The sequence below is a fragment of the Erpetoichthys calabaricus genome, chromosome 10 (assembly GCF_900747795.2).
Source record: "Erpetoichthys calabaricus chromosome 10, fErpCal1.3, whole genome shotgun sequence".
Classification (NCBI taxonomy): Eukaryota; Metazoa; Chordata; class Cladistia; order Polypteriformes; family Polypteridae; genus Erpetoichthys; species Erpetoichthys calabaricus.
In genome coordinates this window covers 116900531-116972619 of record NC_041403.2, presented here as the reverse complement: position 1 = coordinate 116972619, position 72089 = coordinate 116900531, and the positions used below count along the sequence as shown (strand labels likewise).

Sequence of the window (72089 nt, the reverse complement as noted above, 5' to 3'; positions counted from 1 at the left end):
CACTGCACGTGACATCCGTCTTCAAAAAATGTTGTTTATTGATGAATGTTCAATGGCATGAAGTCACTTACTCAACACCATTCATAAACTTCTACAAACGTTTATGAATAATAATATTCGATTTGGAGGAAAGGTACTTTTATTAGGAGGAGATTTTAAACAGTGATTAGCTATTCTTCCAGATGCCATGCACTCAGCTATTTTTCAGTGCACCTTAAAATACGCAGACAATTGGCATTGCTTTCAAAAGATACAGTTAGTAAAAAAGATACGATGTCCAGAACCAGATCATAACAATTGCTTATTACAACTGAGAGATGGTACACTCACCAATACAGATGGACTTCAGCCACATATTATTACAATTCCTCAAGCCTTTATCTGCGACGACTTAGTTACAGAGAGATTTGGAACAGCAATCTCATTAGACCAAATGCCCCCTTTTAACACAACGCACTATATTATGTCCAAAAAATATTAATGTGGAAAACATAAATACCCAAGTCATTCCATTACTTCCTGGAGAGACACAACTCTTTCTAAGCTTCACGCTCTTTGTCATTCCCAACACCAGGGGTTGGCGAGCGAAGCGAGCAGGGGGCGGAGCCCCCTAGTAAAGAGAGATGCTGCAGCATGCCTAGTCTTGATTCACCTTGGCACGGGCCAGGCTGTCTAGAGAGACTCGATAAAATGACCGACTCTCCTCCTGACGTGAAAGGGTGCCATTTAGGAATGTGGTCGTTTTTTGTAAAATCGCGGAGGCGGCTCGGCAACAACCACGTTAAGCAGCAGTTGAAGGAATGTTACGAGAAAGTGCAGAACCTGGAGGAACAGACAGAGAGCCTGGAGAGGCAGCAGTACGTGCAGAGGGTGTTTCGAGCGGCGCTGTTGGATGCGCTTCAGGTGATCGAGACGGCGCTCCTGCGAGCCGCGGAGGAGGTGAGAAACCGGCCTGTTGCAAGCAGACACAGCCCGCTACCCAGATTGGTGCAATTAGGCTACAATCTGCCCCGCCATGTGTCCCCTGTAGTCCGCAAGTTATATCGACCAGCTTTAAAAGCTGAACTTTACTTCTAATGACCACAGCAGTTACGCATTTTCAGGGGTTTCCTTCATTAAATAAAATCTTCTGATTTTCCTACCCAGTCTTATTTAATGAACATCAGCGGTCGTTTTCTATTCTGTGTTGTTTGTACCAAACGCTCTTTTTTTCACTGGGATGCCATTGTGAAAACATTTTTGGGTACTAAAGAGACATTCCACATGAACATTACAGAAAAGTCCTTACTTATTGTAAATCTGTAACAGATTCCACAAATAATCGTAGATGATAACTTTTGCTGTCTGTCTGTCACTTTGTACTTGCAGCTGCACTGATGTATTTGTTTGGACTTTGGAAAAAATATTAATGGGTAAAGGTTGGACACATGGCCAGCATTAAGTTGTAGTCCTAACTTCTGTACAATGATGTTAATTAACTCTACAGTGATTGAGTGCTTTTATCACTGTAAACCAACAAATATGCCATGTATACATTTTCTAAACACTCAGATGTGTTGATGGACTGCAGGGTTAACTGATTTGAAAGTTGGAACATTTTAAATTTACTTATTTACTCTGAAGAGTCAGATAGCAAATATTTGTTTGTTAAAAAATTTTTGCAGCAGTGTCAAAGTGGAAAATATTCAAAAGTAACCAATGTACATAGGATTGCCTGGGCATAAGTTAATGGGGGTAAAAACTGTCTTTTGGAAATTCAGCATGGCTAAACACAACCCACAATGAGACAAAAAAGAGCTACTCTTAGACAAAAGCTTAATTCTGCGAAACAATGCCAAATTAATTAAAATGAAAACACTACATAACCTTTTGCTTTGGCTGCTACAAAAGTTTGTGCATCCTTATGATGATATACTCATCCCTGTGCACTCAAGCTGCATGATGGGAATTGAAGTCCCCTTGACGGTGCTGTTTTTTAAGTTGCCCTCCTCCCATTATAAGCTCTGTTCCTGATACGACACATACCTCGAATTTTAAGGTGGAGTGGCAGCAAGGTACATGCAATATTTCTTGAAAATCAGATCAGCTATTTTTAATAGCAAAAGGCAAACAAACACACATCCAAACTGGAAAGGCTTAAAATTTTAAAAAGAGAAATATACAAGTTGAAGTGACCTCCTAAGGTTATATTTGACACGTTAAACTAATCCATAATTAAAGTTGCACAGAATGTTTCTCTGTTTTAATATTGATGAGTTTGCAATGCTTCTCAAATGGAGATTTTGATATTGCAAAACTTGTATAGTGTGCTACACTATAACATATAGTATTTCAAAGAAAACTGAATTGTCCTGACAAATCCTCTTAATAAAGAGTAAGTATGCCAGATTTCACAAAGATTGGTCCACTAGGGAGGCGAGTAGTTTTATGCAGACAGACAGATGGACACACAAACATGGTCAATCACAGTAGGTGCCTTTTGGATTATATGTGAATGCAACCTAAAATCAGTAGTAGGATCATGGGATTAGAAGGTCAGATGACCGCTACTCACATCACACTTATTTCTCTCCTCTTTCTCCATTCCTTCGTTTGCGCTCTCTTGATTCTTTCTTTGAGTTTGTGGCCTACTATCATAGTCCACAAAAGAGAGCAACCCAACAGGAATTGTCTTGTTAGTCCCAATAGTCTCACCATCCTGGCTTGCCAGCACTGGTCAGAATTACTCATTTAGAGGGTTATTTCATAATATTATTGCAAAAATATGGGCTCTTTTTCTAGACTATCCCTCCATCTGTTCATTTTCTAAACCAGCTTCTCCAGAGCAGGGTTCATACAAAACATATAAATTTAGGATGAAGTCAAATGTCAAAAACAGTCCAACTGAAGGCTGTAGGAAAAGGAAGACTGGCTGTGCCATTTGATTTGAGCAATGGTAAGTGCTTCCAACAGTCAGTATGAATACATTTTAAATATTTAATTACATCCACTTAATTTCCTTGCTATGTTCATTGAAATATTAACTATAGAAAATGTAAATTTCTGCTCACATTCATGAGCTGTCTTAAAGGATATATGATTCGAGATCTTGTACTGCAGTTTCTTGTTTACGTACGGATGGGGTGCATTACATATTGAAAAAGTGGGAATGATGATAGTCAGAGACCATTAGGAGTTTTGGGATTGCACATTATTTTTGAAAAAATATGCTTGCATTGGAATTTTGGCAAAGAATCTATTCTGTGCTCCAAGCCAGCTTGTCATAAAGAGTACTTTATAAAACACATTGAAAATGCCAAATTTTTGGACACGGGAACAAATGTCATTTAACACAGATACACTACTGTTATAGCAGAAGAAATACAAATGTCTGACTTTTGTCTGACTATTAAACTGAATCTGCTCACTCCTGCCTCTGCAGCAGAACACCTGCCAACATATTGCTCATAACGTTCATGTGCCTGATTCCAGTTTGTGTTCAGTTTAATCTCATACTAGAGTTCTCATTATAAAGAACAAGAGGAATAGTGATACAGAGATCTGGCAGTGGTGCAGTCCACATATCAGTTTGCTTTTGTAAATTAAAATCAATCTGTCTCAATGAACTGAGAAATCAGTAGAAACTAGGACTAGTCTTAGAATTAAGTAAAAGTATGGCTAATCACCTTTTTTCTTTGCTTTATTTCTTTTATCCTTTAAGTTTTATCTTAATTTTTATTTTTTCTTAACATAGCTTGCAGTTAACATTTTATGACTATATTGTAGAGCATGCCGTTTTTAACGTTTTAGGGAAAATGTAAGATTTATATTGCAGTCAGTTGTATAAAAATGTAAGCCAATGCTAGAGTGGTGAGCAATTTCCCTCACATTGAATTGGTAACACTTTTCTACTGTTTATTCTGCAATATTTTTAATCAGATAATTAATGATGAACATTATCAAAGGCATTTCAGCTTGGGTGAAGTGTTTTCTTAAAATAATAATGCTATAGGTAAGAACATGAGCAGGATCTAGTCTGTTTGAGTTAAATCAAGACCCCATGTTCTCTAAGAACCCTTCTTGATAAAATAATTCAGGTTATGGTCTAGTGAGACACCCAGCTCTTTACTGATGTGTTTGTGTTCTTTACCAACACCCTTACTTGTGCCTTATAAGCCATAAATGAACTAGAGTACATCCAGAGAAGGGTTACTAGGCTTGCTCTAAGATTGCAGAGTAGAAATTCTAAGAAAACGTTAAAATTAAGACACGTTAGGCATAATCAGCGTACAACACTATTACAAATGCCATGTCAGTAATGATATATGTAATATTAATCTGTATACTGTTTATACTTGTACAAGTTAAAAGGAAAGACTGAAAGAATTTTTCAGCATCAGGGCTGCTCTTAATTTCTGTGTATAAAGATCTGCACTTATGCACACAGAATGAAGTTATTTTGGCTGAGTTGACAATCCCACGCAACTTCAAATTTTTCTTTCCACATACAGTGGTGTGAAAAACTATTTGCCCCCTTCCTGATTTCTTATTCTTTTGCATGTTTGTCACACAAAATGTTTCTGATCATCAAACACATTTAACCATTAGTCAAATATAACACAAGTAAACACAAAATGCAGTTTGTAAATGGTGGTTTTTGTTATTTAGGGAGAAAAAAAAATCCAAACCTACATGGCCCTGTGTGAAAAAGTAATTGCCCCCCTGAACCTAATAACTGGTTGGGCCACCCTTAGCAGCAATAACTGCAATCAAGCGTTTGCGATAACTTGCAGTGAGTCTTTTACAGCGCTCTGGAGGAATTTTGGCCCACTCATCTTTGCAAAATTGTTGTAATTCAGCTTTATTTGAGGGTTTTCTAGCATGAACCGCCTTTTTAAGGTCATGCCATAGCATCTCAATTGGATTCAGGTCAGGACTTTGACTAGGCCACTCCAAAGTCTTCATTTTGTTTTTCTTCAGCCATTCAGAGGTGGATTTGCTGGTGTGTTTTGGGTCATTGTCCTGTTGCAGCACCCCAAGATCGCTTCAGCTTGAGTTGACGAACAGATGGCCGGACATTCTCCTTCAGGATTTTTTGGTAGACAGTAGAATTCATGGTTCCATCTATCACAGCAAGCCTTCCAGGTCCTGAAGCAGCAAAACAACCCCAGACCATCACACTACCACCACCATATTTTACTGTTGGTATGATGTTCTTTTTCTGAAATGCTGTGTTCCTTTTACGCCAGATGTAACGGGACATTTGCCTTCCAAAAAGTTCAACTTTTGTCTCATCAGTCCACAAGGTATTTTCCCAAAAGTCTTGGCAATCATTGAGATGTTTCTTAGCAAAATTGAGACGAGCCCTAATGTTCTTTTTGCTTAACAGTGGTTTGCGTCTTGGAAATCTGCCATGCAGGCCGTTTTTGCCCAGTCTCTTTCTTATGGTGGAGTCGTGAACACTGACCTTAATTGAGGCAAGTGAGGCCTGCAGTTCTTTAGATGTTGTCCTGGGGTCTTTTGTGACCTCTCAGATGAGTCGTCTCTGCGCTCTTGGGGTAATTTTGGTCGGCCAGCCACTCCTGGGAAGGTTCACCACTGTTCCATGTTTTTGCCATTTGTGGATAATGGCTCTCACTGTGGTTCGCTGGAGTCCCAAAGCTTTAGAAATGGCTTTATAACCTTTACCAGACTGATAGATCTCAATTACTTCTGTTCTCATTTGTTCCTGAATTTCTTTGGATCTTGGCATGATATCTAGCTTTTGAGGTGCTTTTGGTCTACTTCTCTGTGTCAGGCAGCTCCTATTTAAGTGATTTCTTGATTGAAACAGGTGTGGCAGTAATCGGGCCTGGGGGTGGCTACGGAAATTGAACTCAGGTGTGATACACCACAGTTAGGTTATTTTTTAACAAGGGGGCAATTACTTTTTCACACAGGGCCATGTAGGTTTGGATTTTTTTTCTCCCTAAATAATAAAAACCATCATTTAAAAACTGCATTTTGTGTTTACTTGTGTTATATTTGACTAATGGTTAAATGTGTTTGATGATCAGAAACATTTTGTGTGACAAACATGCAAAAGAATAAGAAATCAGGAAGGGGGCAAATAGTTTTTCACACCACTGTAGACCTGTCTGCCTGAGGGTCTGCCAACCAGGATCCCAAGCTGTTTTGTCATGTGGTGGGTGCAGCAACGCGCCATACCAGTGCATGCTGCCCAACCTGACCTGACAGACCTGTACATGCACTGTGAAGGGCACAACCGTGTTACATTCTTTCCAAACGTAAACGTATCTGTGCAAACTACGCAGCAAATGTCGACTCAAAAACATGTCATGAAAGGCCAACCGTTTGGCATCTGTTGGTATGTGGACTTCATATCCGCTGAAGTACTGCTAATGCTACAACATATTCAATGAAGACTAGGGTAATGGAAACTGAAAACACAAGGTGGAAAAAAAAAATTATAATGATCTGGCAACTATACCATTCTAATCTATACATGCAGGATGTTATAAAATAGCATGAAATAACATTTCTTAAGCATGAAATTGCTACTTGTTCTTAAATGGTCCTAAAATCAGACATTATTGGCCACATATGAAATTTGCTCTTCATATCTGTGGTTCGCTGGGTGAAGAAATATTTTATTATAATCCTGCAAAAACATAATCTGAACCAGCATCCATCAATGCTTTTGTGTCTTTACCGTAAACATATTTTGAAATGCCAGCTATCACATCATTAATTATTTAAACCAGTATGGTAATGTATACTCTTGGTCCCCATTTAGAATGCTTTAATGAAGCTTCTTGCTGATTTTGTTTTCTTATGTGTCGTACATTACTGGATGCTTATGGAAACTGCATTATTTTAAATTATGTGCAAAAAAAAAAAAAGTTCTCTTTTCCCAGGGTCGATACATTGTTGCTCCAAGATACAGTATGAATGAGGAAGATCACGTAGTTCCTGAACAGATTTCCAGAGCTTGGCAGACTGAAGTTCTTAATGAAGCTTTTCATGGCTGGTCATTGCGTCGACTGAAGAAATTCTTAAAATTTGGCAAAACAAAATGGAAACTAAGGAAATATAAGACAAAGTTACAGACTCTTGAGGTGAAAAAAGAAAACTTGCAAACCTGCATACAGCAGGACATCTGGGAGTTGGGCAGATTGATGCTGGAGCTGGAACAGAAGTCGGAGGCACTTCGCCAAGCCGCTTATGAGGTATAAACTGGCTGCAGTCTTACACGTTCCTCTTGTGTGGATAGTAGTGGTTCAGTAGTCTGGCACTTAAGTACTGGGGGAAAAGGCAAAGGCTTTATTAATGTATTCAATAACATAAATAAGTGAAAAAGAGGAATGAGTTCCATTTGCATCACAATATTTTGAATTTACATAACAAAAAGATGATCTATATTTTGTATTTCTATCGGATTTATTATTTGCTGCTTCCAGACATTGCTGTAAACTAAAGATTACTTTCCATATTGCCATGCACCTGATTGATTAATTAAGTGCTAGCGGTAGTTAAAGTAGACATTGGAGCAGTTGTCAACACTGTTGCTTTTAGTTCTAGAAGACTAGGATCAAATCTTGTCCTTGGTGTCAATGTTTGTAGATCTTGCACATTCAAACTGTGTCTAATAGAATTAAGTTTAGATTTGTGTTGAATATCCTTGCATGTTTTTAGATCTTACACATTCAAACTGTGTCTAATAGAATTAAGTTTAGATTTGTGTTGAATATCCTTGCAAATGGCCAGCATCCTATTCAGTATTGGTTCTTGCCAATCATGCTGCTGGGATAGATAGACTGTGGTCTTCCATGGCACTGTTAATGACCAGACTGCTGATGGATGTTGGAAAAGAAGTGATCAACAAATGAATAACAGTGAATTCACTTCATAAAATGTAAAGAAATCTGACTTTTTATAAAAGCTAAGACTTCTAAATTGATTTACTTACACTTATCTTGCAGGAATATCTCATCCAACGTACTAAGACAGTAACTCTGGATATGATTGAGGTAGCAGATCTGGAGCTAGCAGCCTTCACAATAGAACTTGTAAACCAAAATGATTTGAAGAATGGAGAGAGATTGATTAAAGAGCATTATTTTGTAGAGATGGAGAAATTAATGCTACAGGAACAGAGTTTACAGGAGGAGGGAGACAGAGATCAGACTGATATACAGGAAGATATGGCAGGTGTAGATAAGAAGACGGCTTTAAATCTTACTAAGACATATCTGAGGGACATTGAAAATGCTGAGGAAGATGATGTTGAGCAGAAGTGCTTTGAGAACAGAGCAGCAACCAATGAGTGTATCTTCGATGATGCAGATGAGAGTGGTGCACTTATGAGATACAGTGGAATACAGGAAAAAAATAGAGAAGTAAGGTGTCATCGTGACCCTGAGAATATTATTAAGGTGAAAGTATTAGAGGCTATAGAGCAGAAGGACACAGAACTGCAAACGTTTGAAGAATACAGAAACCTGGAGATTTTAGAGAAGGACATTAAAGATGAAAGATTGGATGACATTTTAAAGAAGGGAGAGTTGAGTGCTTTGGTAGAAAATTACATGGAGAAGGCAATGTTGCATGCTTTAGGGCAGATATTAAAGGGGCAGAGAATCCAAGAGACTTTCAGTGGTGAAATGCTGATTACATTGGTAGAAAATGATAATATGAAGATGGAAAACATGGCAGTTATGCAATATATTTTTATTGCTGGGGAAATGTTAGACACCATGACTTTGAACTGGACACAAAGGGCTTGGAAATTAGATGGATGGATGAAAATGTTAAAAGTTTTTGAACAGACTGTAACAAAAAATAATCATCTTGTGAATGCAAAGGAAAATATGATAGGGATGGTAGATCAAAATATTTCTAAAGCAGGGATAGTTCATTTTGTGAATCACAACCTCATGGATAAAAGAATAATAGGGTTGTTGAATTTGACTTCAAAGAAAACTGAAGAACTTGCAGTGTTAGAGGAGACCATGACAAAAAGCACAGAGATAGAAATTTTAGGGCAGAATATTGTGAAGCAGGGAAATTTGAAAGTTGTGATACCGAATCTCACTGAGGAAATAACGAACAAGTACTGGGAACCTTTGGAAAATGACTTCTTGGAGAAGCAAATGTTAGAGATTTTAAACCAGAACATAATGAAAAAGCGAGAATTGGTGACTTTAGAGCAAGTTATCATAGAGAAAAGAAATGGACAGAGCATAGAGAAGAATATTTTAGAGAACAGAGAGCCAGGTGTTGTTAAAATGACCTTCCAAGATCAGGAAATATGTGAGAGTTTGGAACAAGTATTAAGGAAAATGGAGCAGGAGACAGTGCAGCGAGAGGTCAAAGACGAACGATTTGTAGAGATTGTAAGGTCGAATGAGTTGATGAGTAGGGAGCTGCTGGTTGTGGAAGAGGGAAATTTTCAGACTTTGGAAAATATGTTAAGGAATAAGGGCGAGCTAGAGACTGTAAAACAGGAGATTGAAGAAAAATGTAAAATTTTAAAGGAGAATAGTGACATGAAAGATAAAGAACTGGACCTTTTTAGACAGACAGAAGAGGAACTGTTAGATGAAAACTTAGAGAATTTAGATAAAATACTTACAGGGGATGTATTTTGTGAAGCTGAACAGCAAAATATAATGAATGTTGAAGAGCTGAATATTATAGAGCATCCTGTCATGGAGAAAAAAACATTAGAGGATTTGGAGCAGACATTCAAGGAGGAGGAAGAGCTAGAAATTGTACAGGATGACATCACAGAGGAAATACCAGATAAGAAGAATAATTTTAGGGAGGGATATTTGGAGATGTTTCAACCTAACTTACAGGAGATAGAAAATGTAGTGGTTTTGAAGCAACATTTAATTTCAATGGAAGAGGTTAAAACTTTGGAGCTGATTTCAATGGAAGAGATTAAAAATTTGGAGCTGATCATCAAAAAGGAGGAGGAAGAAGAGGGAGAAAATACAGAGCAAAATTTAACGATAAACAGAGTGCTGGATACTGGGGAAATTGATTTATTTTTGACCATGGGACATTTGGAGGAAACTTTTGACAAGCAGAGAGACCTTGAGGATCTAGAGCAAAACATCACACCTCAAAAAGTGGGAGAGACTCTGGATGAGAATGTTTTGAATTTAAGAGATGCAGAGATTGTGGAATATAATTTTAAAGATGAGGACATTTTGGAGGATTTCAGTCAGACTTTAGAGAAAAGAGCAGAGGTAGAGGCAATAGAGCATATTATCACACAGACAGTACACAGTGAAATTACAGAGCAGATTGTTTTCAGTGACATGAAGTTGCACATTTCAGAACGGAACATAATAAAAGGCAACTTGTTAGAGGTTTTTCAGCAGAGTTTACAAGAAAAAGGAGAAAAAATTATTGTAGAGGAGAGCATGAACGAGGAGAAAATACCTGACATTGAGTTTTATACTGTGAAAGAGATCGAGACGGAGGCTATGGAACATAACCTCATGAACAGGCAAGTGTTAGAGGCTTTGGATCAGGCTTTAGAAGACAACTTGATAGGGAGCGATATTTTAAAAGGGTCAGAGCAGATGTTTAAGGAGAAAGCTGAGGTGGAAATTGTTGGAGAGGTTACAAAAGAGCAGAGTCTAGGAAAGGATGAAGGGCATAATATTACAAGAGATTTTAATGTTGGGAAGCAGAGCTCTATGGTGGATGAAATGTTAGATGGTTTTGATGAAGCTTTGGAGATCTTAGAGCAAACTATTGCACAGGATATAGTTGAAGACATTCCAGAAAAGAATATTACAAATGAGGGAGATTTAGAAAATATGGAAGAGAGTATTTTGGAGGAGAAAATGGATGCAGCTTCAGAACAAATCTTAAAGACTGAAGGAGTTCTACAGACATTAGAGCAGAGTCTCACATTAGAAAAAGTGGAAGAAATTACAGAACAGGATATTGTAAAAGACAGGGAATTGGAGGTTTCAGAAATGAATATAATGAAAGACACCTTGTTGGGGGCTTCTGAGCAGAGTTTTCAAGGAAAGGGAGCAATAGATGTTGTTAAAATAGATGTAGAAAAGGATAGTTTGGGAGATTTTGTTATTGTGAGGGACAGAGAAATTGAGGTTGCGGAAGAGAACATAATGGAGGAGGAAGTGCCAGAGGTTTCAGATCAGACATTGAAAAAAACAGAATTTGAATTTCTAGACCTTAACATCAAAGACGTTGATGTGAGAGAAACTGTAAAGCAAAGCATTATGGAAGAATATTTAGAGACTTTAGAAAATGAGTTAATGGAAGAGAACGACTTAGAGGTTTCACAACCATTATTACTGATCAAGGGAGAGGTAGAATATATAGAACAATACTTTGTGGAAGAGAAATTGGCAGTGAATATAGGGAAAGATAAGGTGAAGAAGGGAACATTCTTTGTTCAGAAGGAAATGTTAGAAGTGTTGAAGCAAATTTCATGGAGTAAGGGAGAGGCTGTATTTGGAAATGACATAATTGAAAATGAGAGACTGGAAGAGTTTGTAGATCAAAATTTTGTGAAAAATAATAAGTCCAAATTTGATGAACAAAACAGTGAGCAGGAAATTTTAGAAAAAGACATTGAAGAGGAAAATTTGGAAGAGTCTACTGACCACAATTTTTCATTCAATAGAGAGAGCAAAACTGGAAAACAGAATGTTATGAAGGAGGTAATGATAGATATCCTAGATGAGACTTTACTTGGTGTGGTAGGTATTGTACAGCAGTGTATAAATGTAGAAGAAATGGAAGAAACCGTGCAGCATAATATAGAGGACAGAGAATTGAAGGTCCTTGAACATAATGTAGTTGGAGAAGAAATATTAAAGATTTTGGACAAAATATCAAAGAATGAAGAACAGCCTGAGATTTCAGGTCAGTTTTTGAAAGGGGAATTAACAGAAGAGTTTGTAGACCAAAATGTAGTTGAGAATACTGAGTTCAAAGCCAAAGCTTTGGAACAAAACGTCACAAAAGTGAGCATGTTAGAGACATGGGAACAAACATTGCAGAAAAATGAAGCATTGGAAATTATAAGACAGGATAATGTAATTGAAATAGTAGAGAATAATAGTTTGAAGGATAAAAATTCAAATGACATGGAAAATATGTTCATGGGGGCAAAAATGTTAGTTTTGGGTCAGACCTTAAAGGAAAAAGGAGAGTTGTCTGTCTTAGGTCAGACCATCACAGAGGAGAGTGTGGACACTAATTTAGGAAAGAATTTTTTGAAACACAGTCAGACTGAGGTTGTCGAACACAATTGTAATGACCAACAGATGGAAACTCTAGAGCATGACATTGCAGAAGAAAACTTGGGAGAAGGGATTGTTAGGCAAAATATTATAAAGAAGGGAAATATAGAAGTTCATGAAAGTTATTTTACACAGACGGAGTTGGTAGAGGCTTTGGATAAGATTTTAAAAAGAAAGGAATTAACTGCAGTTGAAAATTATTCTATTGAAAAAAAATTTGCTGGATTTGTTGAGCAAAGTACTTTAAAGAAAGGGGAATTTTGTGTTTTGCAACATAATTTCATGTGGGAGGATTTGTTGGAAGGTTTGGAACAAACTTCAAAAAAACAGAGTGATTTAACAATTTTAGAGCAGGGTATCAAAATAGAAAGAACGAAAACGACTGTAGAATTTAACATCAGGAAATATAGGGAGCTGATATCTTTTGAGCAAAACTTCAAGGAAGATGACATGTTTGATTTTTTGGCTCAAAACATAAAGAAAAAGGAAGAGCTTTATAATATAGAGCAGACCAGCATGGAAGAAACAGTGGAAACAAAAGTAGAGGGGAATGACGTGAAAGGTAGGGAATTAAAGGTTGCGAAAAACAACTGTATTGATAGAGAACTCTTGCAGGCTTTTGCGCAGACTCCAGAGGTAAAGGAAGAAATTAAGATTGTAAAGTATGATGTCAGCAAGGAAAGGAGAGGAGAGTCTGTACAGCAGAATAATGAGATGAATGGCTGTTTGGAAATATTCCCAGAGGAGAAAGGCATGTTCAAGGATTTGGAGCAGTCATTACAGAAAAGGGCAGAGATCGAGGTTGTTAGACATGATGCTCTAGAGGAAAAATATGAAGATGTTTTAGAGCAAAAGATTGAGGAGAAGAAGACAGAAGTTGTTGAACAGTATATAATGGAAATGGGATTCTTAGAGACTTTGGGACCTATTTCAGAGCGCGAGGAAGAGTTTGATTTAGAGCAAAAGATTGAGGAGAAGAAGACAGAAGTTGTTGAACAGTATATAATGGAAATGGGATTGTTAGAGACTTTGGGACCTATTTCAGAGCGCGAGGAAGAGTTTGATTTAGAGCAAAAGATTGAGGAGAAGAAGACAGAAGTTGTTGAACAGTATATAATGGAAATGGGATTGTTAGAGGCTTTGGGGCCTATTTCAGAGCGCAAGGAAGAGTTTGATATTATAGAGCATTTCATTAAAGGAGATAGAGTAGAAGGCTTTGTAGAGCAGAATGTTGTGGAAAATAAAGAGTTCAAGGTTTTGGAACATAATGTCATGCAGGAGGACAATTTAAAATCTTTGGAGCTAGCATTCAAAAGAAAGGAGAAACAGGCATCTGTTGAAGAAGATATCAACAAGGAACACTTTGTGGAGACTTTAGAACAAAATTTTGAAAGGTATGGGAAGTTGGGTATCATAGAGGAGATTTGCATGGAAAGGGAGATATTAGAAACTGTGGAGCAGTCTTCAGAGATGAGATGTGAGGACACAGTGAGAAAACTTTCAGAGCAGAATGTTGAGACAGGGAATTATTTCAACTCTTTGAACACTAACTTAATGGAAGAGAAATTAGAGACAATAAGAGACGACGAGATTTTGGAGCAGGACTTTGTAGAGAAAAAAACTGAAGAGATTATAAGGGAAAATATTGTAAAGCAAGAAGACATGGAGGTTGCACAACAGTTCATCATGCGGAAGGAATTGTTAGACGTTTTGTGGGTGATTGCAAAGAATATTAAAGAAATGGATTTTATTGAACATTCCTCGAAAAAAGAAAACAATGTAATGCAGAATGTTGAGAAAATTGTAGACCCCAGCATTTTCAAACATAACATCACTCAGGAAGACATGTTAGTGGCTTTACAGCAGACGTTAAATGAAACGGAAGAGCCACAGATTGTACAGCAACACATACAAGATGGTAGACTAGAGGAGACTGTAGAGCAGAATGTTGAAAATTTTAAGGAGATTGTTGTTATAAAGCAGAGTTTGGCAAATGAAAATGAAGTTTTGAAGGACAAATTGGAACTGGAGATCGTGAACGAGGAATTTGTAGGGCAAAATATTGCAAATGAGGGAGAGATGGAGGCTTTTCATGACATGTACTTGGAGCAAGATTTGCTAGAGTCTTTGGAGCAGAATTTAACCACATATGGAGAGGTACAAATTGCAGAGCAGGGAATCAGACAAGTAGGTTTAGGAGAAATCGATTTCAAGAAAGGAGAACTAAAGGCTGAGGAGCAGAGTTCTGTTAAGGAGGAAATGTTGGAGGTTTTGGAGCAAAAACAAGGACAGTTAGACATTGTAGAGCAAGGTGAAAAAAATGAAAGAATGCAAAGTAGTTTAGAGCAGAGTATCTGCAAGGAGCAAAAGGTAGAGGTTATGCAGGAGACCACCAACAGGGAAAAAATGTTAGTAAATATGAAATATATTTCAAAGACAGATGATGAATTGGGACTCATAGTGCAGGATTGCAAAGTGGAAATACTGGGAGTAATGTCAAAGCCCGATACATTCACTGAGGGAGAGCTGAAAGTGGTGGAACAGAACATCATTGAGGAGAAAATGTTGGAAGATTTGAAGCAGACATTAAATACAAACACAGTGATTGTAGAGCAAGTTATAGGCCAGGAAAGTTTGAGGGAGATTGTCAAAGAAAATAGTGAATTGGATCATGTTGAGGAAAATTACAATAAGGAGAAGAAGTCTGCTTTGAAGCAGATTGGAGGAAATGAAGTTTTAGATTGTCCTGTCAAAGAGGAGAAACCGAAAGAATTTTCAGAGCAGAATAATTTAACGGAAGAACTGCATATTATGATGGAGGACCTTGTGAATGAGGATATGTTAGAGTCTTTGGAAAATAAAAAACTGAACATTGTAGGGCAGAGCTGTACATTAGCAGGACTGAATGATGTTTTAGACCAGGGTGTTCATATAGAGGTAGAGTCAGAGGAACAGTGTAAGTGTTTTGTGGAACAGGATAATGCTAGAGGTGGACATGTAGGAAACGTTAATGAAAAAGAGAGTACTGCAAACTGTAGAGCGGAATTGTTGCCAGAAACAGTAATGCAGCATGTTGTGAGGAAGGGAGAGCTGATGATGACTGAAAAGAAAAGAACACATGGGAACTTTGTGGGAGAGTGTTTGGAGCAGACTTATTTGGAAAAAGAAGAGTTTTTTACTAAAGGTTCAAACATTAAAAAGGATGGAGTGAGAAAATTTATGGAGCAGAATCTTGTGAATAATGGATTTTTAAAGGCTAAAGAACAGAATTCTATGAATGAGGGAATGATAAAGGCCTTGGAACAGACTTTAAAAACGGGAGAGATGCTGGAATTTGTAACGGATATCTCAGAAGAGGAGGGATTGAAAGAATTTGTGGAAGAGAATGCCCAGAAGGATGAGGGGTTTGAGGCTATGCAGGCAAAAGTAACTGCGGAAAAATGGGATGAGACTGAGAAGCTGAATATTTTGAAAAACAAGTTGGAAGTGGTAGAACAGGATATCACAATGCAATATTCTGAAGGAGCTGTTCAAAAGGAAGCCTCAAATGAGAATAAGTTCAAGGTTTTTGAACAAAGAATACAGGAGGGCTTGACAAAGGTTATAGATCAAAATGTTGTAAAACAGGGTGAATTGGAAAGTGTTGAAATGCACATGAGAGAGGAGGAAAAGATTGTCTTGGGAGATCAGGGTGCTACAGAGAAGGGGAGAGTGGAGGATATCATAGGAGAAAGTTGTACATTATTGATTGTAGAAAATATGGAACTTGAGATGAGAGAAACAACAGAGCAGAACATTGTAGGGGAGGAAGAGTTTCAGGTTTTAAAGCAGAGTGAACATTTGGAACAGAACATGGTAGGAGAGATAGAGGCAAATAAAAAAGTACCAAGTGTGTTAGCAAAAGAGGTAAAAAAGAATGATATTCAAGTCTTAGACCAGACTAATGCAGAAAAGAAAGAGTTGAGTATTATAAAACACATTCATGAATGGATTGTCATTGAAGATGAGGAAATGAAAGAGACTGCCACAGAACAGATACTTATAGATCAGGGAATGGCAGAAGTTAAAAGAAAGACAGACTGGGAAGACCAAGTGGTAGAGCAGGTCCCTTTACATATGAGACCTAGTATTGAGGCAGATGAAGATCTGAAGATTGCAAATGATAAAATACAGAATGTTGTGCAGGAGAGAAAAGTAGAGGGTGGGCCAGGGGAAGGTGAAGCCAAAGAATTGAGTAGTTTCATAATAAAGGTGCAGAGCAGTCAGCACAAACCTGTAAAACAAAATTGTATTGAGACTGTAGTGGACCTTAACAGTGGAGATTTGAAGGATACAAGGCCTATAGTCATTAATAATGAGGTGGAGGATCTGACTGGCAGTGAGTGTCCAGAAAAGGACATTGCACAAGTGCAGCGTCTTAAAGTTGTACTGCAGGGTCTCGTGTCAAACAGAGGTTTAGAATCAAATGGTACTAAGAGAAAAATCAGAGGTGAAAATGCTACAAAAAAGCGAGGACAGTGTTGGTTGAGGAAGAGTGGGAAAGATGTCAATAGGGAGAAATTTGTGAAAAAGTGTAGGGGAAAAGATACGACAGATAATTTAGCTAACAGGAAAATTATGAATATATTGAAAAAGGAAGAGTCAAAGGTATTGGCCCATTGTGTAAATAATACTGATGCTAACAAGTTATTCATAGAGAAGATAATTATTAGTGATGAAATAGTAGATCACATCAACACTGAGAGCATCGAAGTGGACTCTACAGTACCGGATACCCCCGAGGAGGCATCGCTCAGCTATAAGTGTTTTGTAAAAGATTTGATGGAGGTTGAGGAGGAAGGGGAGCTGAGTGCTACAGAAAAGTCCACTGCTGATATCAGCGAAGATGAAACTTTTTTCACAGCACTTGAAAACTTTCAAGAGGAGGATTTTTTCTGGACCTGTTTTGAGTTTGCTGATTAGGGTAAGCTGTTGAAGGAGGCAGGGCATATTATGATTTTAAAAATTAGGCTTAGCTTAAAATCATTTGCGTCATCACAAGAGTTAAACACTAACATGTTACTATCTTTATCATTCCCACAGGGCAGAAGGTGTCAATGCGGTTAGCACTGCTGCTTCACAGCTTGGAGTCATGGGTTCACCTCTAAGTCATTTTCTCCCACAGGCTGTTTATTTTCGCCTTTAAAAATGTGCACGTTCGGTTAATTGGTGAGTGCAAAATGCAAATTGGACTAGTGCCTTGTTAAAGGATGGTTTTTATCAGATGTTCGATACAGTTAGGACAGACTCTTGTACTCATTGACATTCTACTGGAAATTTTCAGATTCAATGGGTAAATCTTTCTGATGTGACAAGAAATGTAGTGGTTAGCACTGCTGCCCTGTAACTCATGGACTTTGTGCTCACTTTCCAGCTAAAGCACTGTTTAATTGATAAGTCATACTTGACCCAGTGTGAATGTGCATAACTGAGTATGTGCTGTGATAAACTCACAGCTCACCTGCGATGGCTCTTGACTTGTGTTCAATACTGCCAAGGTGGGCTCTGGTTCACTGCAACCATTTCATAGAGCATATTAAAAACAAAAATGGGCATTGTAGTGGAGTACGTTTAGGACTTACTCACTCAAAGTTAGCTGTGATTGCTGTGATTAAACAGTAGAACTAATTCAACCACTGAAGAAATGTCTCCTTTAATGATGAAATGCAGCCATGAATGAATGCAGGAAGTACTTGTAAGGTATGACTATGTATGTGTGGTTCTAAAAGAAAAAAATAATAAAATGATATTTTAGTACATTTAAACATTAATCTTCAACATCAACTGCAATCTATTCTCTGAGTTACTGTGCAATACTAATAACTTCCCCTGGATCGTGCTCCAGCTGGCCACTTCTCAGAGTAAAGTGCTTCTAGATGCAAAGATGAAACTTTACCGCATAAAAAAATCCATCAATTTGCAAAAATATTGCATTGTTTTGCAAAAGCAAAAAAGTATATTGCCTAGTGTGGTCGGCAGCATCGTGAACGCACATGTTCCGGGTGTCCTGTGACAGCTGACAGTGGGGGATACATAAAGGATGTGCAATCAAGTGGCAAGAAGTGACTACAAGTCATAGACGTTCATTTAATCGTTCATGTGGTGAGGGTAAATTTAATCCACACAGTTTAGGGTCACAGGGAAGTCAGTGATCATCACAGCAGCACTGGATGTAAGGCAAGTAGCAACGTGGTACTGACGGTAACATTGTACATTACAACTTAACAGCTTCCATACTTTACAACTTAACAGGTTCGTATCCTAATAATACAGAATGCCTTTGATATATTTATCATAAATACCCAGGGCCATTTCTGGGCTTAGGTGACCTAGGGAAGCACATAGGGTGCCCTCTAGTGGTCAGGGCGCATTACTGCTGCCCCATGTAGAGATTCCTATCTTTATCTTGTTTAGAAAAATTTGTCCAGGTGAGACCTGAACACAATCCGTTACCCAGAAACACCTCTGGGTGACGCAACATTTTTTTTTTTTAACAATACAGACCGACAAACTCTCAGACTCAAAGCGAATGTCCGAAAATATTGTTTTATATTATTTTTGCATATATTTGGTCTTAACATCTGATGACCTACACACCCCAACAGTAACATGAACAGCAACAACAATAATGATGATGTCAATAATAATAACCTTCAAACTGTAGCATAGAAGAGACAGACATGGTGAAATAAAATTAAACGTTTAAAGTGACAAAAGAATTGTAGCTCTTGAGTGAATTGCTAAAAGCTGATTTAATTTTTATGTTTGTCTGCCAAATGGACATACATTAAAACTTGTGTTAAAACTTTGCAAATATCATCCCCTGTTGCTCACCACGATTTGTGAGATTCGCTCTGAGCACACTAAAGCAGTTGTGCATTGTGCTTATCTCACTGGAAAAGCTCATTCATTGATTGAATAGGTAGATTGCGTTATTTACATACACGAGCATACAGTAAATAGGAATTCTGTGTAAAGATTCCTATTTAAAGATAATCATTATATTCTTAGTTTCACTGAGCATTGTCATTATGCCAATTTTTCAATTTTTTATTAATTTAAATGCCATGTATTGCATTAAGTTACGTTAAATGTCTTAGTTCATGTGATTGTATTTCAGTGCCTTGAAGACGCAAACACCTTTCTTGTGGGTGTATTTTTTCCCCATCCTCCTCTGACTTTCTGATAATAATTTTTTATGGAATTATTTATTCTTGGAAAATCTTAGAGGAATGCTCAAGGTCATGGCAGGATAATGAATGAATTAATTACGTTTATATAGTGCTTTTGTAACATACCGAAAGTGCTTGCTTTACTTAGACAATGAGGAATCATTTAGCCTTCTGTGTGTTGTGTCCTTTCTTCTCTTTCCAAATCTTCAACCTTTTTGTCTGTCTTGCCTGCCATCATTTTGGGAGACATGGTAATGGGAAGGTTCATTGGTGACTCTCTAATGGCTCATTATGAGTGACAAAAAGGGTGGCTGCATGTGCGACTATATCCCATGAAACAGAACAACTAGTTCAAAGCTGATTCCTGGAGAGTGACTAGAATGGAAAAATCTGGTTTGGAAAATTAAAAAATGGATGGAAATTTATCTGATACAACCCAAAGAGGAAAATCAACCAACTCAATAATTGTTCATTCAGTGTTGATCACCAAAATCCAGGAAAGCGTTTTTCACAGTGAATATGCTGTGTTTGTCAGTGACCTTGTTTGTCAAATATTTTCCTGAAAATTCATCATGCAGCCAGTTTAAACAAACTTTTCTCTCAAGTCCCCATGATGCCATTTTTTTGATGCCAGTGAGACATAAGAGGAGATGCATCCACTTTCAGAGCTGCAGCACCATACGCCACCACAGATCTATGCCAGTAGTTGTAGACCAGCAGTTTGGTGGTAGAAGTTTACACGTGAACACAAATCAATCTGATGGATGCTTTCCAATGTTGGATGGGTTAACAGGTATATAACACTGATCCCAGTAGTGGGCTAACAATGAGAGGAAAACTTGCAAATCCATTTAAACAGAAAACGTGTAAACAGAAGGAAGCTGGAAATGTATAGAGAGAGGAAGCTGGAAATGTATAGATGTATTTCTCTCTATTATAATAATAAAATCCTGGGACGAAACAAGACTTTTTCAGATAGATACTTTCACGACGAAACTATGTGCCAAGAGATTTAACCACACCCGGGGCCGGGAATAACAGACAAAGAGTAGATGACAAAGTAGAACGTCATAAAGAGGTTCAAAAACGCTGGCGCAATACACATGCAGAGCAGGTACTAAAATGAAAGTACTGAAATTCGAAAGTCTCCAAAAAATGATAGTAAAGATTGCATTAGCGCAAACAAATGGAAATTATTACTCGGTGTAATAACGGAACAGCGATAAGAGATCGAACTTTAAGTCGGAGACTTGTAGATCGTCTTAATTCGTGTTGCAATTAGAGAAAAGTAGTGTTTCTTCCCAATGAAGAGGCATATCCGCGAGAATTAAAAGATTTATTATTTGGTGAAAGTTAAATCCACTTACGCGAGCGGCAGAGATGTGAAGTGGCTAGTGCGTAGCGCAGGCCGGGGGGTTGGCAAGCAAAGCAAGCAGGGGGCGAAGCCCCCTTGTGTGTCTTATAGATAATGTCTTTTTACCTGGACTTGTATGTGACCTGTATGTAATATATTATCCTACCCTTTTAACAATTATTACCCAGAGTGGTGCATTTAATGCAAACAGGAAGGAGTATCCAGGGGCTTTAGTGTTGTGCATTTTGGCAGCACCAGCAGTGAGTGAGCAAAAGTGTCAGGGAAAAAAATAACAAACTGAATTTTTCATTTCAAGAGAGGCGCGTACCTGCTATGAACTCTTTGGGGGTACAAACCTTAGTGAATTTCTGCTTCCAGTCTTCAAGAAATGTTAGTCTTCTGATATTTAATTTGCATGGTTATGCAATAGTTAGCACTTGTGCCTCACAGCTCAAGTCACATTTTGGGCCACAAAAACCAGTCCAGCATTGAGGGAAGACATTTTCCTCTCTGTCAGGGACTCCCAGTGCCAGTGCTAGGTTATTTTGCGCTAATCAACTGTTCGGTAGCTAACCTGTGCGACTGGGTTTATGATGATCTGCTCCCTAGGCGAATGCCTAATTCACGTTAATGGTGGTGCTGGCCCTGGGGGCACCTACTATACCATTGTACTATTACAGTTCAGTTCAATTAAATTTAGTTTATTTTTGTATAATGCTCTTCACAGAATGTGGGCGCAGAGCACTGTGACAAGTCCTCATGTAAATTAGCAAGTGTGATCTTTACAAATTACTAAATACAGAATTAGTACCCATAACCTAGTGGCATGGATCGTGGACTATCTTAAAGACAGACCTCAGTATGTGCGTCTTGGGAACTGCACGTCTGACATTGTGGTCAGCAACACAGGAGCGCCACAGGGGACTGTACTTTCTCCGGTCCTGTTCAGCCTATATACATCGGACTTCCAATAGAACTCGGAGTCCTGCCATGTGCAAAAGTTCGCTGATGACACTGCTATCATGGGCTGCATCAGGAATGGGCTGGAGGAGGAGTATAGGGACCTAATCAATGACTTTGTTAAATGGTGCGACTCAAACCACCTACACCTGAACACCAGCAAAACCAAAGAGCTGGTGGTGGATTTTAGGAGGCCTAGACCCCTCATAGACCCAGTGATCATCAAAGGTGACTGTGTGCGGATGGTGCAGACCTATAAATATCTGGGAGTGCAGCTGGATGATAAATTAGACTGGACTGCCAATACTGATGCGCTGTGCAAGAAAGGACAGAGCCGGTTATACTACCTTAGAAGGCTGGCGTCCTTCAACATCTGCAATAAGATGCTGCAGATGTTCTATCAGACAGTTGTGGCGAGCGCCCTCTTCTACGCAGTGGTGTGCTGGGGAGGCAGCATTAAGAGGAAAGACGCCTCACGCCTGGACAAACTGGTGAGGAAGGCAAGCTCTATTGTTGGCATGGAGCTGGACAGTTTAACATCTGTGGCAGAGCGAAGGGCGCTCAGCAGGCTCCTATCAATTATGAAGAATCCACTGCATCCACTTAATAGTATCATCTCCAGACAGAAGAGCAGCTTCAGCGACAGACTGCTGTCACTGTCCTGCTCCACTGACAGATTGAGGAGATCGTTCCTCCCCCAAACTATGCGACTTTTTAATTCCACCCGGGGGGGGTAAATGTTAACATTCAACATTATACATAGTTATTGTCTGTTTTTCACCTGCATTATTATCATTCTTTAATTTAATATTATTTATTTTATCAGTATGCTGCTGCTGAAGAATGTGAATTTCCCATTGGGATTAATAAAGTATCTATCTATCTATCTATCTATCTATCTATCTATCTATCTAGATTTGTTAAAACACATAGAAAACAAAGTATAAACTGATTAACATAATTGGAAACCAACAAGAACAAGCCACTCAAAACGAGTTCAGTTTTTCCCTTCCCCACTGATATCAATGTATTTCAAATGAGTTTAGTGAAGTTCCTGTAAATTTCAGCGATTAACAAATCATAAATCACATACTGTAGTATGAAGTATGAAATACACAGCCTCAAAACAACTATTCTCATTGTAGAGCCAAGTCATCCATGGATTTCATAGAAATACAAGAATGAAAAGGTAAGGTTTCAGGTAAATTTTTTATCATTACTGTATAATTAATAGTGCCCACAGAAAGACCATAGGGTAAGCATATCATTGAGCAAAAGCCGCACAGAATCAACGACTCGTGATGGGAAGACAGCAGAAGATCTCCGGCGTCTCATGGGTTTGGTAAGGGTAAAGCATCAGTGTAGTGGCCTTGCATTTTGAATCTGCCACAGTCTTACTTATTGTTTCAGTAAACCAAGGTTTATCAACAACATCAGAGATGGTGGTGAATCCTGACTCAGTGCTGTGGGTAATGGAAACAGGTTGTGATTGCAGTTGAGGTGTTGGGTTCACATCTCAGGGTACTTACGACTTTAACCTGAACATCCAAGGTCATTGGCAGCGTCTAACATTTAAGAATCCCACTGAATCTCACTAAAACCCACGTAACTGGGATGCTGCCAATGGAAAAAGTGACTTCAGGAAATGGATAAAATTAACAACTTGTTTCTTTTACAGATTAAGGCAACAGTTCAATGGAAACAGTGCTCATGTTTAAACTACAGTTCTTTTTATTTCTGTCTACTCTTGTCAAATCTACAAACCACATACCATGCAAGTCGTGTCATAAATACACAAAAACACTCAGATCCTCCATGACATGTCTCTCTGTCTAACGTGATTGTTTTTACCCCCTATATGTTACAACTTGCTGCAGGCATTGTGTTCTTCTCTTGAGCTGATTCACCACAAAGTATTAACTGAACTATGGACTCATATAGCACCTCTTTTAGTGCCCATCCTGCCATTTGTGGCATCCATTATTTTCCTAATGTCTCCATTGTATTTAACTTGGTAAACAATGGCTTACAAAATGAACCTTTTACATGGACAGATTTTGCTTTGGGGTTTTAGATAACTTTCCAAGGTCAAAGGTAATAGAAAGACAACTTCTCTGTATTCTGTTTGGTCCAATTATTCATTTTTTTAGTTTTATATTTTCTGAATTTTTTTTAAATGTCTTGAGAATGTGTAATTATTTCATTATGTTTGCTACTTGGGTGAGTTGACATAATGGATCGTGATTACAAATGGATGGGTGTGTATTAAAACATTGTAGTTGTCAGTGATGTTGGCATAGCATCCTTCGCTCGTAGTAATTACTATTACTCAAGAATAAATTAAACTAACAAACCTAAACTAATCAAGATTCATTTAAAGGTGTCAATGTTACAAGTACAAAGAGTGCATTTTTGGGAATAAAAGTGAAACTATTAACAACAGCAGAACAATGTGGCTGCATAAGCAAGATATTGCAGTTATTTATTTGTGTACATATTGAAAGGGAATCGGGACAAATTTGTAGTAGCTTCAGAATAGTGGGATATTAACGGTCAGGTTGCTGTTGTTGTCGTTGATCATTGAGGGCTGGATGAGTTTTTCATTGATACTTGACATCTGTTGCAATCAGTATGTAACCCTGGAAAAAGAATAAAAACATTTTAACTGATTAGGATGTCCCATTGTTTCATGTTGCTCATTGTTAATATCAATCAGTGGCATAGCTAGGGGTGGTCCGCCCTGGGCGGCATTATTGGCCAAAAGGCTCAGTACAATTCGTGTGTAAGCAGCAGGATTCTGAAAAATATCACTCATTAATGAAAAAAGTAAAATTCTCTGATTTGTATCCACAAATGCTTCAAAAATAATTTTCAGACTGTCCTTCTGTGATGGTATCAGACACAGCAGTTGAAATTTATGAGGCAATAACAAAATAAACAAACATTGCACCGATAATAAGATAAATTTATAATTTTGTTATCAATCTGAATGTGTTCTTGCTCTGCACAGAAAACATCCCCACCTATCACTTGTACACTACACTGGTTCTGTTTTTCACAGCATAATTATATTAAACTAATGATCAGAACACGGCTTATCAGTGCGTCTATACTATATTCTTGTCTAGTTGATGCTTATAAATAATTATATGTGAAAAATTGTTGCTGTTTCTCTATATATGAAACAATCTATGCAAAATGTATCTTAATTTTTCTCTATATGTCATTTAATTTTCTATTTAAATAGGTTTACATATTCAGATATGTTGGACGGTGGCAAATTGAAGCACTGCCCCGCCCCGAGCGGCACTGACTCGAGCTACAACACTGATGTCAATTTATTTATAAAGCACATTTAAAAAAAGAACAACCAAAAAAGATAAATTAAACATTCTGACAAAAATGAGTAAAACAAATTTGAATAACAATGAAAAACTCAATGAGAATCAAAATACATAGAATAAAAATGTTTCAGATATAATTCGAAGGAAGCTAAAGTAGATGCACTCCTGATACAGAGTTGCAGTGTATTCCAGAGTTTTTGGTGCACCAGCTGAAAGGGCACCATTACCTCAGCATTTCAACTTTGATCTGGGAACATTCAGCAGCATTTGGTCAGAAGACCTAAGTGACCTTGCAAGAGTATAGTAATGCACAAGGTCAGAGAGGTACGGTGGTGCTAACCCATTCAGGAGTTAAAGTCTCCAAATCAATTCCAAAATGAAGCCAATGAAGAGAATCCAGAATGGGAGCAGTGTGTTGTCATTGATGTGCACCCAACAAGAACTCGGCAGTGGCATTCTGATCCATCTACACATGAAAGAAGGATGACTGACTGACTCCTCTATACGAGTTACAGTAGTCAAGACAAGATGTAAGAAAGTTGTGGATCACTTTCTCAAAAGTGTAGTAAAACCCCAGGCTGAAAGCTGAATTTATCTGTTTTTCAAATTTAAAGATGTTTTTAAATAATACCCCCCACATTTTATGTAAAGTATCAGTGGGCCAAGGTTACATTCAGGGGTAACCTCAGACCCCGTGAATCTGGCAAAGCAGTTGCGATTTTAATGCATTGCACCTTATACAGTTATTTTAGAATACAGTTTATGAAAAAGCTGGAGAAGTGATTTGTATTTAGCTTAGGATAACAAGGAAGATTTTGTAAAACTGAAGCAACCTTAAACTTGTATCTCTTCATTTCCTGTTAAAAATGGAATAAAAGTGTACTTGCCTGCATGATGGAAATCTGAGGGTTTATAAAGTTCACTTGAGCAATATTTGGAAGAGGGAATCCATTACTTAAGAATGCTGCAAGTAAGTGCAAGAAACATTCATTTAGAATACAACCCCTCCATGTCTAACTTGATAAACACCATGACAAGTTAATAGTATGTTATTATATCCAAGAAGACTAAGAATATACTACTCAGAATATGACTCATTTTCTCACCATTCATTTTGGGCAAGGTGTCCATGCTCAGAGCAATTTCCATAAAGTTTTGCAACACATTAGGCTGTAAAATTCAAATACACAGTATCAATGTCATTTTCAATATTGCGGAGTGGATACTTTGAGCTCTGCCAATAATGAAAGGTTAGTGGTTGCTCAGATAATTCTGTAAGGAACTTAATCTTATTACATTAATTACATACAGAAGTGTTATGTTTTAAGTAATTTAAGCAATTTTCACATACTAATAAAAACCATTTTTTCTCTTTTTTCACTTGTATTTGCCATATACAATAGCTTGCATTTGGAATTTGTCATTTTTGCAGACCTCAATTTACTCTCCAGAGACACACAAAGAGGGAGAGAGAAGCTTGGGGTCATAGTATAGGGTCAGCTAGTTGTATAGTCCCCTGGAGCAGATTAAAGGCCTTGCTCAAGGGCCCAACAGAGTAGCATTCCCTCTGGCACTGCCAGGATCTGAACCAACAACCTTCCGGTTACCAAACCAGATCTTTAAGCCAGAGAGCCACCACTCCGTAAGGTGACACTGTCAAGTTTGTCAGCTTTTTAAAACAGCAGAGATAATAAAATAGGAGGTAGGACATTTTAAACATTGGTCAGCACATGAAGAGACCTTACCTTGAATGTTCCAACTGATGTCTGTGCCAAGGATAGATTTATGCTGTTGAGAGAAAATCATTTTTTTCCATGAGAACCTTGACAATTAAACTGTTAGATATGTGAAGTTTGCTCTATTTGAAGTGAGATGGAGTAAGTCCTTGGCACCATCTGCAATTCATCCATCATGTCAAGTGCAACCCCACCCTTGCACTCTTACCTCTGCCAAAGAATTGGACATAAACATGACATTACTGTGGCTCAGGTGGGTAGCCACTCTGCAGTTGGCATATGGTGGCATCAGCAGCCCTTCTTAATGTTTCGGTTTGTTAATCTGGGTTGTGTACTCTAAAGCAGTATTTCTCACTAAATTTCACTAATCGTTCAGCATATTAATCTAGTTTAGTCATCACCATATGATAGCCTTACTATTAATAATAAAGTTATAGTATGAATGGTAGCACTTAAAAACAAGTAACAAATTGAGACTCTTAAATAAATGATCACCTTAACCATTTTGTTTTTTGTTTCTTACTGGTAGGTAGTTTGACGGAAACTTGCATTAAGTCACATGCAGTTATGCACAGTTCTTAAAACTGTTCTGTAAGATAATAATTTTAGTTCAGACTTGTTTCTCATCAACAGTGCAATATGGAGTTTAATGCTGTGGCATTTACTTTGCAACCAAACATGCTGGTATGACATGCCACAAATTATCAGTGATAATCCGCTTTGAGAGAACTTGAGCTCCAGCAATGGCTTTACTGTCCTGCGTTGCACTAACTTGGTGTGTCTTCAGACTGTTCCTGGTGAATATACTGGCAGGCAAAAGCAGCTTATGAAACGAGTGATGAAATGAATTGTTGGACTCTTTGTATGAGGCACTTTCTTGACCAAAAGAGTTTTATATGGTTAATCATTTCTGTAAATATGTCCCTTTTCCATTTTAATGTTTTCATATTTTTACTTAAATTTACCTTGTAGAGGATGCCATGGTAGCACAGTTATTAACTGTGTTGCCAGTTTGCAAACTCACTCTGTGTTTTCCTCCCAAATACTTGAAGGCATGCAGGTTTGGTTAATGGGTGTGTGTGTGCGTGTGTGTAAGAGACAGAGTGACAGCACTGTGAAGAACTGGTGTCCTGTCCTAAGCTTGCACCCGGTACTTCTGGCACAGGCTCTGTGACCCTGAATTGGATTAAGCAAGGTTATATCTCTCTATTATGTAAAAAAATCTTGAGACGAGACAAAACATTTTCAGAGAGATAATTTCACATCCCACGAGACGAAACTTTGTGCCAAGAGATGAATTGAAAACCTAACAGGTCCAAGGAGGGACGGAAATAAAAGACAAACAGTAGAAGAAAAAAAGACAAAGAGTAGAAGACAAAGTAGAACGTCGTTAAGAGGTTCAAAAGTGTTGGCGTGATACACATGCAGAGCAGGTTAGAGATTATGAAAGTACTAAAATTTGAAATTCTCAAAAAACTGATAGTAAAGTTCGCATTAGCACTAACAAATGGAAATCATTACTCTGTAAAATAACAGAACAGCGAAAAGAGTTTGAATATATGGGCATAGGTGATATGACAGAGCTACTACAAGTTTAATTTCAAAGAAACCACAATTCAGTCAGGTTTATATTTATGATCACGGAGAAGCGATGCAACAAAGAATCAAAAGAGTTAAAACAATCGGACATATTAGAAATTCTACAGCCAATAATGGATACAAATCCATACGTCCAAAAGTATTGCACTTTACACTAAATTTATCTGAAAAACACGGACAAAGAAGTTTTCTTGGATTTCTATATGAATCCGAAAGATCACGGTTGCATTTATAATAAACCAATATGTGACGAATTGTCAGTGATAATAGTTTCGAAAGATGGAGATATCAAAGACAGAGTTGATATTCGTGTTTATCCAAAAGCACAGCACGATTCAGCACAAGCGGCAGATCAGGGAAATGACTAGTGTGTATAGGGCCCACACCGGGGTTGGCGAGCGAAGCAAGCAGGGGGCAGAGCTCTCTAGTTGTTAAGAATGTTATATTTGTGCTTTAGTACAATATCCATTCAGTATATTAAAATAACAATATTTACATTTTTAACCTTTATATATTTAAATTATTTCACTATTATTATACTGTGCTAACTGTAAATGTTATTCCCTCAAAATCAGTGGTCTGTAATCACTGGAAGGTGACTGTATAAGTGATTTGAAGGGTAGCTGGCCATGCTATACTACAGGTATATGCTTGAATGGAGGAGGTGCTGTTATATTTAATGGTCTCCCATAATTCATTACTCTCCATCATATTTTTTTTGCTGGCTGTCTCTTTCCAACTGGATTAACTAAACTATGAGTTTAAGAAAATTTGTTTTCTTTAGCATATTACAATGTAAAGCTATATAGACAAAAATAACACTTCATACCAGTACATTAAAAAAGCAAACAAATGTCTAAAATAGAGATTATAATGTGCATATACAACTTGTAACACAGACTTGTTTTAATGCTATATCTCCCTTTTGATTATCTTACCTGTTCAAAGACAAAGATCCATAGAGAGAGCTTCCTTTAATAAAGATGTTATTGCTGAATGTTGCATCCTGCATGAAAATTTAAATGAAATGTGTTATTTTTTTAAATAAGTAAGTGGTTGACATATTGTATATGATTTATTTGTGTATTTCCTTATTTATTTGTTTTCTATGTTTCCTTAGAAATGGCAGGGCACCATTTGGTGCAGCCCACTGAATTTAAGATTATTTTAAAGTAAGTATCAGGAATGGTAAATAGTGGTCAAAATTGAGTAAAAATTATAATTTTTCAGAATAGAAATGTAAAAATGCAGAATACAATTGGAAAAAAACAGAGACATGTACTAAAGATTAACAGTCATCCATTAATCCTTTTGTTGATCTTTACACAGGAGACATTCAGTTGCCAGCACACTCTGTGTTTGTCTTATGATAACACACCATCACACCACACCAGCCTAGTGCCAATAGGAAAGAGTGCTACGGGTGCAGAATAAAATATAATTCACCTCATCTCAGGTTTTGCTTATAACTATTACCACTTGACATTAACTGCTGTTGGCCAATAAAGCTTCATTTCTCCTAACTCACTTACTGCCTTTTTAACACTGCATGATATCTGGCAGGTTGAAAATTGATAGAGTTCAGAGCAGCTGAAGAAGTAAGAGGTATTTTTCAATGCATTCCATACTAGCAATGAAAGATGTCCGCTACAGCTATTAATGGGGAAATACTACTCCAGCTATCTTGTTACACAAGATATGAACTTTCACAAATGAGCCATTCCTGGAGTCTTAAAGAACGCAGACACTGATGTGAGGACAGCTTTTACCCAAGTCTCTGCACGCTGTAACAAGGCCAATTCAAGAAACTTGAAACTAGGATTGGCATATGAACTTGAAACTAGGGGTGCCCTGATTATTGAATTATTGAAGTTTTATGATAAACTACATAACTATATTGTCTTACTTTGTATTCCTTTTCAATATTTCACAATTGAAAAACAAACATGTCTTCGTGATAACTGAGACTTTGCTGCTTGCTTTATATGTTTTGGATTGGTCAAAGAACTCCAAGCAATTGTAGCTGGCACTTACTGGTAACTATAAAAGGGTAAGGATTTTTATGGCACTTCCACCCCGGAATGTTTTTTTAATGTGTGGCCCTGAATGTGATCCACCACAGCACTAAACTATATGGACAAGCACATTTCAGGGGTTATTGGCTCTGTGACGAGATTAGAATAAGGGATTAGTTGTGCTTGGCATCAGCCAGGGCGGCACACTTGTGGTATGTAAACAAGTCTTTGATTTAAAGGCCACAGGACATGCAATAAGGAGGGCAGGAAAGAAAGGAAGGAGACTCATAGCTAAGACGTTTAGAGCAGAGAGCATTTTCTGAAGTAATGACCAACAACATCCCCAGAATGATAAAGCCCAAAACCAATGCAGGTGGGTCTGAACTGGCTCTGTAGTATGTATTAGTAGCTATGATACCCTTCAAAGACAAGTAATGGAACACATTTAAAAATATTTGATATCTCTTGCCCTTTGTGTACCCTCAGTGCTCCTCCTATGTCATTCTTTGGTATCCTTTTTTGCCCAACGCTTCCTATCTTGATTGGGCTCACATAAAGCCTGCCTGTGACACTGCCATTTTGAGGAGCCTTGCTTGTCTCCAGTCCACCAATGGTAGACTGGTGGCCATTACCTGCCGAGAAAATATCATTCTAATTCCTGTGATTACTTTCCATATTTGAAGGCTACTCTCAGCATTCCTCCTACACCTTTTCTTGGTATCCTCATGTGTGTCAACCTGTCTTACCCAGAGCTTCCTGTCTTGATCACATTTGACTGAACAACTAAAGTGAAACTGACCACACAGACTGCTCAAAGGGACCAGGGACTCACACACACACACACACACACACACAGACTTTTAATTTATTGTAAACAGATTCCTTTTGTGTTTTACTGTCTACTTGCTCAATGCGCCTCTCACTGCAGTATGTTATTCATCTGAAATAAAGTGAAAAAGATCTTGCATGATGGCTGGACCCAGGTTTTGCATTATGCATTATTACAAGTATTGTTAGACTGGTGTTGATCTTTAGCATGGAGAGTTTTCCCTAATTAAGAAAGTTAAAGAAGTGCATTTTAAATGAGACACAGTATATACATACAACATTAAGAGTGAAGATGGGCACAGCAGTGTTTTGCGGCTTGATGCCTTGGACTTGAACCGTAAAGGGAATCTTCATTGTCACAGAATTGGCCATCATTGTCACTGTTGGGGCTTTGTTGGCAAAGATTTGCATCTGCACTGGCAGGTCGGGATACAGCTTGGCAACCTGTGAAGAAGAAAAGGTTTACACACCTGGTGAGCTGTTATGTGTAATGTTTTCTGCAAACCTGGGTGGTGGAGCCACTTGAGCACCAAATCTTTATCCTCAGTGTCAGGAAAACACTGTAACGGCCGACCCCTTACACAGACCGGCCACTACACTACCAAGACTATTTCCTTGGTCTAGCCTGAAGACTGTCGAGACGATAGCAAACCGTACTCCTTACAGGTTGTCCTATTTTTCCCGACACGACAAAATAACAAGCAAACAGTAGACAGATATGTAAAACCAAACACGAAACACAAGCACAGATAAATGATAAACAGTAATTGAAATGAAATTGATAAATGAGTCCAAAAGCTAATAAAGTCCGGTAATAGCTGAATATTGGCTGATGTACTATTTTGCTTCCTTCCGACAATACAAAAAACTACCTCACCGTAAGTGTCCCCAGCAATGGTTGATAAGTATCCAAAAGTTTCTCGGTGCGGGCAGTTGTGATAATAATACGGATCCTTAAGAAGCAAGTAATTGACTTGTACGATGAACGGAAATGAGTTGAAATATGGATGCGTAAATTATTCTTTTTCTTCTCTTTCTTTCTCTCTCTCTCCTCTCCTCCTCTTTTGCTCCTCTTGTTTAAATACAGAATGTCCACGGTGTAACTGGTGGATTCAACAGGCAATTTCCATCTTTCCATCTTCATAATATTTCCCCTTTTAACTTAAGGGGACAACATTTACTGATACACAAATATAATATAGCAAATGGGACAATCAAAACAAAACGCACCCAGTGCAGACAAAAAAGAAATACCTATTATTATGTAGTCCAGCTACAACACAACAAGCTCTGATTTAAGACTTTCTCAGTTTTGTGGGCATAGTTGTTTTTTATTGAGCATTTCGTATGATAACCTATTTATTCTGAAGAAACTCCTAACATGTTATCAATCTCTCTATCTGTAGTAGTAGGGTGTTGTAGTACCATGTTAGCCATTATGGATGCAGTAAGAAGTCAAGTAAATTGACCCCTTGTGCCTGTCCTAGTGTCTATATAAACACAGGGAACTCCAGTTTCTGTCGTATAACCTGCCAGAAGAAGGGGCCTTAGTTGCTCTGAAAGCTTCCATGTTCTGTTGGCCAACAAAAAGGTGTCATTTTGCTTGACTTCTCATTGAATCTCTCTATCTGTAAAGAACAATCTTTTTGTTTGCTCTTTATACAGACCTTTGTTTTTCAACTCACAGTCTTGAACTTTATCATACAAGTACTTCTCACTTTAAGTCAGGTTTTTTAAGTTTAGTTTATGGCCCCTTGGGTTACAGTGAGCGGCAAGGAATACAAGAGTGGGACCTACCAACATAGAAACAGTGCTGGGCAGGTTGTGGTGGTTATCATGTTTACCAACCAATCCACATTGGAGTCTGGCCTGTTACATTCAATTTTTTCTTTATTCAGGCATTTCCCTTACTTTTGTTAGGATCCTGGGCCTCCCAGGTTGGACTATATTTTCTCCAGAGTTATTTATTGCAAATGGGGTTATTTGTGCCAGAAGGGCAAACCAAGAATATTGAGTATGAATCAGCTTTCTAATACTGACAGATCTGTACTAAATCCAACAAGTTTAAGGGACATATACTGTATACTTTGAAATTACTTTTTACCTTTCCGTTTTCTCACCAGGGTAACAACTGGGCAGTTCAATTAGCAAAATAATATTCCCCAACATTACTTTTTGATGTGCACTATTTAAAAAATGACATTGCTATATGATTTAATGTACTCTCATATTTAAGGTACATGCATTTTTAGGGATAGAGGGTGACAATATTTTATCTTAAGATGAGGGGACATGCCAGGGGCTTACTCATTCTTTCTATTACTTGGATCCCCTGTTAAGTCACCCTAAGCTGTCACAAATAACAGTATGGGGTGGCCTCAAAACTTAAAACTGTTGACCGTACACACTTTGAAAATGGATATTTTTATTATCTTTTGAGAGTTTGGGTATTGGCCTTCAGGGATCCAATGCAGAAGCAACCAAGAAACAACTTTTAAAGGCACTTTGTGAGATCCATTTTTTCATTTTAATATGCAAGTAAACTGTCTTCCTATGAGCTGAGGTGTAGAAGTGCCAGCAAATTTAAACTCCATAGGGGGACCATGAAGGTACTTAATGGAATATTGTTATCAATGAAAAACATTCTAATTTGAAGCGGCGTTCTCCTTGTTTGATTAAAAAATGACTGAGATGTGTTGATGTCTGAGAGCACATCTAGGAATGGGAGACAGCGAGTGACTAGATTGTACAGTCAAGTGAAAAAGGAGCAGCCATATGCAAAGTTATTAAAAGGGCTGCTTGGCATTTCACTTTAAGAATTGGTTTCATTCCATTCAACAAATTTCTTTCATAAAAAGACCTGGGAGACAGTCACTCCTTTAAATATTTTGGCCCAGAGAGGTGGTAAGTAGTGGAGTGGTGTGGACCCATTCCACATAACAAGGTTATGGATTGAAGGACAACTCTCATCAGCTGGGCAGTGTTGACCCTTACTTTGGCAGCAGGGGTCTGGGTAGACGTATATCAGACCATCGATTCTTCCATGTTACCAGCGCAAGGAGAATGACTGCTCACTCTCCAACCTGCCTTGCAAAGCTGTTGCTTTTAGAGCTTGCAGGTGGAGTCCACTAGCTGCAGGTTTCATTAGCCTTGCACTGTTATACAGATCCCAAAACTGGGAGCAAATTGTAAATTCTGGTGACATTTTGAGTTTTTTTTTTTTGCCTTTCTATTGACATTTGAAAATGGCTTACACTTTACTTTGTTAATATTTTTTATTTTTGAATAGGAGTTTGAAATATTTCTATATAAATTATTGATGTTTTTCTTGGAAACAGCCATGCAGGTGTAGTTATTGAACCCTGCCTTGATACATTTGGTGACAAAGTACAACTTGAGAAACTAAAGCCAGACATTCGGAAAAGCGAACTCTTTTACCTGAGGAATTAGGATTCCCAGAGTGTTGGTGTTCAATGAAAATGGCATTCCAGCTGGCCACTGCAAAAAAAATTAAGCAGAAAAGATTATGAATTGGGATGTCAGTATCAGTGTATTTAAATACTCCCACATGAAGACATTTTGCTTGGCAGCATTTTTGGTACTCTACAGTTACTACCGTTCACCTCAGTGGGATGCACGGTTCAGTAATCATGAGTCGCTTATAATAATAACCCAGCAGCCGGTGGCCTTGCTCTCAACACTTCTTGGACCTAGCTGTGTTATTTTTACCTGCTGAGTTGACCCTTTTGAACAGCTGTCATGTTTTACCCATGCTCTCATGGATCACCCCTGTAGTCTCCAGTTTTCCTCCTTAGACTGTCCACAGGCAGTGAGTGTCACTTGAGTGTGTCTGTGTACATGGACCTGCCAGTCCAGGAATTCATTTGGCCTTACACCTGGTGCCTCTGAAATGGGCACCAGTAATAAAAAAATGGATGGATGTTGTAACTGAATGATGAAAGTGAAGCTTTAGAAGGTCTGCTGCACTGTAAGCTGTGCCCTGGACTTCAGGAATGGCAAATCAGCGGGTCCACATCAGTCTAGTGTTGGCCTAATAATTTAGTACAGCATGAATCTTAGACTAGTTCTACAGCAATGTAGGCATGATATCTGGACCAACCCAAGGATACTGAAGTAAAAGAGTAATACAAGTCAGCTTAGGTCACATTTTAAAGTTTGATTTAAATGTGGCAAATGCATACTACAAATGTTTCCATTTTTCGACAATGGACTCTAATATAGGGACACATTTTAAGGGCCCGCTAGACTGCACTGTTTGTGATTTTAAAAGCATATGATGTGCAATAGCCAATATACACACATTCAGAACTGTTAAAATGAGACCCATGCCACCGATAATCAACGTATTAAGCTCAGATTTAGGGGCAATAACCCAGCACAGGGCTTCAGTCCACACAGTGCACACGCACACACAAAGGAGGGTCTTAGAGTGGTCAATTATCCAAACACACACACACACAGACACACAGTCCTTTGTTATTTTGGCTGAAAATCACTGTAGATGCAAAATGCTTCAAATGTGCAAAAAGATCATGAATTGTAAGTACACAATTATTGATGTTCTTCTAATTAAGGCAACTTATGAAAAAAGATTTAGAGGTTTATGTTTAGACAACATTCTCATCATCTAGGAAATGTGCAGAAGGAATTAAAAAAGCATGTAAAATGTATTGTACAATTGGCGAGTATAACTCAAGGGACATTATGTGCAGACTGTGTAATACTCTCATGAGACATTACCTGAACTCTCATATGCAGTCTTCATCTCTACAGTAAAGACTGGAACAAAACAGGATGTAATTACTGGGGATTAAGCCTATTTAGGCTTGGATAGAGAAGGCTGGGTGGGGATCTAATCCTGGTCTTCAAAATTCTCAAAGACATCACTAAAACTGACCCATCAGAAGTATTTCATACAAATCGTGAATTGCATGCTGCAGGGCCCAGATGATAATTCTGGGGAAGTGCATTTAATACCAAAGCCTGGACACACTTCATCACACAAAGAGTTGTGCAAATCTGGGACCAACTATCAAGTCATGAATGAGATACTGGGACAGCTTACCTGTTAGCTAAACAAAGGAGCTTGAAGGATCAAGTGGTCTCCTCTCACATAATATTAAACTTATGTTGTATATTGTTATGTTCAGAGTACCATTCGCAGTTATGAAAAAATGAATTTTTTGGCTCCTCCTTGACACCTGGATATTTCAAATGTGATTACACCTCATCTTGTATTATGACTCTCCGCTTACAGTAAACCGAATGCTGGTTTAGTAGAGATGTCACTTTGTCATAATAACATAAAGGAGAAACTTCTTTCTAAGAATCTAAACTGGAGAGTTGCTTTCTCGCCCAATATATTCATTTAGGGTAAGAATATACTCAGAGATAAAAAGAGTTGTGGCTAACCTCTCATAGAGCCTTCCTGGAAAATGCGTAAAATGTAATTGTGATTCCGGACAGTGTGCTCAATTACTTAAAGCATTGTGCTGCAGACCACAGAGCTACCAGTTCAGCTCTCACCAATGACTTAATGTATGACCCCAAGCAAAATTTCAACCTGCCAACACTGAAATTTCAGAAATGTAACGCCTATTGATGTTTGTAGTTTAGAATAATGCTTCCAGAAAAGATACTACACAAAGCATGATGTGGACAAGCTTCAGAACTGGGTGATTGCATGGACATTATCCATTATTACAGTTTAATGTGACACTGTTGAATATCAAGGGATGTTTTGCTTAGATTATAATGTGCACTAGTGAGGCCTCATCTGGAGTATTGTGTGCACTTCTGGTCACCACGGTACAAAAAAGACATAGCAGCACTTGAAGCTGTGCAGAGGAGGGAGGCCAAGTACATCCCAGGACTTAAGGACCTGTCATACTCTGAAAGATTTGGAGATTGAAACCTGTTAGTCTCAGGAAGAGCTGTGTACATAGATAGATAGATAGATAGATAGATAGATAGATAGATAGATAGATAGATAGATAGATAGATAGATAGATAGATAGATAGATAGATAGATAGATAGATAGATAGATAGATAGATAGATAGATAGATAGATAGATAGATAGATAGATAGATAGATAGATAGATAGATAGATAGATAGATAGATAGATAGATAGATAGAAACTTTATTAATCCCAAGGGGAAATTCACATACTCCAGCAGCACCTTACTGATACAAGAACAATATTAAATTCCATCCATCCATCCATTGTCTCCCGCTTATCCGAGGTTGGGTCGCGGGGGCAGCAGCTTGAGCAGAGATGCCCAGACTTCCCTCTCCCCGGCCACTTCTTCTAGCTCTTCCGGGAGGATCCCAAGGCGTTCCCAGGCCAGTCGAGAGACATAGTCCCTCCAGCGTGTCCTGGGTCTTCCCCGGGGCCTCCTCCCGGTTAGACGTGCCCGGAACACCTCACCAGGGAGGCGTCCAGGAGGCATCCTGATCAGATGCCCGAGCCACCTCATCTGACTCCTCTCGATGCGGAGGAGCAGCGGCTCTACTCTGAGCCCCTCCCAGATGACTGAGCTTCTCACCCTATCTTTAAGGGAAAGCCCAGACACCCTGCGGAGGAAACTCATTTCAGCCGCTTGTATTCGCGATCTCGTTCTTTCGGTCACTACCCATAGTTCATGACCATAGGTGAGGGTAGGAACATAGATCGACTGGTAAATTGAGAGCTTCGCCTTAATTTAATATTAAATTAAAGATTGATAATAATGCAGGTAAAAAACAGACAATATCTTTGTATAATGTTAATGTTTACCCCCCCAGGTGGAATTGAAGAGTTGCATAGTTTGGGGGAGGAACGATCTTCTCAGTCTATCAGTGGAGCAGGACAGTGACAGCAGTCTGTCGCTGAAGCTGAAGCTGCTGTTCTGTCTGGAGATGAGACTGCTTAGTGGATGCAGTGGATTTTCCATAATTGATAGGAGCCTGCTGAGCGCTCATCGCTCGGCCACAGATGTCAAACTGTGTAGGGACCTATTCCAGGTTTTCCAAATCCTCAAAGGCATTGATAAAGGAAACCCAGCAGAATTCCTTCTGCTTAAGTGTGATTCATGTACTAGAGGACATCAGTGGAAATGAAGGGGAAGACCACTTAAGACAGATGCCAGGAATGGCTTTTTTACACAAAGAGTTGTGGGACTCAGGAACAAACTACCGAGATATGGAGTTTAACCAGAAACCCTGACAAACTTCAAGAAGAATCTGGATGAGATACTGGGACAGTGTATCTGTTAGCTAAACAAATGGACTTGATGGACTAAATGGTGTCCTTGTTTGTCCAATTTCTTATGTTCTTATAACTGCAGAAAACATTTGCTTGGGATTGACGAGATAGAGTAGGATTAGTTTTTTTAGAGTACCTGTACTACTAATAATATCCAGGACAAATATGATTTTTAATTGGTTTTGGATAAATTTGCAGCATAGGCATTACCTTGCACATACTGAATATTAGATATCAGGCTTTGCATTTTCTGCTTAGGACCTTTAAATAGGCCCTGACACTCTTTGGGATCTCCGGGGATAAACAGAGGCACTGCCTGCCTTTTTCTTGAGCTTCTTGTCTGCTCATGTCTTCTAGTTTGTTGTCAGTTTTTATTTGAAGTGACGGCTCACCCACTTGAGAGCACTGCTTATAAGGCCTGATTGATGCCACTCATTTAGCATACTTCAAAATGCATGCTAAATTACAATTCATTAAACCAGTGACTGGTTAACTGCACTATGTCTCATTATAACACATGTGGAAGTTGACTGACTTACTGTGTCTTGTGTGACTGTCATCTGAAAGATACCACTGTCATAGTACACCTGAGCACCTGTGTTCAGAAGATATTCAGAGAGCCCTAGGTATAACATGGAGTTGTCGTTATCTGGAAGAGAAAAGGCTTCAGGAACCAGTGTGTTCTTTTGAGGATGAGTCCTGCTGATAATTTCTCCCTAGGAATAAAACAGACAACACTAAGATCAGGAAACATTCAATGTGTCTGTTCATGTTTCTGTACTTTCTGACGCATTCTTGTTTACCATGCTGTAAATTAATTACTGAGCTGCATTTCTGTTAAAATTACCTTGTAATAGTTATCCTAAGAATGACTGTTGGTAGCTGGTTGGAGCAGCAGGTTACAGTTCTTAGATAATATGTCCACAGAGACCATAGTTAGAAGGTCTTGGTAAATTAGCTTTAACTGACTTCCAGGACACACAATGGAAGTGTCTAGATTTATTTGTGACATTTTTCATCCCATATGAGTAACTAGTTAATGACAGTTGAGTCAGCTTCTGCAAACTAACCTTTAAGTCCACATCAATGTAATTCTGGGAAATAATAGGGTTGTTAATCAGGCCATACTCCGCTTCAGCAATTGCATTGACTGGTGTCTGGACTAGAAGAGAAAAAAGAAGTGTTACTGGCTGTGACAGCTTCATTTCAATGAATTGTGGAAATGAAAAAAGAAGCCAATGACTCACAGTTAAAAGTGTTGATCTTGGGGTTGAAGTAATTGATGCTTTCTGTAACCAGGGGACACACCTAAAGAGATTTTATTTCAATTAGTATTTTATTTAAGGGCAAATATAGAATGTTCTGATCAGCAAATAAGAGTCTATGACAGAAACCTATAAGTTGGTGAAACATCTTCTGTGTAAAGATTATCAGAATCGTGGTAAATGAACCTGCTTAGGTACCACAGGATTTGCTGGATCTTGTTGATTATGGGTGTTGGGGTTTGGTCTTCACCAGCAACATGTATGATAAATGTTCTTTAGACAGGAAGGTTCTGTCCACCCTGACTATCCCTGTTCTGATAAAAGATGACTGAAGTGACAACGGTTCTCTAGCTCCATGGATATCTACTCTTTAGAACATAAGATTGCATTACTTATGCTTTAAATCATGTAGTGCTGAATTACTCTGGTCTGTTTGTAGATGGACGGGGTGCGTGAAAACAAGCCCTAGGTATGGTCAAGACAGATTGTGATTTCAGAGCCCTAAAATGTAGAATACGATAAGAGCAAATTGCCACATTGCATCTCCCACAGTTGGCTCTGTGTGGTGCAAAAGCCATTGTTCTCCTCAACCTCAAATGTGCAAAGAAGAAAGAAAAGTGATTGTACTCCTTTGCGTGATGCTGCACTGGATAGGGAAAGCTCTTTTGAATCTAGTGGAATGCTGAGAGTGTAGCCTTGATTTTTCTGGAATTTAACTTCTTTACTCCAAAGCTTTGACAGTAACGGCCAGAGGTCCTGGCTTCTGGATCCGATAGGAGCATCGCAACCTTTTTCAGTTTTGTGTAGTACTGTTCTTGTGGTGTCCTTTATTAATTCAGTGGAAGCTAGTGCCTCAAATAGCATACATAAGCCTGTGCATGAGTTGACGGGCTCAAGTTAGTTTAGTTAAATAGTGCTACACTTCCAAGGAGTCAAGTACTTCATAATAAAGATAGATGTAACTCTAAAAAAACAACTCACAAATTGGTTGATTTCATAGCGCAGAATTTCTTCAATCACAAGGTCAAAAAGGTTGTAAAGCCAGCTGAGAAAAGAGACAAGAGTGATTCGTTAAGTTATTAGAGGGAGTTTCATGATAGTCATTGTACCAGGTCCTCATGTCATCTGCCAAATAAATATGTGTCTACCACCAAATCCAAGCTGTATTATTTTGTGCATCCTTAGGAAGCAGAAAGAGGAACATTTGAACAATTATTTACCATTCTAATCAGTGTAGGTTTACCATTGTACAGTGTGTAGTGTGCAGAAAAGGGACATTGTGATTAGGATTTCATAAGGGCATATTGGCGAGGATGGCACAAATGATGTAGGTGGAGTGGTGGCTCTGAGGCTAGGGATCTGCACTGGCAATCGGACTCTGCTCTGTTGGGCCCTTGAGCAAGACCCTTAACCTACAATTGCTGAGTGCTTTGAGTAGTGAGAAAAGCGCTAAATAAATGCAAAGAACTTTTAATTAGTGTTTTTGGATTTTTAAATTAATTATTCCATACCAACCTGAAAGCTGTTGAACTTCAAATTGTACAATAAAATGTAGAAATTAAATTTTGTCCAAAATGAACATGTCATTGATTTACAAGTTTAATTGTCACATTTAGTTTATAGACAGACTGATCGACCAGTATAAAAATTCAGATATCTGATTTTCCTTATTTAATATAACTGCCAGCCTGATGGAGATGCTGGTGTCATCACCACCTGAAGGACGTACTTAGGAGAGCAGCAAGTCAATGAAAGAAGGAAGTCAGTGAATTGCATACCAGATGGCTCCTGGAGATGTGGTGAGCACCCCGTTTTGACGGTTTATGTAATAGTCGCTCAAAGATCAAAAATCAAATGCTTTGTATTTCTACTGTTTGTATTTTACGCATGACAGGATTTACCAGTGGTGGCTTTTGTAATGCCTCTGATCAGCAGTAGGTGGTAGTATCCTTAAGAGTTAATGCACAGAGCTTTACAGTCATAAAACTGTGATGGATTTACCTATAAGTATTAATGACGTATCTCTGATGGCCTCACTGCCTTTAGAAATGGAGCAAATGTTTCTCTACAGACTTTTCCCACCAGTTTTCATCTGATGGGATCACATTTGTTCGTGGTGTGGATGCCATTGCAGTGGAACCCAAATGCAAAAAAGGCCCACACTGAGGTGATGTAAGGGATGAATGAAGTAAAAGCCCACGTATTTTGGTGATCACTCATTTGATTAAGCTAGTTTGCTGTGCACACCTAAGTACATGTGTTAGGTGTAATTCCTGACAATTCCTGACATTGTAGCTCTTACTGTTAAGATGATTCAGAGAATTGCCAATTGAGCAAAGTACAACACTGTATCAAAAACTAGACTGTACCTAGTCCCACTTTATTTGTAAAGTGTTTAAAATATGTACCAGATACCAGGTTAAATGGAAGAATATGTTAAATATTGTCGTTTTCAATATGATACTCCCTTTTACTAGTTAAGTGGATCCTCATGACTACAGAAATCCTTTAGAGGTCCTCCATGACAGTACAAATGGAGTTTGCAGGTTAAGAGAATAAATGGACGGATGTTACAGATATGTAGAAATATTAACAGCAAAACTTCAATAGTGCAATACACTGGCACCTTGTTCAGGTGTTGTTCCTGCCTTGTGCCCAGTGCTTGCTAGGATAGGTTTCAGCTTTCCCATGACGTTGCTCAGGATAAGTGGGTTTGAAAATGGATAGATGCATGGATGAATAGGTTTTTTAATAATAAAGTATGGCTCAGTATTTATGATGTTATGCCAACAGGTATCCATCATACAGTTATAGCCGAAGAAAATAATCAGTGAAATTAGTCAGAAAGATGTCAAAGGGGGTTACCTGTGGCCTCCATGGAATCTGACTGTCAAGCTGCCAATCTGACTGGTGCAGCTACCCGCACTAAGGACTGGCACGCCGGACTTGTCGGTGTGTACATTGATGTTGGCTATAATGCTCAGATCAGACACAGAGAGGTCAGCAGAACCTTTTTCATGGCTGTAAAGGACAGAAGGAAAGAAAAACAGTCACAAATTTTAATTTGCCGCAAAATCCTTATACTTTTATACGCTTGAAACACTTTTACTGTGTTAGGATTCAGATGTTCTTAAATAAATACGTGCACCCACCTTACCACTTCCCTTTCTCTTTTTGGAAATTCATGGCCCTCTAGCATCCCTGTGACAATCTGTCTGCCGATACCCAAGACCCTGCAGCCAGATCCACTCTCAAAGCAGCCATACCACATGCACTTCAGAACAGGTCATCCACCTGAAGCTGAGCATGTCTGGGCCTTGCCAGAACTTGGCTGGGAGACCTTCTGGAAAAAGCTTTTGTTGCTGCTGGAAGTGGTGTTGGTGAGACCATTAGGGTGCACTTACCCTGTGGTTTTTGTGTGGATCCCAAGCCCCAATGCTGTGACGGGGACACTGTGCTGTAAAAATGGCACCATCGTTCAGACTCTCTGTGGTCATGAAAGATCTCCAGGTATCTTTAGAAAAAAATAAGATGTCCCCTGATGTCCTTGCTAAATGGTACATCACGGCCTCATCCATTCTGCCCCCGCCCCCCCCAATCATATCCTGTCTCTAATTTGCTATCTCTCTCACCCCTTCACCACCTAATACCTCTTGTGTGGTGAGTGTACTGGCTCAAAATGGCTGTCATCGCATTGTCCAGGTGGATGCTGCACATTGGTGGTAGTTGAAGTGGCTCTGTGTAAAGTGCTTTGAGTAGCTAAAATCCTAACCCTAAAAAAGCACCATATCAATGCAATTAATTATTAATCATGATTATTAATGTAGTTCCAGAGATGAATCTATGTACTATTCATATAAGAAAAAAAATGGACAACTATAGGATACCTGTGAAAATGTGATTGTGGAGACATGGCTTAGATGTAAGGAAAAAAATAAAATTTGGATTAGCAGTTTCTGACATTTTTTGTGCCTGGTGTCATCATAACTTTTCCCCATAAGATTTTTTTATGCCCAGTGACATTATAACTTTGTCCCATTACAGTGCCCCACAGCTGCAGGAGACTAGATCAATGGTCCTGTTGGGGTCACTATCTGTGTAGTGTTGGCACGTTCTCTCCAGGTCTCCAATTTCCTTTCAAATTCCCAAAGCGCGCATGGTAGGGTAACCAACAACTCTACATGGCATTCCATCCACATCTGGTTCCCAGTTTGCCAGGTTAGGATTTGACCTCTAAGAAGGAAGGAGCTCATTCAACTGATAGATAAATTAAATAAAATCAGTAGTGGCCATTGTCTCAGAGACTCAAATGCAAAACATTCTAGCTGAAATACTCACAAAAATGTTAGGAACTTGACGGCCCATTCTGCACTAAGACCAAGCTGGGCACCACTGATAGTCACTTGGATGGCTGAACCAGGAACGAGACTAAGTGCTGAGCTTGGAAACGAAGCGCTGGTCATGTGTATCCTGAAAAATAACAATAATAACTTTATTAGAATGGTTATCCTTTTTTTAGGGCTTACAGATTGATTTTAACATTTGGCAGAGTAGAAGATTTTGTGCCAGCATTTCCACTTTGTGGCAAAGGTGCCTGCTGCTTAGCAGATAAGATAAACAGTTCTAGGAGTGTCAAGGAAAAGTACTGGTAGACTGACAAATGCCCGCAAACTGCTGAAGATACTGTAACTTGGAAATGGTGTACTGATGATAGATTTCAACCAGAAGACTCATGCGGGTAGACACAAGCTTACCATTAGAGGATTAATGGCTTGCAGTAATGGAAAACAGGAGTCAAGTGTTTTGTCAGCACAAAAAGATGTATGCCAAAGACATTTCAAAACTAGTCTAGCATCTCCTTCTGAATTGAGGGACATTCGACATGCAGTGTTCCACTGTTAGTCCACCAAAAGGGTACAGTTTTATTAAATTCTAGGGCACAGAAATGAAAACCACCATCATACTCACTGTGTAAAGCTGTATTCCACACTGCCCACTATGGGAATGTGCTCGGTCCCACTGAAACTGGGAATTGTCAGCTGCTGTAGTTTTTCTTGTAGCACAGAAATCCCAATTTCAAGACCTGCAAAGAAAATGAAAGCAGTCAGAGTTACACATTGCGCAAGAACAGTTGAGGATCAGGGCCTTGTGATAAACTTTACTCCTCATGAGATTAATAAAGTTCAGTGATACCATCTTCTAAACAGTCTGGAGCTTGATTTCACCCACAGTTGGAAGAGTTCTAGAAAGTTAATTGACTAGTCAGATTTTTTCCAACATTTCAAAATAAATTTGCTCATGGTTTAGCAGGGCTCCAGTTAGTTTATGATAATAATAATCATATCATATATCATAAATATATATCATATCTTTATATAATACGCTACGGTGGCTGTTCGTTTGTCTGTCCAGGATTTTAAATCACCTGTAGCTTGCAAACTGTTTGACCTATTGACCTGAAATTTGGTACACATATACTACGTGACGTCTACTATTCGCTTTTGGGTGATGATTTTTATTACTCTTTTTATTTTTTATTTTATTTTATTGTAGAATCAACTCTCGGCAGCGTGCAGCATAATCATCCCTACCACCTTCGCCGTCACTTCCCCTACCTCTTCGTATCTTAAATCATTCTTGAGGCAGATTGAAGACTTAAGTGCCTGCTTAAGTGAAAAACTAAGGAAAACATACTAAGTACAGTGGTACCTTGAGATACGAGTTTAATTCGTTCCGTGACCGAGCTCGTAAATCAAAATGCTCGTATCTCAAATCAATTTTCCCCATTGAAATTCATTGAAATGAGATTAATTCATGCCGGCCCCCAAAAAACCACCCCAATTTTTTGTTAAATGTTTTCAACATAAGAAAAATGTATTTATAATGAACAAATATTGTATACAAACAAAATAAAACCTAATACATAAAAGAGAATCTCAAGAAATTAACAGATGTTGGCTAAGCTGATTAGCGTATTGTAATGTTTTTTTCTTTCACTTTTGCTTAACTTAATTTTCTTCTTCACTAGTTTTTTTTTCCTTTTTTGCCACGCTTTCCTCACTTTCATTCTCAAGGTGTTTCAATAGAAACCTATCCAAGGAGCTTTGTTTATTCCTCCCCTTTAGAATGTTTCTGAAATGAGTTAGGCAAGTGTCATTAAATAGCGCCGCTGCACGATCAGTTGCAACTTTTTCAGGGTGTTTCTTTTCTTTAAAGTTCGAAACTTTTTCCCACATTGCAAACACTTCCTTTATCTCACTTTATGAGGTAACCTCCTTCGCCTCTGCCTCCTCCGCGATACCGATCTCCTGCAGAACCTCCGTATGTTGCCGCGTCTGTAGTTCCGTCAACTCCTCCGTCGTCAGTTCCTCAGATTGTGCTGCGACAAGCTCTTTAATGGCTCGTATTTCGAATTTTGGCTTGTAACTCAAGGCAAAAAATCGACCTAGTGACAGCTCGTATCTCAAAAAACGTGCATGTTGGGGCACCCGTATCTCAAGGTACCTCTGTAATTGCAACAAAAACACTGACTAAATCAGTTTTAATGCGAAAAGATCCCAACAGAAAAAGAGAAGAAGCGGACCACTAGGGTGGAGAAAAGAAGAGCTGTTCATGAAGCACATCAGCCTTAGCAAATGAATGCTAAATGTACAGCGAAAAAGTATGTAAACTATGAATACTCAAGTCAAGTGTATTCACTGCACATTATCGTTGCTGGTCATATATATACCCTGTAATCATATCATATAATCATATAATATGATAATAATGAGCACTCTATTGCTCCTTAACCAAATAAGCAATCAGTATTTTATATGGTGCCTGTCACCATGCTGCAGCAAGCACTAATGCAGAAACTCAAAAGGAACCAAATATTTAATCAACATGGACAGAAATGAGTAAGTGCAGGATCCACAGTAGCGCATCCAGGAAGGCATACTAAAGTGACGAAGGATAGACAGAGCAGTCGATACAATAAAAGCAGAACTGTATGTGTAAAATGTCTGTTTTGAAAAGCACAGTGGGGATTGGAATCGTGACACCAATGGATCATTACAAACAGGCATGGAGAGTGAAAAGGCTAAATGGTCATTTGACAAGAGTGAGAATCTTGAAAAGTATTAGAAGACGGGCATCAGATGACCAGCACTGTCCGACAGGTCTTTGATCAGATGAACTGCTGGCATCAATTTAGAGGTAAAACTTCTAAAATAACATTATTCAGAAAGCAAAAAAAAGAATGATTTAATTGCTAAAACAATAATAGAAAACAGGTTTACCATAGTTTAGTCCTTTTTCGGTAATCCGGGCCACAGCACCAGGATTAGTGCAAAGGGACTCTGGGATGATGACTAACAAACCCAAGAACAAAATGTGGAACATCTTTTCTGCAACTCTTCAGCTCTCCTAAAACATAAGAAAATAGGATCACAAACCTTTAAGGGTGTAAAGCATGCCAAGGAGTTGACACAAATGCAAATAATTCTTCTGATTTTATTTTACTTTATAGTCTAATGACTTTTCCATCACTGCCAATCCAACCACTGTTGTGTTTCCTTGTTTCCGATGTTGGCAGAATTGACTTTCATTTTTTGCAACGCCACAACAGAGTTAAAGGGTCTAGATCGGGGTGGGCAAAGTCAGTCCTGGAGGGCTGCAGTGGCTGCAGGTTTTTGTTCCAACCCAATTGCTTAATTAAAAAATCAATTGTTGTCAATAATTTAATTTCATGGCTTGTTAGTGCTTTAACTCTGCCATGTCAGGTCACTCTCATATCCTAGATTTTTTTTCCTTTCTAAGGATATCATCCAAATAATTTGAAGTCTAAAACCGGATAAGTAATTCTCAGTCCTTCACTTTTTGCTCTTAACTTTCCTTCCAATTATTTAATTAAACCAAATAGTGCACAATAAATATTCACAGGTGTAAATGGAAACAAGATAAATGAAAAACTGCTCGTTTCTTTTGTCATTTGTATCTTATTGCTAATAAGGAGCCATTAAAAACCGAGACTACAGCTGTTTAAGACTAAAATAAGCAATAAGGGTCCAAAATCTTAACGAGTGAGACAACTAAAGTGAAGCAGAAGTGTTACTTGAGCAATATGTGCTTCTCATTAAGCAGTTGGGTTGGAACAAAAACCCACAGCCACTGCGGCCCTCCAGATATGACTTTGCCCACCCCTGGTCTAGATCATAACTGTCCTGGTCAAGGCAGTTTCAGATTAACATTAAGTGAGATGTATGGAGGGTGCCATTACTGGTAGCATTACTGTCTCGCAATAAGGGGACCAAGATTTCTATCCTGGGAACTCCCTGTGTGGAGTCTGCATGTTTTCACATGAGTTTCCTCCAGGTGCTCTGTTTTCCTCCCACAGTTCAAAGACATGCAGGTTAAGTAAACTGGCCTTAGCGTGTGTTTGGTGTGTGTGCTTGAGTGTAAGTGTGTTTGACCTGTGATGGACTGGCGCCCTGTCTTGAGTTTGTTCCTGTCTTGTGTCCTGTGATACCTGAGAAAACTCCAGCTTCCCCCCGCAACCCTAGTCTAGACTCAGATTATGGGGTGGGAGGCCACCCAGCCACACGGGTTAGCTATCAAACAGTCAGTTAGTGCCCTAAAAAGCTTGGCCTAGGCCGCAAAATAACTTAGCACCAGCACTGCAGGTTAGAATGCAGTATGTCAAGATGCCTGGCACTACAGCACGATTGTTTAATCTTAGACTAGAATGCCAAAGGTATGTTTTTCCACACCCAAACAATTCCTTCCTAACCCGAGCCTTTCATTGTTCCCCTTTTCTGCCTTTCCATGTAGGTATAGCTTGGGCAGACTCATGCTGACTGTTGATGCAGCTTAATATTGATCATATCAACAAATGTCATTAGATCCTTCGATGTTAACCTGATGGTGAATGCTTAGAGACTTTTATAAAGGAACACTCCACCCAAAAATTAAATTTGTTTAATATGTTGCTTACCTCCTGTAGTTTGTAGTGGCACCCAAAAAAAAATTAAACTCATGTTTTCATGGAGAAAACAGGTAGCAAAGATTCTAACACAATGGGCCCTTTGCCATCACAAGTTGAATAATTGTATGCTTTGCACATATGGAGCTCGAGTGAATTCTCTGCATTGCTCCCTTCCACTCCTTTTCTGATATGTTGAGTGAGAGATCATTTTCCTACTGTCCTCTTGGATCTTTGAAAGGGAGGGACTGTAAAATGGTTTTATATATTGCAGAAATGCTGTTTGAGTCCTCGAAACTGAGCAATATTTTTTCCAGCACAGAGGAAGGTGGGAGATGAGGAAAATCGGGGAGGTTCTGTTTAAAAAAGTTTCTAATTTGAAGATAGTGAAAGAAATGTGTTGCTGGAAAGTTAAATTTGAAATGTAATTGTTCATAGGATGCAAAGATGTTGTCTATGTAAAGATCTCTAAGTGATTTCATCCCAAATGTTTTCCAGATATTAAAAAATGCATATGTTTGCGAGGGTTGAAAAAGGTGGTTCTCGTGCAGAGGTGCCACAGATAAAAGATTCTCTATCTTAATATGCCTCCTACATTGGTTCCATATTCTGAGTGAGTGAAGCACAATTGGGTTGTTAGTATATTGGTAATAACTTGCATTTATAGGGGCACAAAGCAGGGAATATAAAGAACTACTGCAGGATTTTATTTCTATTGCGGTCCAAGCCTGTGTATGTTCATCTATTTGTGTCCACGTCCAGGTTTTTGTAGCTTGTATGTTTGCTGCCCAGTAATAAAACTGAAAGTTAGGTAGAACCATGCCACCTTCTGCCTTAGGTCTTTGCAGGGTCGCTCTTTGGATACGTGGATGTTTTAAGTTCCAAATAAATGAGGTTATGGTTGAATCTAATTGCTTAAAAATGATTTATTGATGTATATTTGAATGTTTTGAAATAAAAGGAGAAGCTTAGGAAGGATATTCATCTTAACAATGTTAATTCTTCCAGCTAGAGTGAGATGAAGGGTTGACCATCTATGCAAGTCTTGCTTAATTTTTTCCATACAGACGGCAAAATTTTGTTGATAAAGCACTTTATTTTTACTTGTGATGTTTACCCCTAGGTATTTAAACTGATCTGCAATGATAAAAGGGAAGGTGTCCAATCTAATATCGTATGCTTGAGAATTCACTGGGAAGAGCACACTTTTATTCAAATTAATACTGAGATCAGAAATCTTTGAAAATTCTGTAAGTGCTGTTAGGACTGCAGGCATAGTATTTTGTGGGTCTGATACAGTATATACTGTACATTACCATATCATCTGCATAAAGAAAAATTTTCTGTTCAAGTCCTTCTCCGATGATCCACTTATTTGATAAGAATTTCGACAGTGAACTGCTAGTGGTCCAATGGCGATTGCAAAAAGTAGTGGTGACAAGGGGCATCCTTGTCTGGTACCACGTTCTAGTTTAAAGTAGTCTGAATAATGTTGTTAATACAATCTGAAGCTTCTGGATTGGTATACAGTAGTTTGACCCATGCACAAATGTTCGGACCAAACCCAAATTTCTCTAATGTAGTGAAAAGGTAGTTCCATTCAATCATATCAAATGCTTTTTCTGAATCCAATGATAATAATACGTCTGGGATGTTTGACTTTGCAGGTGAATATATTGCATTAAACAGGTGTCGAAGATTGGAAGCTAAGTGTTGGCCTTTAATAAATCCAGTTTGATCGTGTGATATTACCGAAGGCAGCACTTTCTCCATCCTTCTAGCTAGGACTTTGGAGAGTATCTTAACATCATTATTTAGAAGTGAAATTGGTCTGTATGATCCACATTGTAATAAGTCCTTATTTTGTTTAGGAAAGATGGTGATAAATGCTTGGCAAAAAGTTTGAGGTAGAATTTGATTGTCTCTAGCTTCTGTAAATGTTGCAAATAAGAGGGGAGCTAGCTGAGTGGAGAATTTCTTATAAAATTCGACAGGGTAGCCATCAGGGCCTGCTGCTTTCCCACTCTGAAGTGACTTTATAGCATCTAGTAATTCTGATAACGCCAAAGGTTTATCCAATTCCTCTGCACTAAGAGTATCTATTTGTGGTATCTGTAATGCATCCAGAAATACATTAGATTGTGTTTTGTCTTCTTTAAACGCAGTAGAATATAAGGATTTATAGTAGTCTTTAAATGTGTGCATTTTGTCTCTGTTCGTGTTGGTGATTGCTGGGATTGCATTACGAAATTTTTGCTTGTGGATTTGTTGAGATAAGAGCTTATTAGCTTTCTCTCCGTGTTCATAGTAATGATGTCTTGATTTAAAAATGAGTTGTTCAGTTTCTTTAGTTGTTAAGAGGTTGAGCTCTGAATGCAGAGCCTGCCTTTTCCTATAAAGAGCCTCACTTGGACACCTGGCATGTTCTTGATCTATTCTAGTAATTTCGCTGGGTAGCTCTGATACCTTCTTGATTTCTAATTTATTTCTGTGGGAAAGATATGAAATAATCTCTCCTCTTAAGAAGGCCTTCAGGGTTCCCAGAGTATTCCTGCAGAGATCTCTGAGGATGTATTTGTCTCTAGAAAAAAACTGATTTGTTTTGTTATAAATTCTGTACAGTTCTTGTCTGCTAATAAAAGTGGGTTAAGATGCCATCTGCGAGATGAGTATTTGGAGTATAATGATTTTAGCTCCAAGATCAGAGGGGCATAGTCGGAAATAACAATCGCGTCGTACTTGCAAGATTTAATCGTAGGCAAGAAATTATAATCTATAAAGAAATAATCAGTTGTTGAATAGCAATGATGCACTGGTGAGTAGAAGGAATATGTTCTTGAGTTTGGGTTTAGAAACCTCCAGGGGTCAGTTACAAACTGTGTAATTGTCTTTGCAGTGTTTGATGTCATCACCCCTGTGAAAGGAGACCTACTGTATCTAAGAGTGGATTTAAAACACAATTAAAGTCCCCAGCCATTATAGTTTTATGAGTGTTTGCATTGGGAATGGATGCAAATACATTTAGCATGAATTCCCTATCATCCACATTTGGTTCATAAACTTGCATAAAAATCACTTTACAGTAAATAAATTGCCCATGGCAATCACAAATCTCCCTTCAGGATCAGATACTACATCTGATACCACAAATGAGACTGTTCTATGTATAAGAATTCCCACACCTCTAGTTTTCTTTGTAAAGCTGGAATGGAACATTTGGCCAGTCCAATCTTTTTACAGCTGGTACTGTTCCTTGCTTAATAAGTGGGTCTCCTGTAAAAATACTATTTTAGCATTTAGAGCTGTTAGTTGAGATAATACTTTCTTTCTCTTTAATTTGTGATTCAGGCCTTTAACATTCCAGCTCACAAAGTTAACTGTCCCATCATGGAGACATTGATTTTAAATTTTTGATGTAATTTTGTAGTCTTAACTGGAAGTGAGACAGCTTTGACCTTAATTTCCAATTTTCCCACGAGTTATTGCCATGCAGCCTATTTTTACGTTGGCAATTATAATTATAAGGATTGAAAGGATAGATTAGATACAGCTTGCTCTCTTTCTCTCCCCACCTTATCCCCCCCCCCCCCCCCACCCCATTTTGCCTCCCCACGTGAGGCTGTACCCCACTTCACAAAGTCCCAGTCCTCTGACAGGTAGGTTTCTTGACCTGTGAATGAGGGGGAGAGGCCTCCTGATGGATGTTTTGGTTTTGATTGAAAGGGGCACATTTTAGCAACCAAAATTGTGTTTCCTGTCTGGATTAGTTATTTGGTGCTGATGGTAAATTAGTGATATGTTAGGTGGAAGCTTGTCCATAAAGTTGTTAATGGAGATGGTCGATAATTTCACAGCAGACAGCACTGTTTTTCAAAACTAACATTATAGATCAGGGGTGGCCAACTCCCATCCTGGATAGCCACTGTTGCTACAGGTTTTCATTCTACTGACTTTTTAAATTAGTGACTAATTTTTTGCTATTAATTAACTTCATTTAGTTGATTTGCTACCCTTTAAATCAGAGCTGAGCAACGTTGGTCCTGGAGGCCAGCAATGGTTTCAGATTTTTGTATCAACCCAATTGCTTCATGAGAAATCATTCAGTGGTGATGAAGTACATACTGCTCAACTGACTTTTTTGTGCTTCATTTTAGTTGTCTCGACTGTCAAGAATTTGAACCTCTGATTGCTTTAGTCTTAAACACATATATTCCTTGTTTTAACTGCTTCTAATAAGGAGAAATAAGATGCAAATGACAAAGGAAGCAGCATTTCTACATCTGGCTTGTTTCCATTTCCACCCGTGTGTATTCATCATATTCACTATTTGGTTTAATTAAGTACTCAGAAGAAAACTGAAGAGAAAATGAAGAACTGAAAAGTACTCATCCGTTTTAGGCTTTAAATCACTTGGATGGTACATGAAAGAAAAAAAAATCAGTGATTTGAGAATGGACTGACATGATAAAGTTAAAACACTAACAAGCCATGAAATTAAATAAGATCTGTTATTGGTGAGGATCGACTTTTAATTAAGTAACTGCACTGGAGCAAAAACCTGCAGGCACTGCGGCTCTCCAGGATCAGAGTTGGCCACCTTGATATAGATATTAGAAAGTGCATAAAATCACTTCTGTATTACAGACAAGATTGTCAATGACACTGCCTCCTAATCCCCTCATTGATGACAGTTGATGGCAAAATGCAGCTAAGTAGTGGTAACAACAGGGCTTGTGTTAGTAATTTCCATGAAGGAAGTGCCCAGAACGCCCTGATGGTAGATCCTTCCCTGTGAGAAAAGTTTGGATGAAAACAAGCCATCCAGTCTAACATAGTTTGTTGATCTTTATTCACTTAACAATTTAAAAACACTGTCAAGTTTTTATCTTGATGGTCCCTGAGCTACTATTGTCTACTACACTACTGTATGTCTAGTCCACGTGTTTGTTATTCTTTGGTTTTATTCCTATGTACAACTGAGCTCTTTATGCTACTGTGTAATGATTTGTTAATCACTTGCATCTGAAGGGTACACCTGATTCATATCCTGATCGATTTAATTGATGACTAAGCCACAGTTGAACATTTCAGAATTGCAGTGAACAGGGAATAACCCTAGACAAGACAACTGTTCATGACAGGCTACACTCATGGACATGCTTATAAGTACTTATTTATGCTGTTACACGTGTGCACACAGAAGATAGTTTAAGGGCTCGGAAAATTATAATCTGCTCCCAGAAAACCAGAGCCACTAATCTTATCTTCCTCTCCCTGCAGACCAGAAGATTGACAACCATGACACCTCTTTGCATATTTGCATTACACTTATTTAGAGATGCTATTCAGTGTTCCAGCACAGAAAACTTACCTGGAGAAAACTAACATGGACATTGGCAGAGTGTACAAACTCAACACGATCACTTGGGTCTCTACAGCTATGCTGTGTGACCTTGTTCTCTGTATTATATTATATTACATTACATCATACTAACTGTGTAAGCCCTTGCTGTAAAAAGCCTGGTGTCCTAGAAACTATTGAAATTGTCAGGAAAAAAAAAACTGAAATATCAGTTGTCAGGTAATTGAAAGGAATTACTCTCGGCATCTCTCTCTGCTAGGAGGTTTCATTTTGCCAATATGCTTGCATCATTTGTGCATTAACGGCAGGAGGAATAGTAAAAGGGATACCATTTTGCCGACGTGCTCCCCTCGCTTGTGTATCCTCGAAGCTGGAGCCCTTAGCCTGACTCCACCACTCACTTCCAGGCCAGACAGACACACACACTTCCACACGTAGATATTATTATATTATATTATGGGCGGCACGGTGGCGCAATGAGTAGCGCTGCTGCCTCACAGTTGGGGGACCTGGGTTCGCTTCCCGGGTCCTCCCTGCGTGGAGTTTGCATGTTCTCCCCGTGTCTGCGTGGGTTTCCTCCCACAGTCCAAAGACATGCCGGTTAGGTGGATTGGCGATTCTAAATTGGCCCTAGTGTGTGCTTGGTGTGTGGGTGTGTTTGTGTGTGTCCTGTGGTGGGTTGGCACCCTGCCCGGGATTGGTTCCTGCCTTGTGCCCTGTGTTGGCTGGGATTGGCTCCAGCAGACCCCCGTGACCCTGTGTTTGGATTCAGCGGATTGGGAAATGGATGGATGGATATTATATTATATTATAGATGCAACTGGAGACTGTTACCAATAAGAGGTTGACCAGGTACATCTGTCCAACTTAGCATGTTGGCGCTACAACCTTCAATAGCAAATACAGATTTATAATTTATTAATTTTCTGTGTCTATTTGATCAAATTCAATTTTGTGTGAAATGTGGGGATGTAGATCCATTAGCCTTGTCAATGTGTCCCATAATGAAGCTCAGACACTTGCTTGACTATCCAGGGATTGGGGTATCATCAAGCGCCATGAGGAAGTGACACACGTTCAACGGTCAAGGGGTTTGGGGGATTGGAGACTCCCATGAAGTAATACGTGTCGGCACACGGCTAAGCAATGAAACACAGTTGGCGAGCTTTGTCTCCCAAAAAACATCTACACTGCAGTTCATAAACAGATGCACTGTACAGATTAAACTGCAGTTGTACAGATAAAACTGCAGTGCTACTGCCAGGACCACCATCAGGAAAGATGTGCTGATTGCAAGCAGCATCCAATTCAGTCCCCCTTGCCCTCCCCCGGCAAAAATGTCAATCAAACCTCAAAATCAGTGACGCTTCATGATCAGGGCTTGCACAGAAATCAATACTAGAACTTGCCCTTCTTACAGAACACTGCAAGGTCCAATTTCCATATTCTTAAAAAAAGTTATTTGCCTTTATGAATGCTCTGCCCACAGCAAGGAACACGTGAAAACATGAATTTCTCTGGCTTATTCACAGGTGACAATTCCGTATGCAAGGCTTTTCATATCATAGAACAGGAGCACTAACTAATAAATTACCTACAAATGATGGCACACTGCAAGACACCAACTGCACCATGACATATCTGGGCAACGCACATCACACAGTTTTGGCAAATCACAACACAGCCTTCTTTTTTGTCGCACCCCTGGGATGTGGGCACCCCAGTTTGGGAACCCCTACTCTAGGGAGTCCACCAATCCATCTAACTTAGTGTCATCTGGAAACATAACAAACTGGTTCGTTATCATTCTATACTAACAACTCACTGAAAATATAAAAGGCTGTAAGGTCACAAAAGCATGAAAAGTAAAGTTAAAATTTGTTGGAATTTATACTAGCCTCGAACCCAGCATTCTTATCCATTCCTTCACCCATCCCCTTCTAAACCTGCTTAATGTAATTCAGGGTTGCACAGGTAGAGAGAATTTCACAGTAGGATTATTAAAATTATACAAAATAATTTTACAATAATTACAGAAGATTTTTCGACAAAGTAAACTGCATTCTCACCTCTAAGATGCTCCTCAACACAGCTGCTGTTGGACACGACTTCAAGGCCATATATATATACTGTGAATGTGTCCAAAAGTTGGGATGCATGGGCGGTACAAGGACGCTGCACAATTAACAATGCACACTTCTTTTTTTCTGTTTTGACCCTTGGTCTAGATTATGCAATAACATTTCCAATAATCAGTTATCACTTGTTTCTGTAGATATTACAACAATTCTTCATTTCATTATGAGATTTTTAAAGGGCTATCAGCACAAGTCTATTTATACTCTTGTGCTGTTAATGGTCTTCTGTAAAATTCTGGCTTGCTGCCTTTTAATTTATAACACTATTGGAACAGTGCACTGATGGATATGATTATGCTGGATCTGCAAGACTTCAAATATTGACCAAACCTGGCTTGGTGTTACTCAATGTGTGCTCTGTCCTGGAGCAACGTCCCCAGGGGTGTATGGTGTTAGCTGCTTAATGCCTCTGTTTGATACAAGCTGGACACTTAATGTGAATACTGCACTCTATAGCCCACCTAGAGTTAATTAGTAATAAGTAGTTTATAAAACCACATACAAGCTGGACACATTCCTTTCGAAACATTGTTTAGTTAATCTTGTGTTTATTAATCAAGCATGCCACACTTTGAATTGCTTAGATTCTATGGATATGTGTCTGGTCCCAAAGCACTTGATATTCGTGCTACGTGACCCTTAACATCATGGCAGCCAAAGTATAAAGGATGGTCACAGAGATGTGTCTTAACTTTGAAACATTAAGAGGAAACTCAACTAAAAAAAAAAAATGGGCATCCTTTGTCTAGTTTTAAATCTTATGCTCTTGACTGCTTTTTAATAGCACTTCTTACGCTGCTAAAATCAGTTTTTGGAAGTGAAAGGTGGAATAAACCCAGCCTATTGCTGGCTAACCAGAAGCTGGTGTTCTCTTCAATGAATCACTTCTGAATTTTGAGAAAATGTCTTATTGCAAATGTCTGATAGAGAGGAGATGATTTAATCTTTCAATCAAAGCTAAGCACAGACCAGAATCAAAATTTATAACCAGAACTGTTCTTTACCTAATCGTTTTTTTAATTACTGAAACACATACTAGGAAAGGCCCTGCAGGAGTTAAGTGGTCTTAACGTTAAGACACATGCCACGTCCCACAGTCATCTTTTAAATCATGTTTATTATGAATTCACAGGTCACATGACATGCTCATCATGTGCTTAACTACCAGACAACATCATAATAACTAGAAGCACAAAATGGAAGCACCGTTAAAACAACTACACGACCCGATGGTGCCTATACATCAACAAATGCACAAAATGTTGACGTCACCAGAACATCAATGAAAACCATAATCAATGGAAATAAAAATGTATAATACTTCAAAATTAAAATCAAAAGAAGTAGACCATTATCTAACACATTCCTGATAAAATATGCTTTGTGTGATAGAAACAGAGTAGAAGGCATGGGGTCCCAGTTGGGAAAGCCCTGCTTAACAGTTGAAGAAAAGTGGTTAAAAATGGAACAAGTGCTCCTCTGTTGGTTAAGGACAGTGCTGAAGATGAGACGATGGTGTTCCTTTGAACATCTAATGGTCATTTACATTTTCTAAAACCAGTCATAAACTGGGTAGGGGGCAGCTGTCTATACTTGCAGCATCAAATGAACAAATCCTGGACAGGACACAAGTTCATCACATTGATGCATTCGTCCACACCCACCCTCTCACACTGGACCACTTTAAATCTAAAAATCAACCTAACATGCACAACTTTGAAATGAGTCCACTTCAACATATTGAATAAAGCATAGAGAAATGGAAATTACACTTACTTAAGGTCAAGGGAAGATTTTAACTAAATTGATTACTTTCTGTAAATTTTGAAAGTCTACCATGAAGAAGTGCATGTTGTGGCTTTTTTACTGCCAGACTTCAGCAAACATGTAGGAATCTTTTAAGGGCTACCTAAAGACATGTGGAATTCCTACGTGTCTAAGGACTCTTTTTCAATTTACTCAGGCCCTTCCTCCCTAGCGGAACGCTGACACCCTCTGCCTTCAGGCTCTGAGTTCAGCTAGCTCTGGCAGTGGGTGTTCAGGTGGTCTCCATAGCCATGAGTGCAGATATTGTCTTATAGACCTGGGCACCCTGTCTTTTTGGTTATCTTTCCTTTCCAGTGAGCTGTAGGACTCTGGTGGCACTCCTCTTGCCCCACCCCCATCTCATATTGGCTAACTATCTTTCTCCTTTCACACCTAACAGCTAGTGCTTGGTGATCACACTGGTGCAAAAATGGCTGCCATTGCATCATCCAGGTGGATGGCTGCACATTGATGATGTTTGAAGTGGCTTCCCTACAGTCTATGCAAAGCAATTTGAGTGTCTAGAAAAAACACTATATAACGGTAGCTAACTATCTGACTGGCACTGTTGGAGGTCAAGCAAAGGTAGGGTGCAGCAGAATGAAGTCATTATTTGCCAGTCAGGACTTCCTTATGTCTGAGAACAAGAGTGGAAACATTAAGATAAAGCAACATTATCAGTGCAGTGGGTTGGCACCCTGCCCAGGATTGGTTCATGCCTTGTGCCCTGTGTTGGCTGGGATTGGCTCCAGCAGACCCCCGTGACCCTGTGTTCGGATTCAGCGGGTTGGAAAATGGATGGATGGATGGAACATTTCCTTCTTCCATTTCCCATGGTGTCCTCTTAAATAGGTCCCCATAAGATGCTTATCATGCTCACATGTCTGACATTTGTTATATCATTACTCTTTCTCAGTCATTGAACTATATCCTTAAAAATGACATGAAACAGAAGCAATAATATGACAAAGATCCATAATTAGTTCCGCAGGGTATTTTTGCCTTCCCAGAAGCTGGTAAACAGCAGATGGCATGTACAGAATTAAAACCTTAGTTAGTATCCAACAAGACTCTGCCTACTATTGTGCTCAAGGCTGTCGGCAGACAGAAATTTCAATGTTTCCATAGACCTCTTTTAGCTCAAAGATGACAAAGAGAATCTGCCAAGATGCATTGCAGAAATGCATGTTTGATACTGGTCAGGATGAAGGGTATTTATTGGTCAAAATAGTACAAAGTAATGCCACACAAGGTGTATGTGTTGGTATCTGTGATACAAACAATTGCGGCCAATGACTACAGGATCATCTTCATTAACTGAAGATTCTGAGATTTGTTTCCATTTTCTGCTGGATAGAAGCATTTGCAAGTATGTTTATTAGTATTGCGCCTACCTGCAGGCCTCTGCTCTCTCTGGAGGATATACAAGCTGCAGCACATGTAAAGAATTCATCTTGAAATGTTGGCTAACAAACTAAAAGCTACCCTTGCTTTCTCCAGCCATGTGTTCCTTTGGTAAAAAGAAGGTCAAATCGTCTGGTAACATTTAGGCAGGAGGCCAGTAGTCTGACCAAACCTCCAGAGCCAAACAAGCCTACAGTAAGGTCACCTTTAATATACAGTACAAATGAATGTACTGTTCTGGTAGGCACTTTTGATAATAATAGTAAATATTAGTTTGGCAAATAGAAGGAAATACTCAGAAGGAGAACATTTCCATTGGTTTTTGTCCAGAAGCAATGACTGATGGTCTTACCTTAGCTAAACTCTCTGGGTTGGTGGTCAGCAGCCAGTCCATCTTTGGACTGCCTGGTTTCATTACAATATTTTCTCCTGTCTGATGGCTTGCTAAGCATATGCTGAGTAAAACTTTAGAGGAGGGTTGTAAGGACTTGCTGTGGTGTATCTACTAGTCAATTACTAGTACATCACACACACAGCAGTGTCTTACATACACTATAGGTGGAGTCCACTCTAAAGTTTCAGCATGTACTGTGTGTCTTTGTCCAGCAAGTGTTTATTATGGATTCTATCATTCGGTTTAAATTTACAGAGCATACTGTTGAAAGGACAAGTAAGGGAACCCAATGGGATTACCTAGATTTCTGCATTGATTACAAATTAAGTCACAATTATAGACAAACACAGTCTGAATAACACACTAATAGTTGTACTTTTCAGAATCCAGCCACCAGATGGGCAAACCAACCCAACATGGTGTGGTCACAAACTTGGATAAATAGAAAGGGTTAGTGTCAGAAAGGGCATTCATCAGTACAGGGAGGGCTTTGAGAAGAAGCTGGATGGGGCAGAAATGAGAATGCTGAGATGGATGTTGTGGCCTGCAGGGGGTGCTCAGCTCCCCACACCTGATATAGACACACAGGATGCAAGTTCAGCAACATACATGTTTTATTTTTCTGTGGAAAATCATTTCCAAATCATTTCCCACCAAATGCAGCACAGTTACAGGCACAATACAACACTTTCTGTTCCTCTCTTTCTCTTTCTCTTTTGTCTTTGGCTTCCACCTCCACTCCTCCCGGCAAGCATCGTCCACTCTGGCTCTTCAAGTTGTGGTAAGCAGGCTCCTTTTATCCTGCACCCGGGAGTATTGCTAATAGCCCGTTAACGTGATCCAGAAGCCCCTCTGGGTGAGGCAGAAGCCCAACAAAGTAGGACACCTCAATCTCTGCAGCACCCCTTGGTGGCACTCACGGAACCCAAAAGGGATGTGCCAAACTCCAACTTCCATGGAGTCCTCTAGAGTCCGAGGCACCACTGTAACCCAGGGGGGATTTCATTTAGCCCTCTGGAGAAGATAATGCCTTGTATGTTTTCTCTCCCCCGGTTCTTCAGTTACACAGGCATTCCAGCCAGTTAAGGGCCGTGGTCGTCCACCACAATGTGTGGAGTTACAAACAAGGACAGAATTAGGAATGTAACATTCAGAAGTGCAACAAAGAGAGAGACAGATATCTAAGAAGTACATGAAAGCAGGTTGAAGTGGTATGGAAATGTGATGAGGAGAGAAAATGAAAATGCGGGCAAAAGTGGGATGGGAATGGAAGTACAGGGGAAGAGAAAGGAAGCCAAAGTGGAGGTGGATAGATAAACTAAAAGAAGATCTGAAGGAAAAGAGCTTGACTGGAAAGGAGGTGCAGGTCCCACCTGTATGAAAAAGGTTGATTAAGCACATCAACTAAACATAGAAGTGGGAAAAGATGGAGAGGAAGAAAAAGATGTGCTTTTCATGTCTTTATTGAGCACATTGAGTAATCAGTCACAGTGCAGACTGGAAAAAGTAAGCAAACCTTTGATTTTCACAACTTGTAGATCCTCATTTAGAGGCGGCATTAGCCTCCACTAAACATTTCCTGTAGCTTCTCGTAAGACTTGCACAACAATGAATAATAATTTTGGGTCATTCCTTCCTGCAAATCTATTTCAGTTCATTGATATTTCTGTCTTGTCTTGATTGCACAGTCCTCTTCAGGTCACACCACTGCATCTCAATCAGATTAAGGTGAGGACACTGACTTGGCCATTCCAAAACACAAAACTACTTTCATTTTAGACCTTCTTTAGTTGATTTATTTGTGTGCTTTGGGTCATTGCCTTGTTGCATCACCCAACCTTTCTAAAGCTTGAGGTCATGGACTGCTGTCCTTTCATTCCCTCCATTACTGCAAGGTCTCCAGGCCCAAACCTTGTTCCCGTCACCATGCTTCACAGCTGGGATGAGTTTTTGTCGTTGTTGTGCAGTATCCTTTTTCTCCAAACACACTATTGTGCAATTGTGCCAAAAAGTTCAACTTTTGTCTCGTCTGTCCACAGAACATTTTTCCAGAAGTGCTGTGAAAAATCAAAGTGGTGTTGGGCAACTTTAGACATGTTGTAATGTTTTTGACAACATAAACACCATTTATGTTCAATGCCTTTCTCTGATAGTTGACACATGAACATCTCTATAATGTGTCTTCTAAGTCCCTGAGACAGTTTTTTGGATTGAGGCCTGGTTCACACTAATCAACCTTTATTGAGTAGAACAGATTTGTCACTACCCAGTCATTGTGTACCTTTATCTGAAGGATGAGGCACCAGTTCAACCCACACTTCCGTTGTCATCTCCTTAATAGACAAAACTTTCTCCTTAACAGACTCGCCTTTCTCAGAGTAGCTTTTGGAGAAGTCATTAACGCAGAAGCTCACTTACTTTTTCCAGCCCACACTGTGAACGATTGCTCAATAAAGACCTGATAAGCACAACTGTTTGTGTGTTATTCATTTAGCAAGATTGCTAGTTTAGAATTGTGACTTAGATGAAGATCAGGTCACATTTTATTAGTAATCAAAGCAGAAACCCAGATAATTACATGGGGTTTGTTCACTTTTTTCTTCCATCCATCCATCCATTATCCAACCCGCTGAATCCGAACACAGGGTCACGGGGGTCTGCTGGAGCCAATCCCAGCCAACACAGGGCACAAGGCAGGAACCAATCCCGGGCAGGGTGCCAACCCACTGCAGGACACACACAAACACACCCACACACCAAGCACACACTAGGGCCAATTTAGAATCGCCAATCCACCTAACCTGCATGTCTTTGGACTGTGGGAGGAAACCAGAGCGCCCGGAGGAAACCCACGCAGACACGGGAAGAACATGCAAACTCCACGCAGGGAGGACCCGGGAAGCGAACCCAGGTCCCCAGGTCTCCCAACTGTGAGGCAGCAGCGATATCCACTGCGCCACCGTGCCGCCCCACTTTTTTCTTGAAACTGTAAAATACAATAATGTAGTTTTATTACAAAATAAATCTAATAGATAGAATAGCCAAGATGGAAATAGCAGTAGAGAAAAGTATCTGAAGACAGTGACAGGGCCACAGGACAAACTAACATTGTCACTACAACTTGCCATTCTAAAATACCATGGTGGTGATATACAACAGAATACTAAGACATTAAAGGGGGACTATGTCTGTGGGGGCACATGCACCACCCTAGTCAAATGCAACCATCAGCAATTCCCGCACAGACATTTGCTACATGTTTAGAAAGGCAAATCAAGCTGGCGGCCCCAGTCATTAGCAGGTACAGAAGTTGCTGGGTGCCCGCACACCCTTGGATAGGGAAAGGTGCTCTGGCTTTTTAATCTGGTAGTTTAACTTTTGACTTTATGCTGGACCTCAGTATCCTGTAGAGTATTCTCACTATATCCCCTGATATCCAGCATGGTGACTTTAACCAGCAGTGCTGTGTCTTTGTAATGATGAATGTTACATGGACACTGGGAGGGAACGCCTATGGCCCTTTTTCCAACAAGATGGTAGACTCCCAATCTGTTAACAATTCCAGGCAGACAAAAATGTTTGTGATTACATTGACTAACTTTTAGAGGTTTTCTTGGCATCCTGTCATGTGACCTTTGACTCTTCACAAAAGCAGGTGAGTACTTTAGAAATAAAAATAAACACCCTTTATATGGGTATTTGGATTTATTTTACAGTGTTTCACCATGCAGTTTATCCTTGGAAGTTGTGTGATCATTTCTTTGCTTATGCAGCACAGTAAGCTGCATCACAATATTGCTTTTGAGGCATCATTACGTCATGAGATGTGATGATATAAATATGGCGGTGATCAAATTACACATCATCCCTCAGTGGAAAAAACTTCTTGACCTGCAATTCTAGCACAGTTAACTTATTTAACAAGTAGGCCCTACTATCAGGTTTTGTCTTCTGTTTGTTGATCTTCATTTTGACTTTGACTTGTGGCTCTCGTTTTGCCCTCCTGTTTTAATTGCCTGAACTTTTAACTCAGTTTTCCCTTCTGACTACGGTTCTTGCTTCCTGGTATCATCTTCTGGTTATGTGGAGTGAAATTGGTTGGAGTTTGAAGCCCCAATTTAGCTGGTCATCTGTTGGCTTGTTTCACATCTCATTTCTGTTTGGCTGTCATTTAATGAAGAAAACAATCACTTCAGAGGACTGAATCCTTAAAACAGGGCTATTAAAATGAACAGAAGAGAATTTAATTAGCAGTGAAAACTGGCACAGATTAAAATTATAAATCAAACAATTCAGATGTGATTGAAGTGCACACTGCAGACTGTCATTTACATTGGGTATTCACATTCATTTCGGTCACACCATGTACAACCCCAAATCAGAAAAAGTTGGGACAGTGTGGAAAATGTGAATAAAAAAAGAAAAAAGCAAGTTATAAATTCTCCTCAAATTTTATTTCATTGCAGACAGTATGAACACAAAATAATTCATGTTTTTTTTTTTTGTCAATATCATTTGATTTATAAATAAATATCCATTCTTGCCATTCAGGCTTGCAACACATTTCAAAAAAAGTTGGGACAGTACAGCATTTACCACTTTGTACAGTTCCCCTGTCTTTGAACAACACTTAAAAGACGTTTAGACATTGAAGAAATCAAGTGACTAAGTGTTGCAGGTGTTAGTTTGTCCCATTCTTCCTGCAAACAACGTTTTAGGTGCGCAACAGTACGGGGTCTTCGTTGACGCATTTTTCGTTTCAAAATGCGCCAAACATTCTCTACAGGAGACAAATCAGGGCTGCAGGCAGGCCAGTCAAGCATCTGCACCCTCTTCTTACGCAGCCATGCCTTTGTTATGCGCGCAGTATGTGGTTTGGCATTGTCTTGCTGAAATAAGCATGGGCGTCCCTGGAAAAGACGTCGTCTTGAAGGCAGCATTTGTTCCTCCAAAACTGAGATATACTTCTCAGCATTGATGGTGCCATCGCAGAAGTGCAAGTTACCTTTGCCGAAGGCACTGACACAACCCCATACCATGACAGACCCTGGCTTTTGGACTTGTATCTGGTAACAGTCTGGATGGTCCATTTCCTCTTTGGTCCACAGCACACGACATCCATTTCTTCCAAAAAAGATGTGAAAAACCGATTCGTCTGACCACAATACACGTTTCCACTGCACAATGGACCATCCCAGATGCCTCCGAGCCCAGAGAAGTCGACGGCACTTCTGGACACTATTTCTGTAGGGCTTCCTTTTGGCACAGTACAGTTTTAGCTGGCATTTCCTAATGTAACAACGTACCGTAGTGCTTGAGAGTGACTTCCTGAAGTAGTCCTGAGCCCACGCAGTTATATCATTTATTGATGAATGACGGTTTTTAATGCAGTGCCGTCTGAGGGCTCGGAGATCACGGCCATTCAGTTTAGGCTTGCGCCCTTGGCCTTTGCGCACGGTAATTTCTCCAAATTCCCTGATTCTTTTCACTATGTTATGCACTGTAGAGGGAGAAATGCCCAAATCTCTTCCTATCTGTCTTTGAGAAACGTTTTTCTTCATCATTTCAAAGATTTTTGCCCACACTTGGTGGCAAACTGGCGATCCTCTGCCCATCTTTGCTGCTAAAGGAGTAGGCCTTTCCTCAATGCTGCTTTTGTACCGAATCATGATTGCAATCACCTGTTAACATCACCAGTTTCAAATCACATCATTATTTAGTTATTATACCTCATTACTACCCCTTAATTGCCACCATCCCAACTTTTTTTGGAATGTGTTGCAAGCCTGAATGGCAAGAATGGATGTTTATTTACAAATCAAATGATGTTGACAAAAACAAAACATGAATTATTTTGTGTTCATACTGTCTGCAATGAAATAAAATTTGAGGAGAATTTATAACTTGCTTTTTTCTTTTTTTATTCACATTTTCCACACTGTCCCAACTTTTTCTGATTTGGGGTTGTAGAAATGACAACAATTTTTCTACATGGCCCCGCATTCAGGACACCATACTGTTTGGGACACAGCAATGGCAGGTATTCTATAGCAGTCATATTTCATACTTTGTTGCATATCCATGCATTCAATAATTGCTTGAAGTCTGCGATTCATAGACATCTCCAGTTGCTGAGGATCTTCTCTGGTGATGCTCCTATCCTAATTCTAAAGTTTTATCAATGTCTCTAATGGTTTTATTCTTGTTTTTCAGCTTCCTATTGGCTTCTTGGACTTTCATTGGCACAGCTCTTTTCCTCAGTTAGAACAATGGCAATTACAGACTCCAAAGGGTAGAAGTCTGCAATGTGCGCTTTAATCTCGTCTAAATTGTAGGGAGCATCAAGACAAAAGGTGCCTTTGTCCCAAATATTAAAGAAGACACAGTAAAAATGCTGGGAGTGCCCTAACAATGACTGATGGAAATGTGGAAAACTTGGAACACTGGCCACTTTTTTTGGCCTAACAGTCCTAGTTTAGGACCTGTGACATTACCTTTCTACTATTGTACCAAACCGGCCAGTTCTGTAAGAAACTCTTCACAAAGATTCTGGAGTTCCATGGGAATGAAGAAAACATAAGAAGAACCGAGAAGCTAAGGTTGCCCAGTACCAACTGAACAGTTCCTTAGAAGCCATTTGGATCTTGGTCCATTGCCCAATCTACATATCTATCATGTTTTCCATAATAAATGTATGTAAGACTTACTGATAAGAATGAGAGACTTGGACGTTTGATACATAACTGGTGCGATAAAAGTGCAGATAAGCCCATTCTCTTTTACAAAGAGCAAACTGATGACCTTCAAAGCGGACCCAAGTGTGCCTTTTATTAAAGCTTTCAAAGCTTTGACAGCAAACCCAATGCAATCATTCCTGCTTACATCTGTGTTTCTGCCCCAGAAGTGTTGTGCAATTTCTGATTAAATATTTTCCAAATTATAAACCATTCTAAAAAGTGGACCATCGCTGCATGTGCATGCCACCCCAAAGCCATTTTACCTGCTTTAGAGGGCATGGTTTGTATTGTCCAGCTATTCTCATAGCTACTGTTTGGTTAAATGTTAGATTAAAGGGATGTGAAGTGGGCATCTAAAGCTGGTTTTGTTTTGAAATATATTTAAGAAACAAATTCCTTGCCTCTTAAAGCCAGTCTCCCAGACTGTAGAGACATTCTCTGCATCATTATCAGAAGGTTTGAAAAAGAAATGGCACACAAACAACGATCCACATTGAGGGGACTGAATGTTGTAAATATACAGTTGCCTGCTGTACAAATTTAAGCAACTTCTAGCTGCTTCTGGTGCCTTCCCAGCTCCAGAGTCTTGGGTTCAAGTCCTGGTTGCTGACTGTGTGTAGATTACACTTGTGGCTTCGCCGGCCACATCCCAAAGTTGGACAAGGTAAAGGTGACTGGTGACTCTAAATAGGCCACATGTGAGTTCAAGTGTCAGCGTCAGAGTGCCCTGCAATGGACTGCTGCTCTGTCCAGGGCTGATTCCAGACTTGCACCTAATCCTGCAGATGAAAGGGAATTTTCCCCTCATGACACTGAACTGAATTAAAAGATTGGAAAATGGATTAATGGATGGACTGAAGGATGAATCATCCACTTTACTCAACAAACAATCTAATATACCAGAAACCTGGGATACACTACCAGTAAAACGTTTTAGAACACCTCAGTTTTTCTTCAGATTTAGTCCGTTGAAATGCAAGTAATGACCTAAAATGGTGAAAAGGTAAGCAGGAAACTGACAGAGGCTTAAATTTAAGGTTTAGGTTAGCAAAAATGAAAAAGGAAACTTGAACCAGTCCAACGCCGAACCACTATTTCCAAGTTCCTCAATGGAAGAGATAAGCAGAGTGCACTGCAGATAACAGTATCAAAAGCTGATGGCAGGTCAAGCAGATAAAGGCAGAGGAGAGAGGAGCAGGTGGAGGACATTGAAGAGCATCTGACTGAAAGCAGAGCACTGTCAGTACAGTGATCCTTGTGGAATCCAGACTGAAGTGGATCTACTAGGACAGGTTGTTGTCAGAGAGGACTGAAGAAGAGTTGCTTGTGGACAATGCATTCTACGGTCTTGGCCAGGAATGGCAGAAGTGAGACCGAGCGGTAATATTCAATGGCAGACAGGCTGAGAGACGGTCTCTTGAGAACAGGAATTACATGAGACTTCCTAAAATCAGTAGGGAAGACATCAGAGGTCAGTGAGGCACTGATGTAGGCGATGGAATGTGAGGGAATGGGGTCCAGGGTGCAGCTGGTGGGGTCTTTAGCTACAGAGCAGGTCAGAAATGTCAGAATCGTTTACAGTAGAGAGGTAGGAAAGAGATGGATGACACAGAGGAGGGTGTGAGGATAGTCTGGAGGTCTTGAACTGTTTTGGATGTTGCTGACTTTGGAAGAAAAGAGGGAAGCCAAACCATTAGGAGAGAAGAAGGATGGTTTTGAAGCAACAGGAGGGCTTAAGAGAAACTGGAAGGTAGAGAAGAGATGGCAAGCGTTTCTTTCAGAGGATGTCATTAAGTTTTGAAAGAAGGATTTCTTTACAGATAGCAGAGAAGGAAGACAGGGGGGACTTGTACTTTGTAGTTTCTTCTTATGCCAAGCACCTTCACCAGTTCTCTGCAATCAGCACAGACAGTGGAAGACAACCGGGGCTGGTGAGCAGTGGTACAAGCAGGACTACTTGGCAAAGGCATGTTTATATTTTTTATGTTGTTAAATATGAAGCATATTTATCTTTTGTATGTTGTTAAATATGAAGCACACACATAAAAATTGGAGATAGGTAAATAGACCACTTTTCTGGTCTGTTAACAACACCGGCATCCTCAAAAGGGCTCTGCAAAGGCTTTTTTTCCTGAGGGAGCTAAAGAGCTTTGGAGAGGAAAGCTAACTTCTGGTGAACTTCTACCACTGCACTATTGAAAGTATCCTGACCGGGTGCATTACGGTGTGGTTTAGTAACCTGACTTGGAAGGACTGTCCATACTGCTTCTAAAATCATTGAGGTCAACCTTCCACAGCTTCATCCCATCTACTTCACCAAATGTCTGAGGAGGAATGAATCCATCATCTCTGACACCAGCCATTCATCTCATCTTGTTTTCATATCTGCCTTCTAGTAAATGCTGCCAGAGCATTACCACACACTCCAGTCGCTTCAGGGGCAGCTTCTTCCCCCATGCCATAAAGTTACTGAACTTGTGGTAAGCTGATATTACCTGCCCTATGCTGTGCCCACCTGCTGGTTTGTATCTATTGTGCTGTATGTTACATGTGTGCTGCCATCTGCACTTCCTGCCCCCTACTGCATGTCTTTACAGGTCTGTTTTACACTATGTACAGAAGGCCATTCTTCTGCTACTCTCATTTATTGTACCCTAACTTCATTCAGCTCTCGAGTGTATGGGACAATAGAGATCTAATTTAACCTTAAGGTGGGTAGCCCAGTGTGTAGCTCACTCTAATTTGTACAGTGCCTAGCCGACCATCATTGCCCTAAGTAAAGAAAAATAATTTTATTATAACTAGTTTCGCTTTTGGGCAGCACGGTGGCGCAGCACTGCTGCCTCGCAGTTAGGAGACCTGGGTTCGCTTCCCGGGTCCTCCCTGCGTGGAGTTTGCATGTTCTCCCCGTGTCTGCGTGGGTTTCCTCCGGGCACTCCAGTTTCCTCCCACAGTCCAAAGACATGCAGGTTAGGTGGATTGGCGATGCTAAATTGGCCCTAGTGTGTGCTTGGTGTGTGGGTGTGTTTGTGTGTGTCCTGCAGTGGGTTGGCACCCTGCCCGGGATTGGTTCCTGCCTTGTGCCCTGTGTTGGATGGGATTGGCTCTAGCAGACCCCCGTGACCCTGTGCTCGGATTCAGCGGGTTGGAAAATGGATGGATGGATGGATAGTTTCGCTTTTTCCTTGCAAGTCTTTAATAAAAGTTGCCACTATACTCCGTTGCCATGCTTTTATCAAATCCTATGGAATTTCTCCACGTAACGCTGTTGTTCTATGTCATGGGATCTCATTATCTGATATTCTTTTTAAATGTACATAACCATAAACATGGTTATGACATGACAGTGAGACCTGGAAGGGCGTGATTGGGAGGAATGGCCCCCCCGATCTGAACCCGAGTGGTGTTTTGTTATTGGACTTCTGTGCTCGTCACGGATTGTCCATAACGAACACCATGTTCAAGCATAGGGGTGTTCATATGTGCACTTGGCACCAGGACACCCTAGGCCTCAGTTCGATGATCGACTTTGTGGTCGTGTCGTCGGACTTGCGGCCACATGTCTTGGACACTCGAGTGAAGAGAGGGGCGGAGCTGTCAACTGATCACCACCTGGTGGTGAGTTGGCTTCGATGGTGGGGGAGGATGCCGGTCAGGCGTGGTAGGCCCAAATGTGTTGTGAGGGTCTTCTGGGAACGTCTGGCAGAGTCCCCTGTCAGAAGTAGCTTCAACTCCCACCTCCGGCAGAACTTCGACCACATCCCGAGGGAGGTGGGGGACATTGAGTCCGAATGGGCCATGTCCCGTGCCTCTATTGTTGAGGCAGCTGACCGGAGCTGTGGCCGTAAGGTGGTCGGTGCCTGTTGTGGCGGCAATCCCCGAACCCGTTGATGGACACCGGCAGTGAAGGATGCCGTCAAGCTGAAGAAGGAGTCCTACAGGACCCTTTTGTCCTGTGGGACCCTGGAGGCAGCTGATAGGTACCGGCAGGCCAAGCGGAATGCGGCTTTGGTGGTTGCTGAGGCAAAAACTCGGGCGTGGGAGGAGTTCGGGGAGGCCATGGAGAACGACTTTCGGATGGCTTCGAGGAGATTCTGGTCCACCATCCGGCGTCTCAAGAAGGGGAAGCAGTGCAGTGTCAACACTGTATATGGTGGGGATGGTGCGCTGCTGACCTCGACTCGGGACGTTTTGGGTTGGTGGGGGGAGTACTTCGAAGACCTCCTCAATCCCACTAACATGCCTTCCAATGAGGAAGCAGAGCCTGAGGACTCAGAGGTGGGCTCCCCCATCTCTGGGACTGAGGTCACCGAGGTGGTCAAAAAACTCCTTGGTGGCAGGGCCCCGGGGGTGGATGAGATACGCCCGGAGTTCCTCAAGGCTCTGGATGTTGTAGGACTGTCTTGGTTGACACGCCTCTGCAACATCGCATGGACATCAGGGACAGTGCCTCTGGATTGGCAGAGCGGGATGGTGGTCCCCCTCTTTAAGAAAGGGGATCGGAGGGTGTGTTCCAACTACAGAGGGATCACACTCCTCAGCCTCCCTGGAAAAGTCTATTCAGGGGTCCTGGAGAGGAGGGTCCGTCGGATAGTCGAGCCTCGGATTCAGGAGGAACAGTGTGGTTTTCGTCCTGGTCGCGGAACAGTGGACCAGCTCTATACCCTTAGCAGGATCCTGGAGGGTGCATGGGAGTTTGCCCAACCAGTCTACATGTGTTTTGTGGACTTGGAAAAGGCATTCGACCGTGTCCCTCGGGGAATCCTGTGGGGGGTACTCCGAGAGTATGGGGTACCGGCCCCCCTGATAAGGGCTATTCGGTCCCTGTACGATCGGTGCCAGAGCCTGGTCTGCATTGCCGGCAGTAAGTCGAACCCGTTTCCAGTGAGAGTTGGACTCCGCCAGGGCTGCCCTTTGTCACCGATTCTGTTCATAACTTTTATGGACAGAATTTCTAGGCACAGCCAGGGCGTTGAGGGGGTCTGGTTTGGTGGGCTCAGGATTGGGTCACTGCTTTTTGCAGATGATGTTGTCCTGTTTGCTTCATCAGGCTGTGATCTTCAGCTCTCTCTGGATCGGTTCACAGCCGAGTGTGAAGCGGCTGGGATGAGAATCAGCACCTCCAAATCCGAGACCATGGTCCTCAGCCGGAAAAGGGTGGAGTGCCCTCTCAGGGTTGGTAGCGAGATCCTGCCCCAAGTGGAGGAGTTCAAGTATCTCGGGATCTTGTTCACGAGTGAGGGAAGAATGGAGCGTGAGATCGACAGGCAGATCGGTGCGGCATCCGCAGTAATGCGGGCGCTGCATCGGTCTGTCGTGGTGAAAAAGGAGCTGAGCCGCAAGGCGAAGCTCTCAATTTACCAGTCGATCTATGTTCCTACCCTCACCTATGGTCATGAACTATGGGTAGTGACCGAAAGAACGAGATCGCG

The 72089-nt window shown here is 39.8% G+C and overlaps 1 protein-coding gene across 2 annotated transcripts; it reads right to left on the bottom strand.

Annotated features, from left to right (window-relative positions):
* Window positions 1–25970: 25970 nt before the first annotated feature.
* Window positions 25971–56287, bottom strand: LOC114659343 (lipopolysaccharide-binding protein-like). Of its 2 annotated transcripts, XM_051932824.1 has the most exons (15): window positions 56248–56287; window positions 47135–47261; window positions 44823–44937; window positions 44193–44324; window positions 42720–42875; window positions 40836–40899; window positions 39837–39897; window positions 39660–39751; window positions 39129–39305; window positions 34761–34820; window positions 31599–31766; window positions 29418–29485; window positions 26890–26932; window positions 26251–26314; window positions 25971–26108 (listed from the first exon to the last, which is right to left on the bottom strand). In XM_051932824.1, the coding sequence occupies exons 2-15, from the start codon at window positions 47235–47237 to the stop codon at window positions 26005–26007; spliced, it is 1407 nt and encodes a 468-aa protein (XP_051788784.1). In that variant the 5' UTR covers window positions 47238–47261; window positions 56248–56287; the 3' UTR covers window positions 25971–26004. The 2 variants fall into 2 exon arrangements, with proteins under 2 accessions (XP_051788784.1, XP_028667612.2); XM_028811779.2 differs by lacking the exon at window positions 56248–56287 and having other exon boundaries at window positions 47135–47291.
* Between the last annotated feature and the right edge of the window lie 15802 nt (window positions 56288–72089).

What these genes read in the sequence shown, in the direction of transcription:
- LOC114659343 (XM_051932824.1), bottom strand. Translation starts at nt 47,237, where the DNA reads ATGTTCCACATTTTGTTCTTGGGTTTGTTAGTCATCATCCCAGAGTCC. An exon ending in GTGGAATACAGCTTTACACA is followed by an intron (nt 44,325 to 44,822) that starts GTGAGTATGATG and finishes GTTATTTTTCAG; the next exon opens with GATACACATGACCAGCGCTT. An exon ending in CCATCTTCACTCTTAATGTT is followed by an intron (nt 29,486 to 31,598) that starts GTATGTATATAC and finishes ATTTTCATGCAG; the next exon opens with GATGCAACATTCAGCAATAA.